Raw genomic sequence first — 72,089 nt, forward strand, 5'->3', positions numbered from 1 at the left:
GTAGATGAGTATTTTGTGGAGTTTAATATATGTTAGTGTTACTATGTTCTTGGAATATTATTTCTCATATCTATAATGTAAATGAAACAATGCATTTTGAAGTAAAAAATTATCTCTTCAAAATCATGGATAGCTTTAGTGTTTATTTTCTTGTGATACACACCTATTTTCTGGCTGCACAGAAATAATACTACAATTTAATGATAAAGAGATATTTCTATTTTCAATTAAAATGCTGAAAAATAACAATCTTTTTCAGGGGACTATTGGATTTGCAAACTAAGCTGTGTTATTTAATGACTTAATATAGAGCTTCATGCTATTTTACCCACGGCCACCTTCTATTTACACTTATGTAACATAAATAATTGTGGAAATTAGGCTGGATAATTTTGTTTATCCATTAAACAAATATTTAATGAGTGTCTACTGTATGCCAACCTCCATTCTAGGTATCAAGAATGTAAAAAAGGGCTGTACAAAAACAACTACCCTCATGGTGCCTATATTTTAGTGATGGAAACAAAAACAAATTAAGCAAGTAAAATATTGCTTAAATTGTGAGACAGCAATTCATGCAAAGAAAAAATAACAAGAAAGGAGAATAAGGAGTTTTGAGTGGGAGGTAATGCAATTCTAATTAAAGTGTTGGAGAAAGCCTCATAGAATGGAGACATCTTTGAGGAGACATCTGAAGGTGAGACAGTTTGATCAATGAAAGTAGGTGTGATGGTCAGTTCAACATGTCAACTAGGCTAGGCTACCACCCCCAGTTATACAATCACACACTAATCTAGGTGTTACTGTGATGGTGTTTTATAGATGGATTAAAGTCCATAATTAGTTAACTCTAAGGGTGGTGATGCTAGATAATGTAGGTTAACCTGATCCAACCAGTTGAAAAGCTTTAAGAGTAGAGATGAGATTTCCCTAAAGATTAAGACATTCTACCTGTGGATAGCAGCTTCACCTGGTGCTGAGAGATTCAGTGTTCCCTTCCTGATGGCATGCCCTGAGTATTTGAACTTGCCTAACTAGGTCTCACAATAATCCAATAGCTTATAATAAATCTCTTCATACATATCTCCTGCTGGTTCTATTTCTGTGGGTAAAGCCTGACAAGATACATTAAGCTTACCAGATAATTCAGTATATCTTTAATTTTATGCTATGGAATATATGAATGGTCAAAATATATATGACACTTAGAATGGTTCTGTCTAACATCAAAATGACCTTTGAATGAGTTCTAACTCTGGACAGTTTCTATTTCCTCCTGATATCTTTCTGGGCACTGTCAACAACTAACAGAACAACTAAACAGAAAATCAGCATGTATGTTAAAAAAACTAAACAACATCATTGTATTAGTCTGTTCTCACTTGCTACAAAGAAATACATGAGACTGAGTAATTTATAAAGAAAAGAGGTTTAATTATCTCAGAGTTCTGCAGACTGTATAGGAAGCATGGTGTCATCAGCTTCTGGGGAGGCCTCAGGGAACATACAATCATGGAGGAAGGCAAAGAGGTGTTTACATGGCCAGAGCAGGAGGAAGAGCAAGAGAGGAGAGGTGCTACACACTTTTAAACAACTAGACCTCTCCATAACTCACTCACTCACTATCACACAAACAGCACAGAGGGGATGGTGCTAAACCATTCACAAGAAACCACTCACATGATTCAATCACCTCCCACCAGGCCCCACCTCCAACATTGGGGATTACAATTGAACATGAGATTTGGGTGGGGACACAAATCCAAACCATTGCAATCATCCACCAACAAGGTCTGAATAACATTTATAAAACACCAGACAACCGCAGAATACACATTCTTTTTTAAGTTTCAATGAACATATTCCAAAATAGACTTCTCTGGGAGCCATAAAACAAACTTCAACAAATTTAATATTATTGAAATCATGCAGAGGGTCCTTTCTGACCACAATTAAATCAAATTAGAAATCTAACAGGTAGGCCAGGCACGGTGGCTCAAACCTGTAATCCCAGCACTTTGAGAGGCCAAGGCGGGCGGATCACAAAGTCAAGAGATCGAGACCATCCTGGCCAACATAGTGAAACCCTGTCTCTACTAAAAATACAAAAATTAGCTGGGTATGGTGGCACGCGCCTGTAGTCCCAGCTACTCAGGAGACTGAGGCAGGAGAATCACTTGAACCTGGGAGACGGAGGTTGCAGTAAGCCAAGATCATGTCACTGCACTCCAGCCTGGTGACAGAGCGAGACTCTGTATTTAAAAAAAAAAAAAATCTAACAGGTAGATAATAGGAAAATCTCCATACACTTGGAAACTAAACAACACATTTCTAAATAGTCTGTAGTTCAAAGATGACATCTCAAGGAAAATTCAAAAACACATTAAACTGAATGAAAATCCAACTGCTATGGTCTGAATGTTTGGCTCACCCCAAAATTTATATGTTTAAATCATCCCCCACCACTCAAGTTTATGGTATTTGGAGGTGGAACCTTTGGGAGATGATTAGATCATGAAGGCAGAGTCCTTGTAGATGGAGTTACTGTCCTTATAGAAGACACCACACTGTGTCCTCACATGAAACTCTTTTAACATGTGAGGACATCGTGAGGAGGCAACATCTATGAACCAGGCAAAGGGGCCCTTACCAGACACTGAATCTGCTGGCACCTTGGTCTTTGACCTCCTAGCCCCAAGAACTGTGAGAAATAAATTTCTGTTGTTTATAAGCTACTCAGCTTATGGTATTTTATTACAGGAGCCTGAATGAATTAAGACAGACTAGTATCTAGAATATATAAGGAACTCTCAAACTCAACAGTTAAAAATTAAACAATCCAATTAGAAAATTGGCAGAGCCATAAACATTTCAGCAAAGAAGACATGCAGATGGCAAGCTAATACGATAGAAGATCTTCAACATCCTTAGCCATTAGGGATGCAATTTAAAGCTACAACGAGATACCACTACACACCTATCTGAATGGCTGAAAGAAAAAATAATGACAACACCAAATACTGATGAGGACGTGGAGAAACGGAATCATTCAACATTGCTGGTGGGAATATAAAAATTGAGCAGCTACTCTGGAAAATGGCTAGGTAGTTTCCTTAAAAATGAATCGTGCAACTTCCATATAACTCAGCAATTGCACTTCTGGACATTTATCTCAGATAAATAAAAACTTACTGTCTCACACACACAAAAAAAAACCCTGAACAAACATTTATACTAGCTTTACTCATAGTAGCCAACGGCTGGAAACAACCTGGATGTCCTCTAATGAGTGAATAATCAGACCACAATACACCCATACCTGGAATATTCCTCAGCAAGAAACAGGAACAAACTATTGATGTATACTACAGCTTCAGTAAATCTTCAGATAATTTTGATGAAAGAAAAAAAACCAATCTCAAAACGTTATGTACAGAGTAACTACGTCTTACAATGTCAAATTAGAGAAACGAAGAATAGATCAGTGTCTGTCAAGAGTTAAGGAGGTGGGGTGAGGTGGGGCTGGTGCCTGGTGAGAGAGAAATGTGTGTGGCTATAAAAGGGCAACATGAGAGATCTTTGTGTAATGGAAATGTTCTGTATTTTGACTGTTTCAATGTCGATATCTTGGTTATAATATTATACTACAATCTCACAAGATGTTGCCATTTAGTACAAATGGATAAATGGGAAATGGGATCTCTGTATTATTTCTTACAACTGCATGGGATTTATAATTTTCGCAAAATTTGAAAGTTTGATTAAAAAACAAAATTTATAAGATTAATATGCTGTATAATGTTACTTCTTTAGAAGTACTCCATTTCATGAGTGCTAAAATGCTAGTTTTAAAAAATAATTTGTGTAATGTTGTGTTTATTTCAGCATGTATTTTACTAATGAACATTGTTTAATTTGGCACCACTATTTTCTGCCCATTTGAACCCACTCATTTATGTATTAAATATTGTTTCACTTTTCCAATTCCTCCCAACAATATAAATTAATTTTATGCAGAATTTTATTTCTCAACATTACTTTTCAAAGCCAGAATGTTGTTAAGTGTATGCTTCTCTAGAAAAAATTTTATGAAATTTCTGAATTCCAATATAAACTACAAACTAATAAAAGCAGGAACAATCTGAGTCATTACAAATTATTTTGTCCATGAATAGTAGGATAAGGAAAATATAATGTATTATTATATTTACATTAAATATATACATAAATTAAAATATAATGTATAATTATATAAATGCCTAAAGCATTTTTCAATATGAAAACAAAATTAAAATACTTTGAACAAATGACCTTTTTGAATGTTTAATGGATAATCCATGAACACTTGCAGTGACTTTTGATAGTTTGTCAAACAATTTTAATTAAAGTAATTTCCTTATGAGGCAATCACATTGCTCATAAAAATCTGAAATATGTATTGAAGACATCCTAGGGATATACTAATTCAAGTCTATTAGGTAAGAATGACAAAAATAATAGTTACACCAGCATCTGTTCTAGTATCTTTGTTAAGGGTACACATAACTTTTTGTAAAAGGAAGTTTTTCTATGGTTTTCACAAAAATAGTCACATGAACTTTGGCAAATATTATTTTGCAAATGCCACTCTTAAGAGAAGTACGGCTAGCAGTAACCTGACATTTCTAACTATTCTAAATAATGCAACAAAAGCATTTTCAAGGTTCATGTGCATCTTTTCATATGCAGACTTTGCAGTTCTCTTTAATAATTTAGCTTGTTTGGACACATCTTACTGAATCATATTTTTTGAGTTGAAAAATATATTACCTTGTGAGTCAGTCAAGCATTTGCAAAAAGTCATAATCTTGGTTCCCTGCTTTACCTGACCCTGTTTTGGTTTTGCTTGGCTTCTACTATTCTTGATCAGATGTTTGCTAGATCTTTGGCAGGTAATCATATTTGTGGACCACACTCATCTATTAGATATCTGTTCAATTAACCAAAGTAATCATGTAGAGTTTATATAGTTAATTGGCTGAGAATCTGACTTCCTAAAAATTTGACTACTAATATTTCAGATGCTTTTTCTAGATAACCTAGACTCATTCTCGGAAGCTTGAGTCTGACTTTTGCATTCCGGATTCACTTGACTGTGAATCACATAATTTCTTACTCTTTTTCTAGCTTGATAATCTCTGCTTATCAATTTCCATTCTAAGAATGTATTAATTTCTACAGTGACCTGATTCATGCTGACAATACTGAAAACTAGAATTATTATTATTATTATTATTATTATTATTTTTCTGAGATGGAATCTTGCTCTGTCACCCAGGCTGGAGTGCAATGGCGCAATCTCGGCTCACTGCAACCTCCGCCTCCCAGGTTCAAGCGATTCTCCTGCCTCAGCCTCCTGAGTAGCTGGGATTACAGGCATGCACCATCAGGCCCGGCTAATTTTTGTATTTTTTTTTAGTAGAGACAGGATTTCACCATGTTGGTCAGGCTGGTCTCGAACTCCTGACCTCATGATCTGCCTGCCTCAGCCTCCCAAAGTGCTGGGATTACAGGTGTGAGCCACCGCACCTGGCCTGAAGACTAGAAATTTAAAATAATGAGTAAAAAGTGGAGACTACTTCATTTGCATCTCTAGATCACTATTAAGTTATTGACAAAATGAATACTCATATCATACAATTTATTGTTCTATGTAAATAATAATATCCTATTACATTTTAATAAAACTCATGTTTGCTTTGGTGACACTTTTTAAAACAAAGGTTATAGACAAAATCATGATACTTACAAAAATGTTGGTAAAGGCTCACAGTGTGGCACAGGACATACTGGGAGTTCATATCCCCACTGTCTCACTTAATAGCTGCAGAATCTTAAGTAATTTTCTTAATCTCTTAGATGGGCTAATGCATTTACACCAGTGCTAGGAATATAGTAAATGCTCAGGAAAGTTCTTCCTATGATTATTCTTATAACTAGTACAATGAGTACAATTAGGATAACTAGTACAACCACTACTCTTTTAAGTACCAGTACTCCGCTACTACTTAGACTAGAAGAAAGAGAGAAAAGTAATACTACAGAATGCAAAATAAATAAATAAATAAATAACTGATGAACATCAATAGCTTTATGATAGAAGGCATTATTTAGTGTTCCTTATATTACACTGATATAATTAAAAAGATTGAGATGTTCTTTTATTAGACATTGCTAATCATAAATCCCACTTTGGAAACATTTTCATTTCCCTAGCTCAGTATTCCCAGTGGATACTTTTTTGATTATGATAGTTCAAGTGGTATTTAATGTTGGTTATTATCAAAATGAATTCTTTTGATTTGGAATGGCATTAGTTTAATGGCTACTATATTTCTTGTAATGTAAAATAATGTAGAAAAAGTTTATTTTGCCCAAATACAGTTGAATGGGAAAATTTCAACTCTAATACACTGCTTAAATACAAACACTTTTGGAAGGAACACTATTATTCAAATTCACAATCAGAAAAAGACATATTTAGGATAAATATTATGTTAATTCTTATTTAAAAAATCACAAACATTCCATGTATATTTGAATGTGTAATCCCAGATGAACTTTAATCCCTGGATATATCTAATGTGAACTTACCCCCTTTGTTTCTTATTGAAATTGGTTCTAATTAAAAATAAATTACATATTTTTCAACTTTCAAAATATTATTGCCACAAGTTAATTCTCTCTACTGTAGAGAGAACCATACCTACATAGGATTTCCATAGCCACATGGAATTTGATTCTATTGCAGAATTCATTCTATAAACATTTGTTGCATAACTTTTAAATCTGAATTGCTATACAAAACGCAGTTCTGTGTATAGTGCCTCAAGGTAAAGATGATTGTTACACAATCTGCCCTTCTTTTCTGCCACCAGAAGAAGCAGAATTCACTCTCTACAATTTTGTTAACGTGTCTTTTTGTCCCTATTTTCTCAAAGTTAGAATTTAAACAAAAGATTCCAAAAATAAAATCATGGAAAAAAGATTTTTCATGAGATGGATGGAGATGACTGCAATACTATAAAGCTATTGCAATAGCTTTAATTATTCATCAAATGGAAAGTTTCACCACCAAGGCTGCCAAAGACTACAGCATCTTCATAGTGTATTTGCCTCCAAGCTGTACTTCAGTGCACAGAAAGAAGCCACAAATAAATAGCAACATGACTAAAGGGTGTTAAGTGTCAAATTTAATTCACTCAACAATTTCTGAATTTCTAGAAAAAGAGTTTAAGAGCTAAGCAATAGGCACTTTTTGTAAGTCTGAAGGTAATCTGTTTCATGTTTGCAAAACAAGTACACTTCCCCATGCAATTCAAACACTGAAAGAAAAATTTAAATATTTAGAAAGCATGTTCTGTACAGATTTAAACCAGCTTTTAGAGTACTGTACATCTCAATTTGAAAATTGTTTTTATGTTTTATCCAGGGATATATAATTAACAGATGCCATTCTTCATTATAATATCTAAATATTTTTAAATTGTTGGCAATGTTGGGATTTAATGTAACATACATACGTGAGATGACTTAGAATAGATGAAATATAGGCGATTAAATCACTGAAGTAACAATAACAGATCAAAAGATATGTAACAAGGAAGAGATTCATGTAATCTTTAAAATGAGTTTTCCACTGACAATATAATAGAGATTGCAATTTATGGAGTTTTAAAGTAAGAGTATTTTTAAATCTCTTTACTGAATTACTCAACGCAAGTCTTTACAAATGCAAAAGCATAATGCCAATTACAACTTAATGTACATATATCAATGAAGAGTTAAAGTAGTATAGGCCTGGTCACCTAATTTTTTAACTTAGTACAGAGATTTAGCTACCTGAGTCAATGTTTCTCGGACATCATTAAACATAAGTATTACCCGGAAATTTGTCTAGCTCCAAATACACTATATTTTGATACTATATTTTGGTACTATATTTTGATTTAGTGAGGACCAGGAAGCTATTTAAACTAATTCTCCAGGAAATTCTGAGGAAGTTGGCCAAAGGAGGAGTCTTCTAGACTATCCATCTAATAAATATGTTATATTTCATGATCTAAGATGCCACCAATTATAATATGGATCCTTAAATATTTCTAAGAAAGAAAACTAAATAGTGTCAATTATACAGTCTAAGTATAGGATGAATTTTAATTTTAGGGAAATTAAAATATGTTCATCTTGAGATTGTTGAAATACCATATTACTTCTCTCTACTAAGTTTGTTTTGACATCAGTTGAATAGCAGATTAAACATTAAACTCTCTAATAAATGTCTGAATCAATCAAATTTATTTTATTTACATCCTATACTCTGTGCCAAGAGTTTTGATAGGCATCTGTTCTTACTATCTTTTGCTGAATTAAAAGCAACAACAACAACAACAAAACCCCAAAACACTACCCCAAAACAGGATCTTTAAGCAGTAATTTATTATTATTTTACTTTGTTCTGTGAATTGATTGGGCTTAGCTGGGCAATTCTCACTTGAGATGTCTCACACAGTTACAGTCAAATGCTGGCTGGAGCTACACACCATCAAATTAAGGCTCATATAAGGCTGGACTTCCAAGGTTGCTCATTTACAGTGCTGGTGGTTGACACTGGCTATTGGCTTAAAAGTCAGCTGAGGATTTTAATTGGAGTACCTACCTTGGCCTCTCTTTGTGGCTTGGGCTTCATAGCAGGCTGTTAGTTTCCTGAGAGGGAGAATTCCAAGAGCAAATGTTTCAAGAGGCTCAATCTGAAGTTCTTCTGACCCAGCCCCTGGTCATTATGACCATAGTATCACCTCCACTGCATTCTGTGGGTCAAGTGAGTCACAATTAGTTTACAGTCAAGGAGAGGAGACTGCATAGGGTGTGACTATCAGGAACCATGGCTCACTGGAGCACCATCTTTGGAGTCCAGCTAACACAGCATCTTGGTATGTAATCTAATTTAATTTTAATTAAAACTTCTAGAAGATATTGTGTTAGCCAAATGGAGCTGGTTCTTTTGATAACTCTCAGAAAATGACCCATTTCAAGAATAGTGAGCTCTTTACATAATGAGTTAGCTTAATCCCTGACAATTTTTTTTTAAAGGTTGCCCTTTATTCTTTCTTTCTTTTCCTTCTTGTTGCCCAGGCTGGAGTGCAATGGCATGATCTTGGCTCACTGCAACCTCTGCCTCCTGGATTCTCCTTGTCTACCATGACCAAACTTCAGGCTTCATTCATTCTCCTGCCTCAGCCTCCCAAGTAGCTGGGATTACAGGCACCCGCCACCACGCCCGGCTAATTTTTTGTATTTTTAGTACAGATGGAGTTTCACCATGTTGGCCAGGCTGGTCTCGAACTCCTGACCTCAGGTGATCTGCCTGCCTCGGAAGGTTGCCCTTTCTATTGTCACCTGCTTAAAGGCAAGCTTTTGCGTTTTCAGCCTGATTGATCAGTGAAACATCTTGAATGTAAAAAAGTCATTTTGAGCTCCCCATAATTCCTCCACCTTCACGCCACATACTCCTTTTTTTTTATTGGTCTCTCCCCCTCCTCCCTTCCCAGACAGCTAGAACCAAGCAGGGAAAAATCAAGGGTCATTTTAAAATTAAATTATCATGCTTCATTTGGAAACCACAAAAAGCACCTACATGGCATATAAATCAACTTTTGATGAGCTACTGTGTACCAATAATGTGAAAAGTACTTTATGTGTCCTGTCTAATCAGTGAAGCAGATACTATCATCCTCATTTTTATGAAGAAACTAAGGCAAAGAAAGAGAAGCAAGGGATTTTTCAAAAACCTAAAAAAATTGTTAGAGAATTATTATTATTATTATTATTATTATTTGGAGACAGAGTCCCACTGTGTTGCCCAGGCTGAAGTGCAATGGCATTATCTCGGCTCACTGCAACCTCCATCTCCTGGGTTCAAGCAATTCTCCTGCCTCAGCCTCCCAAGTAGCTGGGATTACAGGCACACACTACCACACCTAATTTTGGAATTTTTAATAGAGATGGGGTTTCACCATCTTGGCCAGGCTGGTCTCGAACTCCTGACCTCAGGTGATCTGCTCACCTCAGCCTCCCAAAGTTCTGGGATTACAGGCATGAGCCATCACATTGGGCTTATCATAGAGAATTATATCCAGTGGTGTCTACATGAATACATATGTGCATCTATCTCACAGTGTATGTTTGGGCTTTGACTCAGTTGATGCTGAACTGTTCTTTCTCCTAGCAATTGATCAATATTTCCAGTTACTTTCTAAGGCAGTTCTTGATTTATGATAACGTAATTTAAAGCTGTTATTTGTCACCTCAATGACTCCCTTCATGCTGGCACCTGCCCTGCTTATTTTTAAACTTTTACCTAGTTTTTGCCTGTATTTGGGTACCCGTCCCCAACTTGTATATTCAAGCCCTAAGCCTAATGACTTCCCCATTCTAGCTCTTCCTCCTTTCCATGTTGACTCAATTACATTGAAATTACCCAGTGAGGATCCTTCCTGCCTGCCACAAGTTGCCCGACCCATGACACTCCATAAAGGCACTGGCTCATGGGTCCTTGCTCTGATTTCTCCTTGTCTACCATGACCAAACTTCAGGCTTTTGGGTGACTGGTGTGGATTGCAGGCCATGCAGTGCCTCCCTGTCTGGGACCTTTAACCTCATATGCTTCATCCTTTAATCTCATATGCCTCTCCAAGGGTAATTTTCCCAGCTTTGTTGGAGTGATCCTTGCAGACTCCACGACAGGGACCTACTTCCTCATTTACAATGAAGTTTGTAAGCTGTTTGTTATATTAGAAGAAGCAACTTGTCTTCCTGTTGCTGCTGTGGCAGAGAAAATATATGCAGCTCCTCTCAATGAAGTATTAGATTGTCCAAATAATCTTAAAAGAGGAGGTAGAATTTAGCCTTGTCTTTTGCTGCTTAAGAACAGATTTTGCTATGCTAAGATTCCAGTCTTACCTATTCTACACATGTAGCAATATAATGTTACAATCTCAGAGACAATATCATATGTCAATGTAATGGGACTTATGGTGAAATCTAAGAGCTTATCCCAAAGGTAGTACTGTCTAGAAAATCAAAGACTAATCAATAAATTAATGTCACACAGCATTATGCTATATTTTCCAGAATATTTCCTACATTTGCTTGCTTTTCATGGCAGTTTTTTTGCAGCTTTTGCAGATTTACGAAAAGTTATATAGAGCTTAGATGAATTTACTGCAGCGAGTCGGGTGTGAAATTTTGGGATAAAAAAAGAGTTGGTCTTTCTGAGCAATTTGCTGGAGATGAGTACAGTTCCTCTCTGGACAGTGTCAGTTTGTCTTTCAACTGAGCTGAACTCCTTTAAGCATGTTATATCCACATCAGACAATCAACCATCATGCTTTCTCTCTTTGTGGTAACCTGTAAGACTTTATCATACCCCCAGTATGATTTAGGTCCCAGCAGAAAAATACCTAGTCTAATCTAAAAAGTAACTGCCTGAGATTTGCAGCTGACTTAGAATTCTGAGCTATTTTCCTCATTTTCAGATTCAACAAATGCTATTTTTATGCACAGCTACTGTGTGTAAACAATGATCACCTTTGCCATCAAAGGTCTTACCATCTGGAGGAAATACATAGAAATAAGCAATGAAAATTATGGGAGGTCAAGTACTGTATGATAGTACAAAGTACCGGGGGAACACAAAATACTCCCCCAGTATTTGCATTCTGAAGACACCTTCCCAGCAGAAACTACTTCTAAAGCACAAACCTGCAGAAAAATTAAGAGTGAAAGGGATCTGTGGGAAGAGTGTCCCAGACAGGGGAACCAGTTTATGCAAAGACTTACCCATGAATGAGGAAGAACACGGTGAACATGTAGAACTGAGAAATGATTAGCTTGACTATAACACAGAAAGTAGGGGGTGAAGGTGAGAGTTAGTGCTGGCGATATTAGCAAGGGCCATGTCATGTATCTATGCTAAGTATTTTGAACTTATGCTGAAGGCAAGGGGTGCCAATGAAACTCTTTAAGTGAGGGAAGAAAAACTGGGCTTCATAATGAATAAATGAGTTCCTCAAATGGTAACTTGGGGAGTAGAATTGTAGGTGGGGAAGAGGATAATGACTTAAGACAAAGCAGCCTCTGAAAATGCTTTCAGGACAATTAACTGATGAGCCAAGTGCATGCTTTAGGAGCAGAGTGTTCATTCATTCATTCATTCATTCAACAGAAATGTATTGTTTACCTACTCTATATCAAAGACTACTCAAGTCATTAGCAGATATAGCAGTGAACAAACCAGACCATATATTTGCCATCATAGAGTTTATTTATATAAATGAATATATGCCAAGTATTTGTCCTCTAAGAAAAGTAAAACACTATTAGAAAATGGAGACTGCAGGGAGGAAGGTGTGATTTTATAACTGGTGGTCAGGGAAATGTTCACACCCCATCTGTTACTTTTCTCTGGATGCTTCTTGTCTGAGAAAAAAAGTTACAATGTTTGTTTACCTATTCATTCAATATTCCTTTAATGCCTCTGTGTACTAGGGACTCTGTAAGGCCTTGTGGCAGTGCCATGGCAGGTAGAGAGGCAGGAAAGATCAATCAAGCAGTACTTTGTAAGCCATGTTAAAGGTTAAAAGTTTGGATGTTTTTCCTAGGAACAATGAAAGTCATTGTGATGTTTTAATTAAGAATTCCATGTGATCATGTTTGTATTTTTAAAAGATCATTCTGACTATAGTTAGAGGAATGAATTGATTAACAGGGCTTAAATAGGTTCTCTTCAACTGAAGGGAAAAGAATAGATTTTCCTTGCTTAGCTACTAGTAGTGATGGCTAAATTTCCTTTCTTTCAAGGAAAAGTAATACTTTTTGTTTTACTTTGATAAAAGGTCTTTATTCATTTTCAGAGTCATAAACAAATTTCCTATGAATACACTTTTTCCTCTTGAGTGCAGAATTTTTTTGTGAAGGCTAAGACGTGAATGTATTAACTGAGTGAATTTATCAAAGAAATTCTAACATGTCATTTGCTAATTGAGGGACTTTTGCATCTAACAAAGAGTAATATCTTTATACAAGACATTTGATTGGCAGCAGAAACACACATTTTATTATTTAAAATGCACCAGACACACTTTTATTTCATGGCTAAACACCTTTCTTATTCACGTTTTATGTAAGTGGAATTTCAAAATATTTGTTTATATAGCATTCTGCAAAGAAATATCCTAATACAGATTTGGCCATATTAAAAATGCCTTATGTGCCATATTGCTCAGAAGGCATGTTTATGAATAAGTTTTCAAAGCTCCATATGCACAAATATGAAATACAAAGTCTTCCTCCAAATAGTAAGAATATAGCCCATTCTACATTTGCTGGTTTATACTGCTAACATTTGTCTGCATCTCCATATCCCAAGATTTGCAAATGAGATAATTCTGTTGCATTATGCTGCCAAATATAAACAGCTGGCTCTCTTTGGCGAGCAGAATATCATCTGAACATTTAATGCAGCCCTTCCTCTAGGATACCTTTCATCATCAGAATTTAGGGAAGCACAGTTGCTTGGCATGTTTCAAATGTACTGTTCTCTAGAGTTTTACAGCTCATGGATTCTCTTGATAACTATAATAACAAGAGACATGACAAGGACAAGATATTAATATTAAGCATTGTGAATGAAATCTTATGAACCTGTGAGTGGGACATTTCAGGGAAGCCCTCTGAAATTTTAAATAGGCAGTTTAATATCGTGATACCATCTTAAATTATTTTCAAGTGGAATAAAATTCAGTCATTGGAGTTTTGAGGAGCCACAGTGTATACAAATACATAGTAGGGAGAGTTTCTCCATCAATCCATATATGGAACACATTTATTTTATTTTTCCAGAATTAGAAAAAATATTTACTGGCTTATGTTCATAAAGTTACAGGTGAAAACACAAAAATAAGAAATCAGGACTAATTTGGAAAAGAAATTATATGAATGAATATAAGAGCAAGAGATATCAATGTTTACCACCTTGTAACCCGGCCATGTGACACTTGGCTTCAGGCTTTGCTTGTCTTTTTGTTCACCCATGGTCTAGGCCAGTGCTGTCCAGTAGAACTTTCTACAGTGAGAGAAATCTTTCATATCTTTGTTGTTCAAAATGATGCCTGCTAGCCACTTGTGGCTATTGAACATATAAAATGTGGTAAGAGCAACCAAAGAAATGCATGTTACATTTTATTTAATTTAAATTAATGGAAACTTTAAATCGTGCACCCAGATAGTGGCTATCACATTGAACATGTGTGTCTAGGCCATGAGAAGGGTCTTTCTGCAACTGGAACATAATGCAGAACTCGGTCTATAGCCACTCTGGCCCATCTCCACAGGAAGGCGCAGAGGCTGAGACCTACACAAAGTGGTAGTTCTAGACTCCTTTGTCAGTTATCTTAGGATGGGTGACAGCCAGTCAGGCTGGGGAAGACTCCTGAGAACCGTTACTCATTCTAATGACTACTTGGAAGTGGTGATAGCCTAGATGAAGAGAATATTTTAGCTACCCAAAAGAGCAATAATCATTATCTTGACTGAAAATCAAATGTTTCACAGGGAAAATATGATTAGAAGAAAGAAATTTACTGTTGATGTTATAAATATAATTTTATGATGTTTCAAAATGTTTGTTTTTATACTGACAATTATGAATTATTTATATTACTGCAAAGACACTAACAGCTTTGAGCTTTCCTCATTTATTTTAATCCTAAAGGGTAAACCCATATGTCAAAGTAACTTTTATCAATTATTTTAACAATTCTTTTGTTCGCCAAAGCAACTTACATGGAAATTACCTACTTGAAATATGAGTGACCCTGCCCTGTCTCCAAAAAGAAAAAAACAAGCAGATAAAAATCAATAAACAGCAAGAGTAAAAATAAAAATTGTTTAGGGGAAACAAGATTCTCTTACAAATCATAATTGCTAAAATGTACTTGAGATATTTATCAATAATAAAACTAAATTACCATAAAAGCTAACATGTACTGAGTATATTCTATATGCCTGACACTAAAAGGGTTGATGTGGATTACATCCTTTAATAAATCTACAAAATGGGTGTTATCATTACTTCCATTTTGCAGAGCAAGATGCTGAGACTTAGAAACAGGAAGTAATGCTTCCAAATTCACATAGCAAGTCAATGGAGTGGCCAGAATCTGCATCTAGGTTTGCACAAATCTATTTTTAGCCAATTACATGGAAAATTCAGAAAATCTAAATTGATTTCATTTGATGTCATAGATAGAATGAAAAGTTTCCATAGACTGTGACTTTTCCCAAAGAAACCAAATTGACAACAGAAAATACATATAAGTTTATACATATTATGAAGCAACTTACTGTTAAGTTATAAGTGATACTTTTTTTGCATATAATTTGAGTTTAATAGACCGAATTTGTGCCGACGAAATCTATTTATTACTGCAATTGTGATATAGTGCTAGAAAATCTGTAGAGTCCAAGGGAGTGTTTTGGCTGCCATTGTCATTTAAGCCTCTGATTTGCTTTGGAGAGCTGGAGGGCACTGTGTGTCCCCTTGCCAACTTGGCCAGGTGCATGAGTACATCTCTAAAATAAATGAAGAACTACTTTCACAGGAATTGAAAAAATGTTTCCTAGATTTCTTTTGACAAGAAGTCATTATCAGTGGCTTTGGGGAAGAGTTGCAGAAGCTTCATGAAAAGTATCAGGCCGTTATTTACTTTTCATACTGCAAGCCTAGGTCTGAAAGGGCAGACAGATAATAATACCTTTTGCTCATGAAGAGCAAGTCTCACTGTGACCCTCAGCCACTTTGAAAAACACAGAACTGAGCTCAGAACATGGATTTTATTGTAGATGTTGTTCTCCTTTATTACCTGTTTGAGGTTTTGATTCTGCTGGCAACATTGGCCTTATAATACTATATATGTATGGTATTATACCATAATACCATATACCATATACCAATACCAATACCATATACCATACCAATACCAATACCATAGGTTGTGTGCATGTAGTCCTAGCTACTTAGGGGGCTGAGGTGGGAGGACTGCTTGACCCAGGAAATTGAGGCTGCAATGAGCCATGTCATACCACTGCACTCCAGCCTGAGTGACAGAGTGAGACCTTGTCTCTAAAACACAAAAATTGTTTGTAGAAATGGGGGTCTTGCTATGTTGCCCAGCCTGGTCTCAAACTCCAGGCCTTAGTGATCCTCCTGACTTGGACTCCCAAAGCAATAGGATTACAGGTGTGAGCCACCACATCTGGCCAGAAGATACTTTAGTGGAACCAATCTGGGCTGGTAACAAACCACTTATATTGTGTGTGTGTGTGTGTGTGTGTGTGTGTGTGTGTGTGCCTTGCAATCATTACCAAAAATTTTTTTTCTTTTTACAACAACTTCTTGTCCAACAGACCTTTCAGTCATTTTTAAATGTACAATTTAGTGACATTAAATAAGTACATTCATAATTTTGTACAACCAGTACCACTCTCCACTTCCAGAATTTTTCATGATTTCAAACAGAAACTCTGTACCCATTAAACAACAACTTCCCATTTCTCCTGCCCCCCGTAATCATATTTAAAAAATACAGAAAACTAATCAGATCAATGTCATATATAAGGATGTTCAGACTATCTTTGGTAATAGGAGTAGAAACGTAGAGGTTCCCAAAACGCTGTAGAGAAGACTGCAAAATTTCCCTCTGTTTCTATATACCAACACCAATCATGAATCTGAAAGTGGCCTGACTTAAGAGTAAGGAACATTATGAAACATAGGTGGAACATGTGTAATGCTAAGTTCCACCTGTCCTCTTTTCTCCAAAAACTTGGAAGAGGAAAACTCAGGTTGAATAAGAGCAGAGGCAGAATGGTTCTCATGTTAGAGATAAGTCTTAATCAAAGAGGGAAAAGGGCAAAAATAAGTTCTCAAGTAGAGAGAGAAAAAACGCCTAGTTAATTAATGAGGTCTTGTGTCCACTTGCATATCCTTGTAGTGGAGTCAGATGTACCAACTCACAGCTCACGTGGTAGTCATTGTGAGAAGGATAAGCACATCACATATCACATATCCTCACATATCATAGAAGATAATGTAACAGAACATCTGAATTATATAACTAACTTTATTTTGATTCCTTTATTTTCAGGATGCACTCCTAAGAGAAGACTACCTGAAAGGCGTGTACACTGGTCTAGCAGTTGAGGTCAGCTAGTGTTCCATCTATCTTCTGTCATGTGTGAGTATAATTTTCAAGAGTTAAACTCAGCTTTAGGGACACTGGAGCTCTAGTTTCAGCAAAATTCACAATCAACCTCTGGACATGGTAAAATTACCAAGTTAATGTCACTCTGTGAAGTCTCTCAGTGGGTAGGCATCTGGCTTTTCTTTGACTACATTAACTTGTTCATATGCTTTTGAAAAATATCTGTATAACTCATAAATACACAAATCCAGTGGTGTGTGTGTATGTGACAAGTGATGCTGCAAATTGTGGCAAGGTTTCCCCTCACCTTTGTGCCACATTTCTTAAGGGTAAATTTCAATATTGATTTCGACCTCTTCTCAATTACCTAATTTTGGCTCTCTTCCTTTCCATGATATGGGCATGTCATTATTATTCTTTCAATGCCCTCTACTGGACCAGAAATTTTGTACTGGGTGAACATTACTTCAATGCTGTCCTATCAATTATGTTCAAGGACTTTGGTATTGATGATATGATTTAACCTCAATATGTATTAATCACAGCACAGGCTTGGGATGGGGAAGAGAAGATCATTGCTAAAATATTCAAAACCTTTGTACATTTTTTATAGGTATACAGAGCATACATTGTAAACCATTAGTTGAGGTTTTGGGTTGATAAATTTTTTTTCTACCACTTTTGATCATTTCTTAAGTCATACAACTTTCAATTATTCACAATTTGATGAGTTAATTACTAGGTTATTTGTTAATGTTACCTGTATGACAGAATCTAAGGGAAGAATGCATTCTTGAAATTCAAATTGAAACCTTAAGATTACTTTGGGATATGTCTGGTATATATGTTTTTAATGTAACCTGATTCTATGTCAAAAATTTAGCCATTAATTTTATATTTATATAACTTAAATCAAGGTATTTTATTCTATATAACTTGGATATAATTGTATATTATGGCTGTAACTCTGTTGGAACTTTAGTTTTCAGAGATAGCATTCTTATAGATTTTGCACTTCCCTTTTCATTCTCAAAATCAACCTGATTAATCTAAATCCATCTCTCATTTAAAAATTAACATTCTCTCCAAAATTCCCCTATTTCAATGTAAAAGAGTCATCTTTGCTATCAAGAAATTCCCACTTAACTGGTCAAGACAGAAAGGTAAACAAATTCAGGATGGGGCAGTGGTGAAAACACTATGACAGAGTTTGAACAGCGTACAGAGGACCAACAGAGGACGAGCTGCATAGCTCTCTTGTGGGGACAGCAGCAATACATAAAAATACCTTCAAATAGGAGGTGATGCTGGAGCTCAATTTTAAAGGTTACCATGTTTGCCTGTTGGGCAGCGTGGTAGTCATTGTGAGAAGGGTAAGTACATTAGAACATAGATAGCCAATAACTGTTTAGAAAAAAATAATTGCTGTTATCTTCTATGTTCTTACAGTATTCAATACTTCCAGAACACTTTACTTCTGATGCCATATGTGGCAGGGTGGGGGCGAGCAGGGAGGTGGTGAGTAGTAGTTCCATACCAACCAATTCTCCAAAACCAGCTGGAGGCCCTGTAACTCAATTTCCTTCTGACACTATCTACCTGGACTTTGTACAGACCCCACAGGTTAAGGGCTCAGTTCCTCAAAGCTGCACCCTACTTCAGACACAAGTCACAAGTCCACGTTGTCACCAGTTTATCTGACCATCTGACTATGAATCAGATGTTCTCACAACCCACTCCTCAGGTTGATCATTTGCTCGAATGGCTCACAGAACTCAGGGAAACACTTACCTACATTTACCAGTTTATTATAAAGGATATTACAAAGGATCCAGAAGAATAGCCAGATGAGGAGCCACACAGGGCAGAGTTTGGAAGGGTCCTACATGCAGGAACCCCTCTCCCAATGGGGTTGTGGTGCACCACCCTCTCAGCACATGGATGTGTTCACAAGCCTGGAAGTTTCCCAAACCATCTTTTAGTGGTTTTTATCATCATATAGACATCATTGATTATCAACTCAATCTCCAGCTCCTCTTCCCTTCCTGGAAGATGGGGGTGGGGTTAAAAGTTCTAAACTTCTAATCATGGCTTGGTCTTACTGGTGACAAATCTCCATCCTGAAACTATCCAGTAGGCCGTCAAGAGTTACTTCATTTAAAAAAAGATGCTCCCATCACCCATAAGATTTTGTAGCTCTGCGTCAGGACCTGGGGCCATTGTATTGTGCAATACGGAAGGCAGATTAAATTATTTGAGGCATCTCTAGGAGTAAAATGTTTTTAAAATATGCGTTGTAATAAAACTTTGTTCATTATTAGTATAATTAAATAAAGCTTTATAAAACATCTTAGCCCTTAAATTAAATCATCAAAGCCCTTAAAGATAAATCATCAAAATTAAAACATCAAAGCCCTTAAAGATAAATCTGTTATCTTTTTCACTATTCATTGATTAATTCAATAAAAGGCATAATATTTCACTCATGCATTGTTTCTCCACTTTAAAATATAGTCTTATTTGTATAAATAGAGCCATATTTTTTGATTGACAGTTGTAAATATTTTTAAAATTCATTTTTGAGAATGGCATTTGTCATGGTTAGGACTACTTCCTTGTCAAGATTCAGCAACTCATCTTGCAAATGATACAGTATTTTTGAAGAGCTTTATCTCATCAAATGTTGTTAAAATGTAAATAAAATAAATAAAATAAAATTTGGATCCATGGGGTGCCTCTAATAGCTTTTCCTCCTTGACAAGGAGCTAATATGAACTTCAACTAACCAGCTGATTTTTATAAGGTTGCAGAAACTGACAGTTATTTTTCCAGTGATGCTTGCCACTGTTCTATCTCACTTTAATTCCAGAGTCAGTGGGCAATACCCATATCTATGAATTACATGTTAAAAAGGGATTTATGAATTATGGATGAACTGGGACAGTTATTGGTATTTAAAGGCATCCTACTTCATATTGAATATTAATAGAAATGAAAGACTGGAGAAATATAGTTACCAAAAGCATTAATATTTCAAAACAGGGTAGCTTCTTGAAGCCATGGGATATTAGAATAAAAGTTAAAAGAAATTATAGTTAATTCGTTTAGTGATAATTTCTATAACAATAAAGAATAAAGATGAGAATTCACCATCAAAGGCTTTTTATTATTATTCAATTAGGAAAAGTCTAATCTGGACATTAAATAAAAAGATAGTTAAGTAAAAATTGTGACAGTGCCTATTGTCTCATGGTTTGTTTTTTTTTATGGTAGCTAAAAGGAAGACTATGTGACAATATGCAATGTAATCAGAATGTAATTTAATATTTTAATTCTAAGGGGCCAAGTCACTCATAAGAAAATAGAAAAAATTATCACACAATACTTGTATGATGACACCATAATTATTTCTTTTCTTATTTACACTAGTTAAGTTGATGCACAGTGAAGGCAACTAGCCCTCTGCCTCTTAAGGATTAAGCTCTTACTTCCTAAATTGGCATAATCACAAAAAGCAAATTAGTCCTTTTAAAAGGCTATAAGGAATTAGATCTTGCTCACCAACTCACAAGAAACTAATAAACCTGAGTATGAATATACAGTCATGGATTACTGTGTAATGAGAAATAGAAAAGAAATACCAAGAAGACTAGATATCTGTGCTGACTGAAAAGCACGTTGTATTCCCAGTAGGAATGTCATTTATTATTTATTCATCAAATGTGTATTGACGTCTGATTTATACCAGACATTGTGCCAGACACTGAGATGAAAAATCAAACAGGGAATAGTCTCCACCGTCAAAGAGCTTATTGACTAGTTAGAAAGACAGCCAAATAAAAATAACAATTATAGCGGTGTGAAGAGAAGACAATTCCAAATCTGAATAGGGATCTGGAAAAGCTTCCCTGAGGGGGTGAAACAAAGTGGGATCAAAAGTAAGTAGAATTAGCTAGTTGAAGAAAAGAATTAGGCTATCCTGTACTCTCTGGTTTCTGTACCTGTGCAATGGCATGGCACTCATTCAAGGCAAGAGATCCCTGCATGATGGGTATGGCTGTGGAGAGCTGTTGCTCAGCTCTCTGGCTATAAATTTCTCTCTGCTCTGGATTCCATCCATCATTATGCAACTGTGTGTGCCACACACTGTACTAGGCACTGGGTATTAAGTAGTGAACAAAACAAAAATCCATAGAGCTTAGAATTGATTTCAAAATACCCTCCGTTGACCCATGTACTTCTTCAGTTACTCTCCCATTTCTTTTATTTTTCTTTCTTTTTCTTTCAGAGTCTCCCTTTGTCTCCCAGGCTGGAGTGCAATGGTGCCATCTTGGCTAACTGCAATCTCTGCCTCCTGGGTTCAAGCAATTCTCCTGCCTCAGCCTCCCTACTAGCTGGGATTACAGGTGCCCCCCACCATGCCCAGCTAATTTTTGTGTTTTTAGTAGAGACTGGTTTTGACCATGTTGGCCAAGCTGGTCTCGAACTCCTGACCTTAGATGATCCACCGGCCTCGGCCTCCCAAAGTGCTAGGATTACAGGCGTGAGCCACCGCGCCCAGCCTACTCTTCCATCTCTCCACTAAACTTGTTCATATTTCTACAACCATTTCTACTGTTTCTTCTGTCATTCTTTTCTTATCTACTCAAATCCCTTCACCCTACTCTTGATGTCGTAACAATCTCTGTGTGTCAAAACCAGTGGCCATGTCACTATTCTTATCCCATTCAAACTCTCGGCAGAAGGAGGCGTATTTACCTACCCCTCCTCTTTAATACTCTTTCTTATTTTGGCTTCAAGGACAGAACATTCTTTTTCTTTTTCCTCCCTGGTTTCTCCTTCTTCATCTACCCTGCTGGTCTTGCTTTGTCCCATCTTCTAATGTAGTGCTGTTGGTCAATCCTGATTCTCACTCTCTTTTTTCCCTACTTATCCCACTTTTCTTTCTTAGTTCTTCTCTTTTCTGTCCCTGAGGAATGTGTGATCCTTATTTTTGAAACCATCAACTTGGGGACATAGGAAACAATTTAAGAGGAACAATGTCAGGATTAAATTGACATTTCGAAAAGATTATTTCACAATCTCCTAGATGGATTTCTTGGTGTATATGCATGATTAGACAGAGTAAAGATAGTGAAATAATCTTAATCATAAAAAATGGAGATGTAATGTCTAAGTGCTTGGGAATATTCCTACTTGCTGCTCAGGGAACCCTTCTCACTGGAACAAGTGCAAAGTAAACTGAAAAATTATTTTGCTTAGTCTCCTTTCTTCTATATTTTGTACGTTATAGAAACTTTCTGTTTTAAGGAGATTATAACTAATAACTTCATAGCTCACCTTGGTGCACCTATATTCTATAGATCATGACTATCTCCTTGAAGCATCTTAGTCATCCTGGGGTAGGCATAGATATATCATCATCCTATTATAATATTACAAGCCTTTTTATTGAGTGATGATTTCTAAGAATGTTAAACTGATTTTAAAGTGTTATTTTCTAATTTATTTAATAGGTCCTAAGAATATTTTGGAACTTCTCATCACCCTATGTCTGATTATCTAAACTCAATGTACTTGTAACCTAATATTTATTTTGAATCCACCACATCAATGTCAGGGCATCAGTCCTGGGATGTGGTAGCTTCTGGGTTTTTTTAGACAGAAGTGTCCTATAAATAGTGCCATCTTTAGTACAAGATAGTATAAAAAGAATAGCAATTTTCTGAACATAGATGACACTGTTCTAAGTGTTCCACTGTATTGATCCACTTAAACTCTATACAAATTTCTGAGAGAAGTTAGTTTCATTATGTCACAGAGCTAGAAAGGCCCACGGTCGATCTCCAGAGCCTGCAGTCTTAATCACCAAACTACACTACAATGGTAGATTTATGGTATGAGAACAGCTCCAAACTTATGCCATTAGAATTGAACACATTGTGGTGGCCTTCTTTTATTATTATTATCACTGATGAGGCTAAATATGTGTTTCAGGCAGCTAGACCTAAGTGACAGAGAAAAAACTGAATAGGGATTTACCCCTTATTTTCCCACCTATCTGAAATTCTGCATAGCTCATAGCATTTTGTCATTCCCTGCACTGGACCATACCCACCTGTTACAATTTAGACACTGGAGAAGGATAAGCAGTCTTGTATTTAGCTATGAAATTACACAAGGTAAAATATTACCAGCTTGGGATGGACCTTACCAATACGTATAGCTAAAATTGGATCATTCAGCTCCTCCTAATTTAGTGTGCACCAATGAAGGATTTTTATCAATGAATTATTTGCATAATTATTTTATTTTTACTATTTAATATGACTTTATGTAAAGACACATAAAAAAGAGGCACTGAAAGTAGAAACTATTAACTTGAGTCAATTACTTGGCTATCTCCAATGAGAGAAATATATTTTAGAATAATAAATTAGTTAATTATGGCTTCATCCATATGACCTTCCAACATCTACCATTTTGGAGATGACTGATTTTCTCATCTTTGCAGATACCAAAACTTTTTCCTGGATAAGACTCAAAAGGTGTCCATTTCTTGGATCTCCATCCTCTCAGGTTTTATTTGCAGCATGTCTTGGTTTATTTCCCCTTTCTTGTATTCTTCATTTTGGTTTTCTATTATAATTTGATAAAGTACATGTTAGAATCTCATTGATTATGCTTTCTTACTTGTTATATGTCTTGCTGTAGGGCTCACGTGTTTGTTTTTCAAGCAATAATAATGAGATGATAACTCAGCAGCATGAAGGAAAGAAAATAGTTTTATGTTGCTGCTCATATTTAAATCTTTGGGGCATAGTTTAAAACTGAGCCTTCATGTTTGTTATTGCTACTAGTTTGTGTGTGTTAGCAAGGGGTTGTTTGGATGGGAAGATTAAAGGAAGGATCCAAATCCTGGGGATAAATAAAATGAAATAAGTGGAAAGCAAAATCCCATGTTAAAAGAGGGTTTTTGTTTGATTTTTTTAATATAAAAAGGTAACGTTTTCAAGGTAAGATTTGAGGTGAAGTGATTGAGAAAAAAATTCTGCCCCAGTGAGAGAGATGTTTGGGGCTTAAGCCAATATGAACCCTCTCACAAGGTGAGAAGTGGAACAAGGCAGGAGTTTCCCACCAGAAAGAGGGCAAAACTGAGAAATGATGAGGAATGAGGTCTAGTATTGTACCCTTCTTTCCAGGTGGAGTGGAACTCGTCTATTAGGTGGAAAGCAGAATGTGGCTGAGTGGAAACAAGAGAGAGTTAAGAAAGAAATGATGGTCAAGAGAAAAATAATACCATTTTTCTACTTCATCCAACATTAGTTGCCTTAAAATATTAAAAGTTTTTCTTGGCATAATCTATTTCTGTTTAAATAAAGGTTAAATTACATATAAAACAACTAACAAAATAAACCTACAGGATATCTCTATTTAGTAGTGAGAGAGATTAAGGTTCCACTGTGTGGAGCCTTATAACATAGAATATAGCCATGAATACAAAATGATACACAAAGGCCAAAGGAAGCTAGGAGAGGGAAGAGGTAGAGCAGAACTAACATTTATAGAGCACTTGTGTATATTAATCATTGTACTAATTAATACCATTTGTTTGGTTTTATTTTATCCTGACAACATCTCTTTGAGTTTTATTACTATCTTGATTTTTAGATATATTACAACTGGTTTAAGATCATATTTTCTTTAAAAAGATGTAAATGGAATTCTTATTCTAGACTGGCTAATTTTCAAAGATTACATTCTTACTATTCTACTACTCCTTATGGTATTCTTGCTAATATCAAAAAACCATGATTACCCTGTGAATAATTTCACTATTAGAGACTAGTGTTCACAAAACATTTTATATCATGTACCACATGGGTTAAAAATATTTTGAGCATGCTCTTCCATCATATATATACTTAAAATCTACTTTATAAAATATGTATGTGTACAATTCTATAAAAATAAAAAAATACTATGTATATTATGAAATATACATAAAACTTTAAAAGTATGAATTAAAAATAATTGTAATTAGAAGTGCTAATGTTTCCTGCTTGTATCTCAAATGGTTGTCTAGTTCAGCCCACAGGACAAATAGACCCTACCATAGAGAGCACTGTTCTATGTTACCAACACCATCTCCTATAGGGCATGCATATTGGTTACGCAAATATGACAAAAATCTCAGTGTTGATTTTAGCCTCTTCAGCAGGTCATAAAAACCGTGAATCTGTTATGATGATCAGTATTTCTTCTAGTGTGAAATAATTCACAGTTCACTTAGGAACAAGGTTTATTTTTTCTAATGCATTATTGAGAGGAGATTCCCTCTGTAGTATGTTATTTTCTAAGAAATCACAGCAGAGTTGTACACACTACTAAAGTGGAATTTAGCAAAAGATACGATGCACAGGGTATCTATTATTTCTGATTCTTTGATAAACCTTAACTTCCACATCTCAGAAAGAATATTTGTTTTGGGTAATTTGTTATTAGCTATAGTACTTAGGTCATTTTCCTCCCTCTGTCATTTTTTGGATGGTTGTTCATTATTAGAAGGGGGTGAGAGGTGAAATCAAGTCCACCAGTTCAGTGGACCAGAGATGTGATATGCAGAGACTGAAGCTGTAATTACAGAGTCACTGTGTGGAGCCTTATGAGAGAATGTCCTCACTGTGAAGCCTTCTGTTTTGTCAATACACTTACATCAATACTTGGCAGTCAGTTCTGCTGCTTTAGGACTTCAGCATACAAAACAGACAAAGTCACTAATATCAAATTTGAGCTACTTTGCATTTGCCGTTGACAAATCTTATTTCAGAAATATGCATGAGCATGAGGATCAGATCAAGCTTTTAACATTTACATTTTTTTTTTCTAGCAGGGAAGACTCTGATCCTCTCATAATTTACCTATTGTTGATTTCCTGAATCTTTTTAAATCCTTTGCAACTGAAGATGGTCTCTCCATCAGAGAAGCAATTAACCAAATGCCTGACTACAGCGTATACAGCATCTGTTATAAAAGCATAAAAGGTTAACTTAAATCCTGGCACACAAAGGAGATGTCAGACCAGAACAAATCAGCATGGAAATACCTGGAGGAGATACAAGGTTAAGGTGGAGCATATGTACAGTTAAGAGGATGTTCATGACTAGTGGAATGTGTTTTTCAGATTGCAATGACTGGAAGGTTAGAAATGACATGTCTATTATGAATCAACATAATTCATATTCTGCAGCTTTTACCTGACAAAAGAAAAGGTGCCTTATTCTTCCCTATGCAACTCAAAATCCAAACAAAGAACTATAGACGTGTCAACTTTCATCTCATAGAAATGCTTAGGTATTTTTTAAAGAAAAAGAGAACACTTTTTAAAAGATTATGCATTGCCTGAGTTAAGAGAGTTAAGAAGATAAATAAGAATAGATTTGTTTTACCTTATAGATGAACCTCTTTCAATCAGTTATTATAGGATGGAATAATAAAACATTAAAATACTATACATATAAAACTAACCATTACAAATTAAATGGACTGCACTATTACAATTTTAGATTGAATTATGCAGTAGATTAATAATGATCACAAAGGTTTAATATTCATTCAATTGAGAGAAGAGTTCAAGTTCCTCTTCACTTGAATCTTGGTGAGCTCTGTGAGTGCCTTACGAATATAGCTGCAATAATTCCATGCCAGTTTCTGGGCCACAGCCTTAAGAGGCTAATAGCATCCATTTTTTGTCTGTTATGACCCTTGCTCTTAAGGCCCTAAGCTGTAGTATGAGTCCAACTATCCTCCTGAATAAACTACGTGGTGGAGAGGCCCTGAGATTACAAAATAAAATAGTGAGCCCAGTAGAATCCAGCTCTGCCAAGATCCCAAACATGGGAATAAAGCTGTCTTGGATCCAGCAGACCACCTCAGCTATCTATGGCTACTACCAAGTATTCATGTCATGTAATGTGGAGCTAATAATTGTCCAGAATGAGCCTGCATTATTTGCTATTTCACAAAATTATAAAATATATTAGAAGGTAGTTATTCCAAACCACTAAATTTTGGGATATTTTCTTAAAGTAGTAGATAGGTAGGCTACTAAATATGACTAATTTCATTACTTTTAGAATTAATTTTAAGAATTAGGATATGTTCAATTTAGGATTAGTAAAGTAAAAAAGCAAATATGATACCTGAAGAAATAGAATCTATAAAATTGTATGTCACAGTAACACATTCTTCTGAAGAAGTTCTTAACTTTATGTAATTATATAGATAAATCTATCATAATATTTGTGTTTTTTCACCATCCTGATGGGCGAATCAGGTGTGTCTTTTTAAAGGTACAGGTTCTAAACCATTGTCTCAAACTTTTGTATTTCGAAAACATGCAATGTGACATTACACGTGAATTGCCTGTTACAACTGTCATAGGTATCAGCTGAAATTTTCTATCCTTGTAAATTGAAAGCCCATCACACAGACTGTTAAACCCCTGAATTTCTGCAGTCTTTGTGAAGTTTCTGTGGAAGAATAATGGTGACTTTTCCTTCTCCATTCTTTTCTTTACATCTTCGTTTATAAACTCCTAATTCCAACCAGTTAGTTCATGTTGGATCATCTTACCATTCTTCTGGGGACCATTTCAGACAGATATAAAGTATAGCTTTTTTACTATTATCACTATTTCCCATTGAAATTGTCTACAGAAAGCATTTTATGTGTTTCAGACCCTAATGAAGGTTTGGTGAGGTAAATATATTATGCCAACTATGCTGCACTCCCAATTTATTTCTCTCCTTCTCCAGGCACCTCCATTCCAGCAAACTCAATTTATTACTTTGTTTTTTAAGAAAGTTCTTCTTTCTACCATTTACTTTTTGTCAGTTGACTTTTTAATATCTAAATATGTATTCATACATATTAATGGACTTTGTTAATCCTAAGACAGTATTGCAAAATTCACCCCCAGTAGGCACAGAGGAACTGACAGAGCTTAGTTTCCATTTTAACCATTTTCCTATCCCATGTGTTTCTGTGAGCGTAGGGAAAATGGGGGAAAGGGCACTTTTGATATACCATTGGTTCTAGAATTGGATTAATAAATCCTGCTCAAGCAAATCCAATATTATATCCTGTATTGAACATTACTAAGGATTTCAAGGATACAGACAATAAGGAGGTTCAGATGAAGAAAAGAGGGCTATGGGACAGGAAGAGCCTTTCCTCTGTTCTTTCCTTCTCACACCAGACACACATCTTTGCCCAGAATAATAGAGGAGATACATAAGTGAGGTTTTTTAGAGTTATTATGTCGCATTGCAGAAAGAGCATTTAAATTATGTATTATAAGCATGAGGAATATTATTTCCATTCTGTACACCAGGGAGTTGTATAGCTTGCATGACATTCACTAGGAAGCCAAGCCTCCAATCTGTAGATCTTGATTTTATTTACTAAAAATAACCCTCAATCAGAAATATTTTGCTAATGGCATTCTATATAGAAGGACTATTTCTTCTAGAAAATATTATTTTTGTCTTTACCTACAGGTGCAGGTGACAAGGAGATTAAACAAGGTCACTTGTTTTCTTTCCTTCTCTGAAATAAAGAAGGTCAGTCTGGTAATGTGTGTGACTTGATTACAGGCTGGATGCTTTAGTTCCTCTCTCTCTCTCTCTCTCTCTCTCTCTCTCTCTCTCCCTCTCTCCAAGTGTACATGTATACCTTACTTTATTTTCTGTGGTCCTCTTTAGACTTCATTCACTCAATTTTTACTCACAATAACTCTATTAAGCCTATAAGGCAGGTATAATTGTTTCAACTTTAAAAATAAAAAGTTATTTGTGGTTTGAGGGATTTCATTGCACTCTTCCAAACTGACACAATTTAACATGCAGTCACAGCATACGTTCAATGCACCAGGCATTACTCCAGATACTGGGGATTTAAACAGGGCTGAGACACCACTGGTATGTTCCCGTGACCCTGTATCGTTCATTTAAATATTGAAATGTTTCCTTTTAGGCCCTATTTTGGATCCACCTTTAGGGTGGTCAAGCCACTGAAGTTTTACATCTGGCTCAGGTGGCTCACATGATTCTACTGCAACTCTGAAAATAGATTCTGTCCATGCAGTTAAGTAATCGCTTTCATAAATCTTGCCTCCCTGCCACCTTTAATAGGGAATAGCCAATTTCCAAGGCTAAGTGGTGCCCTGCCTGAAACTCTCATTCTGGATGTCACTGGGCCACCCCTGCAGCTTCCCTTTGAGCATGCCACAGCTCTACACACGAGCCCCTGGCCAGAGCCAGCCACACCACAACCCTATTACCCGTGCTGGCATATAAGGAGACCACTGTCTCTTGACTATCTGGCTCCATATATCCAGACAGCCTTCCACTGGCTCAGGGTTTTTCGTTTCCCCTCCTCCATCTTTCAGTTGCTCTTATGTGGTCACTCGTGGAAACTGTAGTTGTTGCAGCTCTTCGTCTCTGAGTTCCAGAGAAAATCCCAGAAGGCAGGGAGGTTTTTTTCCTACTCATAGCCTCAGTCTGAATGGAAACATCTCAGGATCTGATATGATGTTCTCAGCTGCACAAGCATTTCTGAAACTTGTGTTACACAATTTGGGGAGAATGGTGAGATCTCGATGCATGATTAAGGACATGTCATTCCTAAGATTTGCATTCCACTTTCCGCCAACTGGTTGAAATTTCCCTTTATTTAGTAGTAAATGATCATTAAAATGAACCTAAGGTCTGCTGGATATTTCATTAGCAATATTCATCTTCGTGACTGATTAAAAAGAGAGTTGATGCATATTATAAAGCACTTAATCTGAGGTCTGTTTATAACTTTTTTATTATAACTGTTTATAACTATTTATAATCTGTGGTCTGTTTATAACTATTTTATTAGATATATTTTTAACTAATTTCAGCAATAGATTAACTATAATCATCCCTATTTTACAAATGAGGAAACTGAGGCACTGAGATAGCATCTAAAGCTTACATGGGGGAGTGAGGATTTGATTCCAGGAAGTTAGGCAACGGGATCTGCACTCCTGACATTAATAATATGATACCGCTCCACAAAATACCTCCTCTCATCTGGCCTAACAAAATTGGTTTGCCTTAAAAATTTTTGAAGTTTGGTTGATGATGTATACCACATTATTTCAAAGTCTTTATTCCTCCTTACTTTTTGATATGTGAGTTTCAGTAGTGTCTAGTAGGAGTGGAATATATTTCTCAGCCCTTTTAAAGTTAGACTTAGCAGTGTGACTTGCTTTGGTCAATGAAATGTAGGTGGAGGTGGCAGTGTTATGTTTCCAATAGAGGCCTTTCAGGCATTGCCATTTGCTGCTTTCTTGTGCTGCTCTGTCATTGCAATGAAAATATTTCCTGGGTAACTACTGGTTCCGGAGTAATGTTTGACACGTGCAGCAGATCTAAACCTAACCTTTAGCTTGAAGCCAAGCCCAGATAATATGCAGCTTAAAACCAAGGTGCCCAGATGAATTGACTTAGATCAGCCACAGTCATAATGGGACTGCAGAACCAGAAGCAAAAGAGTAAAATGCTTATTTTCGTACAACATTGAGTTTTGGGGTCCTTGGTTTGTAACATTATTGCAGTAAAACATGACAAATATCTTCAATAAAAGATATATTGAATATAATAAAATAGCAGATATTACTATAAGTATAAAATTCTTTATATAATTGCAATTTTTCCACAAAAAACAAATGAAGCTTTGGAGCTATGAATAATATTACTGATATTAAGAGAAATGGAAACTACAAATAACTTAATATCTATCAAATTTGTGAAGAAGTTTTGGAAATTTTTATATTTTTTCTAATGTCAAATCATAACTATGACAGCCATTTCAAACAAATCTGATACCAACAATTTCTTAAAATCAAAGTGTTTTGAAAATAATTAGAATGTAATAAAAAATTAGTACTATAACTCATATCACTTTGACAGTATTTGGTAATATAGTTTAATTTTATTTAGAAAATGAAAGAGAACACAGTTTTAAAGCTTTTGACTTATATGTATTGTTGACCCTTGAAGAACACTGGTTGGAACTATGTGAGTCACTTATAATTGGAATTTCTTCCTCTTCTGCCACCTCTGAGACAGCAAGACCAACCCCTCCTCTTTCTCCTCCTTCTCAGCTTACTCAACGTGAAGATGATGAGGATGAAAACCCTTATAATGATCCACTTCCACTAATCATATTTACTATTCTATTAATGAATGGTAAATATATTTTTCTCTTGATTTTCTTAATAACATTTTCTTTCCTTTAGCTAACTTTATTGTAAAAAATACAGTATACCTATAACATATAAAATATGAGTTAATCCAGTGTTAAAGTTATCAGTAAGGCTTCCAGTCAACAGTAGGCTATTGATAGCTAAGTTAAGTTTTGAGGAAGGCAAAAGTTATCTGCTGATTTCTGACTACATGAGATCTTGGCATCCTAACTACGTGTTGTTCAAGGGTCAACTCTAGCTTTATATTACCGTACCAAGTTTTAAATTCTGGATATTGCCCTTAAATAAAAAGAAAAATGGCAAATGGCCTTTCCTTGCGGGATTTCACCAGATTATTACGAAAAGTAGGTATTTAAGAATAAAGTTAAGGGACAAATGAAAATAATACCAAAGACATTGTATGGAATTAACTCATAAAACATTCCCAAGTTATAAACTAAATTTTCTTATCCTACAATCTGTCTTATCTCAAAAATTTTATGCTACTGAGGCTAGTACGCCATTTTTGTATAAGGCGAAATTTATGAATGAATTACTTACATTTTTTTTGTCTTGTTTTGTTCCCATTATCATGTTTTCCTATCCGATTGGTGAGACTGAATGGAATTGTTTTTTGGAGTTTGAAGATTATAAAATTTGGAGATTCTCATTAAGGAAAAAAACATAAATTTATTAATGTAAAATTAGTTTTGAAAGTGAATATTTTAAAAAAGAAAAGTTATAACAAATTAGGCTTAGAGTTTCTGATCCCTTAGGCAATCTATCATGAATGCTTAAATAGAAGAGCTTGCCAATTGTACCCTGCACAGCGCAGGGTGCAATTTATATTTATTTTCAAATAAATATATTTGAAAATAGCCACAAAACGTTCCCTATCTCAGGTGCTATGCAAGGTGGGAAAGGGAGGACTAGCTTCATAGTACATTTATCTGTATTTATTGGTGACATTTTTCTTAATCTCCACTTAATTTCTGTACTCTCTCTTTTTAAAAAATTTTCACAATTTGTTTTTTACTTGTCTTATATTCATTATGCAACTTTCTGATAAGTTTATTAAATGCACTAAGTATAATAATCAATGCTATATTCAAAGGTACATCTGACATACCTCCTGCCCTCAAGAAATTTATAGCCTAAGAGAAACTTCCTTGGAAGTTAACAATTATAAAATAATGGAAGTAGTACTGTAGTTGACATTTTCTGTAAATATTAGAACTAGAAAACAAAGAAAAGAGTAGAAAATTATGCCTAAGATTAAAGCAGAGACTTTGTGGAGGTGAAAAAGCTTGGGTTGAATTGTGAAAGATGAGAAAGTTGTCACTAAGAAGAAAAGAGTAGGAAGGGCATTTTTAAGTGGAGCCACAGCCCAGGAGTAAAGGTGTGATCAAAAGCACAGAAGCTCAACAGTTTTGGACACTGATTAAAAGGAATCATTAGCTAGCATGACTGGAATGAAGTATATTAAAAGGGTCATGGATCTCATGATAGAAAAATTTGATGCCAGTCTAGGAGCCTAAACCTACTGCATAGGAACTATGAATGCAGTCTATTGCAGAAGGAGGCCAGATATGGCTCTATTTCAGAAAGACAATTCTGGCAGTGATGTGCAGAGAAAATCTGTGAGATGAGATTTGAAAGAGATGAAGTGGAAAGACCGATTAGGAGACTGTTTTGATCCCAGCCAGTTTTCACAGTGCTGCTTGACTTATGAAAATGGAACCTTTAAAGTAAAGAGAGTCAGTTTGCTAGGAGATAGAGTTCTTTGAAAGTAATATCAAATGGTTTTTAAAACTATTCATTGATTCTAAATGAAACAAAATCACCTTTATTTTATCTTTTGATTAATGTTCAAAAGTGATAGAAAACTACTAATAAGCAAAACCTAAGTATGAAAAAGTTATTCATTCTAATGCTTTTTTTCTGAAAAAAAAAGATTTTTATTTAGAAACTGATCGCACTCAATATTCATAAGGCTTAAATGATTGAGAAAACATGGCCAGATTGAAAGACTAGATTGTCTTCCAGTTGTTCAGTGTACCCTGGGTTGATTTTTATCCTTCCCACCAAGTAACCAAGTAGATGAAAAGGATGAAATGTCAAGAGGAGAGAGGAGGATGGGGGAAGTATAGGGGTGAAGAATTATAGGTGGATGGAAGCTCAATAGAAACATCTAAGACAAGAGCATGGGGGTGGTTCAATATCTTGAATAAAAGGGATAATAGATTGTTGGGGAGGGATATGAAACATCAAAAGAGCAGAGGAATATTATAGTGGAATAATGCTGAAAAAGGCAAAAAGCTACATCATTTAAAAAGAGGGAGAAAAATCAATAGCCTTTTTATGTTGAATGACTGAAATATATGACTGGAAAGATCAGGTTGCACATGATTTCTATTGACATACTTTTTAAACATATATTCAATATAAATTTATTATCTTTTAGTCCTTTTAAATGATATCAATCTACCCAGGGAAACAATTGCTTGAAGTAATGAGCTGTGCTGAGAGTTATTGGACCAACGTCTGATTAATCAAAACAATGTCCCATTCCCAACCTCTTTGATTTCTGGTTTATCACAAATCACATCTCGAAACATTTGCCTCAATAGTATATACTGGCTCTGTATAACTCACTCTGTTATGAGTGATATGCACTCTGCACATATATGAGGATATGCACTGTGATAAATTTTGTGCATGTCCTCTTACTTGACCTTAGAAAAGCTTATAGCATTTAATCTTTAGCCTCACCTACATTCTGTTCTACTGGGCTAACTAGATAGGCCTCCCTTTCAGGCAAGGTTAGCAAATATAATTCATAAATAGAGGGGAGCTTATTATAGTGGGTAAAAAGGTAAGAGAAAGACATAAAAATTTTCAGGAAGAAAGAACCAGAAAGACAGAAATTTTCAGGAAGAAAGAACCAGAAAGACAGAAATTTTCAGGAAGAAAGAACAAGCAAGATAGTTCTTGCACACAAAATAACTTGCGCTCGAGTGAAAGATATGCATAACTAACACTAGACAGTGCAAACATGGCCAAAAGCCTGGGGGAAATGAGTGTTTGCTGAACTGTGATCTAGAATGTTGATTTTTTGGTAAAAGGGGCTGCTTTTATGTCTCAGAGGCAGAGGACACCTTTTCTCAAGCTTGGAAACAAAAAAGAGAATTGGGTGGGGAGGGTGACATTTAAGTGTCATTCCAGCAGTGTGTTGTAAGTGGAATATAATCTTCAGTATAAAGGAAGAGGTGAGCTTGGTGTTCATTTTCTCTCATACAGCAAGATATTAGAGTGTGTTGTGGTGTCACGGGACAGCAGGGGTTTTCATTGATTTCAAGTTCTTCATCTTATACTGTGACTTTAGGCAAACTGTTCTGAGTCTCTGATTTTTTTCGTCTAAGAAAATAAATATTTAATAATTAGTAGAATAAAATGTGATGAGATAATGTATGCTAGCATGTGGGAAGGATGCATAAATTAAAAAGTAGGCCTTATCTTTCCATAAAAATAATATGTTTACAAATATATGTTGTATTCATTCTTTATACAAAGATAAAATTTTATCAAAATTATAAGTCAAAATTAAGAGAAACAGATTATATTATATATCCTTTAGGCCATTGTAGGCTCATATTATGCCTAATATGATTCCATTTAAGCATGGACATGATGCTAATTTGTATGGCAGACTGTATGGGGTTCAAGGTAGTGAAACTTTATTTAAAATGCCATGTGTATTATGTTAAATATTTTATCCTACTCCACTTCAACTAAGGCCATTGATACTTATTATGCATTTTTGTGTGACATTTTGGAGGTCATATTTCTTGAAGTTTTCTTTAAGGCAAGACTTAATGTTTATCCTTGGTAGTCAATACCTAATATTTATCCTTGTCTTTTGCACAGAAGTGGCCATATCACACAATTTTGACCCATGGGATATAAATGGAAGTAGACTGTGATTTTTCCCAGTCATTGCTTTCTGTTAATGAGATCTGTTTTATTTCTCTTTTCTTTTTTCGTCCTACTAAAAATGCATGTGATTGTCATAGCTGAAACAGCCTTGTTACTTCGAAGAGAAAACTAGCAAACATAGTAGCTAGGCCATGTGATACTGCTGAACTAGTGTCTGTACCACCTGCTCAGGACCTCTTGCAATGGGAGATGAAATTTGTTTAACTACTGTGATCAGCTCTTTGCTTATTGGAAGAAAAGGCATTCCTAAGTGACACAGAACTAAACTTAGTGTTCTAAGTATTTTGGCAGATCTTGTGTTACTGTTCATTCTGAATCCTGATACATCATATTCACTTAGAAAGACAAATATTGGGTTTCTTTTTTTGATAGCCTAATCCATTTCTGATTGCCCAATTCATTTTCTTTTCTTGGTCTATCTGACCATTTGAATATGAACAGTGTCCTGATAAATTCTGAGACTGTATACAAAAGTTCTCTTTCTCACTGTCTTCCTCTCACCGTTACTCCTCATTGCTCTGTAAGATACATGAACCAAAATCAATGTTAAGTTATTTTGAGATAGACTTTCCCCAAATTCTATCTCATCTTCACTGAAAGATCCTTCTATAAATATAGCCAAGTTATACTTTTCTTCAAAAAACCTGATACTTCACAGTAGCAAAAGACTGAGATATTTTAATGTTAGAGAAAGATTAGAAGTCTGTATTATATGGTATCCTGAAAGCAACAGATTTCAAAATATGTACCCTGTTGAACTGAGGATATAGAGCAGAGAGAATACTGAGAACCTTGCTCTTTCAGGTTTAGAAGTTTCAGTATTCATTATGCTTTTCCTAAAAAGTTAGTTAAATTAAGGCTTATTTTATGCAGATACTTAGATCATGACATAGGCCTGTGTTGTCTACTTTTCGTAGCATTCATTAAAATCCCAGAGGAAAGGGACAAATTTATGCTGAAGGTGAAGAGAATTGAGCTTTATGTCTGAAAGAAGAAAATGAACAAATTATAACTTTGTTAAATGCTAAGAGAGACACAATTTTATGCCTCAAGAGTTAATGTGATCAGGGTCTGTGTTGGGGGTGTTAGCAGGAGATATGATTTAACATAGCATTATCTCCCTTAATGTGAGCCCACCTGCAAGCATTCCTGTTAAGCTGTCCCTGGCTGAAGAAGACTTCTCTCATTGTGAAGACTGAATTGATACAAAGCAAGGCGCAAGGAGAAGATAATCATTCCCTTCTCATTCAGAGCTAGTAGAGTCCACTTCAGTACAGAGGCCATTAAAATGATAGCAGAGGTAAAGAAGTACAATGCCAAGAGCCAGATACCCCTAGATTCAACGAGACTCTAGGCAATATATCTGGCTGTGGAAATGAGGTAAAGAAAATATACTGAGAGCTAAACAGGGTATTTTAGAAGAGTTTCTGCTAAAGATATAGCCTAGTTGAAAATTTCTATGACTGTTAAATCCTAAAGCAATACCCAGACTACAAAATTTATACCACAGGAGGAGAGTTGACAAAACTGAACATTTCCCAAAGAGATAAACTCCTATATTGCCAAGTACAGGTCTTACTACAGAGGACAATGAACAAGGGAGATCCTACTGCAGGGCTGGATCCAAGGTCAGCAATTTGGCTGCCTAAAGAATCCCACCTCTGCCAAGGTATCATGGCCCAACAAGGTGTAGATGTACTAGGCAAATGGCTACTGTGCTGTTGCCCATATCCCATTTTTCAAATGAAAGCTTTTATAATATTTATTCTAATTGCCCCACTGTTACATATTATATAGGGTTGAGGTAATTTGTATTTCATCCACAGGATGCTGGGCCATGAATAGGAATTCTGTGATTCAAGGATATTATAACTTTTCAAGTTGACATTTGACCATGAAAACAACACGCAATTGTGCTTAAGCAGGCAAGAATCTTCAAGATCTTCTTTTGTAAAATGATCTTCTTTTTTCATGATGGCGAAAACCAGTCAACCAAGAGATAAAACAAAATATATAAAACTCAGAGAAATTTTATTGAAAGTGAGGAATTTTCTGAGCATTGGAATATTTAAATAAAGAACATACATATGAACGACAGCTGGGGTTAGTTATATAAAGGCTGTAAAACCTAGATAGAATGAAAACGATAACATAAAAATAAAATGGCAATGAGGATAGAAGAAATCTGTGGAAATCTAAGAAGAATTTCCTCATCCTTTAAAGTGGATCATTAAAGACAGTTATTATGTACATAGTATATCCAGTGCCTTCATATTTTATTTCATTATATTTCCACTTTATTGAGGTATAACTTACAAATAAAAATTATATATATTTAAGGTGTACAACATGATGATTTATAAGTGTACACATTGTGAAATGATTACCACAGTCAAATTAATTATCACATCCATTACCTCACACAGTTACCATTTGTGTATATGTGGTGTGGACACTTAAGAACTACTCTCTTAAGAAATTTCAAGTAAATAATATAATACTAACTACAGTCACCATGCTGTACATTAGATTCTCAGAGCTTATTCATTTTATAACTGAAAGTTTATCTTGATATTTAAATAATCTTTCCTTGTAACATTTCAAGAACAGTGCAATATCAAATATCTATGTTAAAGAAACATTAACTTTGTATTCTTACATCCTCATGATATAAATATGCTTAGACATTTGTATGATTTATTACATATTAGGACATAATATGAAATTGGGACTTAACCCTGGGAAAGATATAACCACTGGATGATTTGAAGTAGGAAGCAATTATTCTGGCAGTGGTGGTTGTGGTGGGTGGATTGTAGTATGATCAAAAATAAATTAGAAAGTTAAGCTTGGTAATAATTAAGGAAATATTAGATGTGAGGGTGGTGAGATTTAGGATATACATTGAAGAAAGAGCCCATAGCTGTCAAGCATGAAGGAAAGAGAACTAGGACTAGCTCCTTATTTTTTTTTTTCTGAAGAATTGTGTGCCTCTTACTGAGATATTAGCATTGAATGCTGATATTTACGAAGCACTTAATACAAATATATACAGACTCATTTGAATTTCAAATGACTCAAATTAACACTATTGAATAGTATTGTTATTATTCCCATTTTCCAGATAGAAAACTGAGGAATAGATAAGTTAATAACTATCCAGTATATCATGTAACCAGTAGTAAGTAGCACAGCCAGGAATTGAACATTTGTAATTTCTTAACAATCATGCTTTTAAATAGAATTGTATAAATGGAGAAGACTATGGAAATAAAAGTTCAAGTATTATGGTAATGCTTATATGTCTATTGAACATGCAAAGGGCAAGAACTTCAATCTTCTAATATGATCAGGAGATGGTCATAAAAATTAATTAGAAAATATTTATATATTAAAATTTGATATAGGCTGCTTATAGCAGAATGGACTTATGTGTAACTTATTTGGCCTCCTTTTGTTTACCATTTAGCCCCTTGTTAGTGTCTCCAATAGATCAAATCATGCAATGAAAGTGTATTTTTTTTAATCCAAGTGAAGAAACTGAATAAACAGTGCATTATCTCAGGCCATATCACTCTCAAGGAAAGGGGAGATTCTTGTGTGTTTTGGACCTTTTGTCATAATTTGGTTATATCAATAATTACAATTCATACTTTTATATAGTATTTTACTTTGCTTTACTAAGCACATTCTTATACTTTATATCAGTTTGATTTTAAGTCTCACATTAACTCTATGATGAATATAGTACAGACATTATTATTCTGCCTTCAGAAGTGAATCTACTTGTCCTCAAATAGGTTAAGTGACTTGTTCAATATCAACCTGAAAATCAGTGGCAGAAATGGGATTGTAACTAGAGTTTCTTTAGTTCATACTGTCGTTCATTCCAAGGACTTTAGATATAACATTAGAATTGAGAGTTCTGTCTGAATCTAATATGTCCATGTGGCAGCAGTATGATTACATGTAATTTAAATGTGCTATGGAGTATTTTAATATAAAATTCTATGTGGTTTAAGGGCATACTTGATTATACTGATTGAGTTTTTGGTTGGTTTTGCATGTATGTGAAGACAGGATTGTTCAAACTTGATCCTCAAACAACATCCTATCACCCCCACAGGATTCTGAGTGAAAAGAAATGATTAAGTATGCAGAGCCTAGGTTTGATCCCAAACCCTATGAATCTCCTAGCCTTGGAGTGGCCTGGACTGTGGGCAAACATTCAACTTATTTTAGCCTGCTTTAAACTTAAGCCAGTGGTTCTCACAATTTCTTTCCAGTAATGCATCACATTTGTACTCGTGCCATTTCCATGACCATATTCAGATTTTAAAGTTCACTCATTGTGGTTGAGGATTTTATTTTTTTAAATTTTACTGATACATAATAGTTGTACAGATTTATAGACTACCTGTGATATTTTGACATATGGATACAATATGTAATTATCAAATCAGGGTAATTGGAATATCCACCACCTCAAACATTCATCATTTATTCATTTCTTTCTGTTAATAATATTTTCTCTCTCTCTCTCTCTTTATTTTTTGTAGGGAGGAGTTCTTGCTCTGTCACCTAGTCTGGAATGCAAGGGCACAATCATAGCTCTCTGCAGCCTCATACTCCTGGACTCAAATGATCCTCCTGCCTCACCCTCCTGAGTAGTTGGGACTACAGGCATGTGCCACCATGCCTGGCTAATTTATTTTTATTTATTTTTATTTTTTTAGAGATGAGGTCTTTTTATATTGCCCAGGCTGGTCTCAAACTGGCCTCAAGCTATCCTACTGCCTCAGCCTCCCGAGTAGGTGGGAATATTCTAAACATTTTCTTCCAGCTATTTTGAAATATACAATAAATTATTGTTATTAATAGTTGCCCTACCATGCTAGCAAACACTAGAACTTATTTCCTTTATCTAACTGTATTTTTGTGCCCATTAACCAACCTGTCTTCATCCCCTAATACTCTGTACTCTTCCCAGACTCTGTTGCTCTAATTCTTAAGCCTGTTTCCTCTTTTGATAAACCTAAACGCTCAAGGCTTTCTTAAAGACAGGACTTTTCTCCCTCTGATCCTGGAAATTATGAAAAGAGCTGTCACTAAACCTCCCACTGGAAATCATTGACCCATGCTACATGCAGACCTCCTTTGCATCTGGACTCACAACATATTCCTATTTCTTACATCTTAACATGGCAATGGTGAGAAGAGGCAAGGAATAAAAACCTAAAGGAGAAAAGAGACAAGTGAAATAATAGATTTTCTCCAAAACTTACCAAAGAGATGACTAAACCCATTGATTTCACCTGTAAGCATCCCCAAGATAAAGATCTCTTCCAAGCTGCAGACAGCTTTTTTCTCCTTGCACACTGATTTCAGGGTCCTTGCACACTGATTTCAGGGAATTTGTAATTCAAAAGAGAATTAAACACTTTTGAAGCAGGATACCAAAATAAAAAATGTAAAGAGAAAGCAGGCTACATGGAGGAAAGCACATTTAATGCTGATAATTAGCATCTAAAAACTGGATACCTTAGTTCCTTGACATCAAGTTTTCTGCTTGACCCAAATGATAACTTGTTCTCCTAGGGGTTGAAGTAGATTAGAGCAAGAAAGTTGTAAAATTAAAAGTGGTAAAAACAGAGACATTGCAAAAAATGTTCTCTTTGCTTTTTAATGAAAACATTCTAAGCATTTAAATGGTTAAAAAAATGCTAGTTATAAGCATGTCTTCCTTTATAGCTTATGTCTTTCCTTGGGGCATATTCTGTTCATTTTGCTTACTTGTTCTCTGGTCTGCAGTTTTATACAACAATTCACCACAGAGATCCCTGGGTTAAGTAGTGAGGGAAATCATTCTACCTTAAGCATGTTAAGTTTGGATGAAGGCACAGAAATCTAGAAGAAATCGAAACTTACAATTGTGCTTAATTGGCTTTAACCCTTCAACATATTGTGTAGAAGTACATTGGGTAATAACATATACTGTTTCACTGTGCATACGTTAAAATGTAAAATCCTTTAAATGCAAACAGCACTTGTCACTCCATCAACTATTCAAATTGTCAGAGATGTATCAACCAACCCTAGCTACCCTCTGCAGGCGATCTGGAGCCAGCCTGCTGTTTAATAACCAGCATTTAACAAGAAATAATATGTAGATGTGGTGTGTGGTTTAAAACATTGTGTTAAGCATCATTAAAACTCAGTCTCCTAAGAGCCTTATTAAGAGTCCTTTCCTCACCATAATAAAACATTTCTCTGTGACTGTTTCGATCTAGTTGCTAACAATACAAACAAAATGCCTCTTAATTTAGCATCCCACTAGAGGGCCATTGTGATTGTAGAACTGTAAAGGCAGGGAGAAAAAAAAAACCTAAACCACCCTTCCCAAGTCCCACCTAAAATCAGTGAAACGGAAGCACTGGGAGCCGTTGATTTTAGGATTTATTTTTACAGTTTTTTCCCCTTTCCTTTCACTCGGTGTGTGGTTATTATTTGGGGCTGTGTCTTTGTTCAGTACTATTATGGAAGTTTGCCGATGACTTAGAAATGGGCCCTGCCTCACGGAGTCAGCAATACCAGTTGTTGGATGGGCTGGTGCTGTTCCCAAGACAATGCGTACATGAAACTTCTATAAAAATTCATGTGATCTTGATGCTAACATTTATTTGAAAAGAAAATGAAATTTGCTTACCCTACAATTAGCCTGAAGTTCTCTCATCCTGTTATTACACAAGAAAATACATGCATAATTGTGTCAATTAATAGAGATAGTAATTCAAATCTTCTGTGACAGAAACACAGAACAATCCAATTCTGTTTCAGATCTTCCTCCTTTGAAAATGTGTATGCCAGTTTTCTCGGCACAACTATCCCCACTGCTTTATAGACAGTTACAGAGTTAACAAAATCGACAAACCACAAAAATATTTTGATAGAGGATGCTAACAAATTAGATTTAGGGGAATCTCATTCTAATATTTCAATCTATTGAATAGTTCTGCTAAGCCTGCAATATGTAAAGTGAGTCAAGTGAAAATATTTTAAGTGACCAGTTGATTGAACTTGACCTTTGCTTTCTTTTGAAATGGACCACCAAGAAAGAAGAAAGTATTGTATCTCATTTTTAGTTAATCTTGCCTATGAGATTGCGACAATATATCATGCATGCATCTATTTTCATTCATGCTGTTTTTATACAAATGCTGAAAGGAGGAAGTATTTGTACCCCAGATTGTCAAAACTCCCCTAAATATGGAATAACTCTCAAAGGTTTGTTAAATTCATAGTATTTGCCACTAAAATATATTGAGGTTCAGGAATATAGTGTTTGATGTTCCACAAAACATATGAAATCACACTTTTTAGTTAATGGAAGATGATTTGCCTTTAGATTAAATTTGAATGGTTGAAAATATTTGGTATTCCTCACAAACATCAAAGTTGTCTCTTGTTAAAATAGGCACTTGATTTTATGCTGTTTTAGTAATATGAGCTATAAATATTATTCTTAATATGAGTTGGTAGGCCGTATAAACTAATGAGATCACTCTTGTAAATTTTCTCTAGAAACATTTGGGTTGAACCATATCAAATTTCCATTTTGTAGTTCAAAAATGGTCAACAATCAGCAATTTCATATGATTCAACTGTCTCTCCTTGAGATTAAAGCGGATTTCAAATTCACTTTAATAATGGTTTCTCTCGACACAAGGACCATGGTTCAAACAGCCTTTCCTCATGAAAGGATGACTAACATATGTATATTTCTGTAACACATTCTTCTTTAAAAATCAGAGGAGAAGACCCACAAAACCTTTGTTAGTGAACTAAGCATTTCTTCAAACAAGTTCTATTTGAAAGTGCATGTTGATGGTGAAGGACAAATGCAATTGAAGATTGACTTACTTACCTGTAAAGGTGACATCTCAAAATAGTGCCTAATGTTTATTAGGGGAGACTGATGTATTTTTTCTATCTTATCTCTCAATAGGTAAGACTGTGAAGGTACTACCTTTTCACCACATTAAAATTCACTCTGGGCCCAGTAAAATCTGCCAGTTGATTCCCAAGAGGCCCTCTGGGGACAGAGCCATTAGTGAAATGCACAATGTAATTAGACTGTAGACTGTGAAATTTATTCACAGTTGTATGATATGAGATTTTTACCTGCACTCAACTGTGGTTTTTCTTTTGAAATCCCTCCATATCATGTTTTTCTGCAGCATTTTTCTTCCATGCCTCTTCTCAAGGCATGTGTTTCAGCAATTTAGACAAGTTACACAATATTCTATTTCAATAGAAAGTATGTCATCTAAAGTTAGCCCATAATAAAGGTCTTATGGAATTCACAGATTTAATATAAATGAGGTCATTATGTTTTAACTCTTATAAATAAAATTTCAAATAGGGTTTATGATAATTTTCCAGAAATGGAGAATCTCACAAAATAACTTGCTGTGTTCCAACGTATTGATGTGCAATAAAACAAATTAAATGCTAAATGTGAATTTCCATTCATTTAAAACCGATTTTTTTTTAATGCTTCCTCTCGGGCTATACTGGTTATTGTGGATCCAAAAATCCTAGGATACAGACTTTGCCCTCAAATTATTTACTGCATAGTGGGTGGCCTGAAAAGCAAACATAAGCACTAAATATGGAAAAATGCAAAAGGCAACGGGACTGTAAAAGGAACAGGTTTGTTTACTGAGAAAATTCTTTTTACTTGTTGAGACTTGAATACTAGGAAAATATCTTCCAGGCAAAAGAGACCAAATAAATAACAAACCCACAATTACAGAACCTTGAAGAAACTTGGAATGTTTGAGTACTACAGTTCAGATTGTTGAAGAATTAAGTGCCACAGAGGGAAGAATTGAGGGTAAAGAGCTGGCTGAGTAGTGAGGTCTAGATCTTATAGGGCAGTGCATGCCATGAAAATAAATACAAATTTCACTCTTCATAGAAGTGCAAGGCAATTCAAGAATTTTGAGCAGTTGAGGAATATAGTACATTTAATTGTGAGTTTGATTTCTCTGATGGCAGTGTGGATAAATAACTTGAACAGGGGTGAGACTGAGGGGTGAGGTGTGACTCCAATAGCCCAGTAAAGAGATGATAAATGTCGAAACCAGTGCACCTGAAGTCTGATGGAAGCAGAAGCATGGATAGGAGAGAGATTTAGAAAATGGAGTTGACTGGACTTAACTGATTGAATATGAAATGCTGGGTAAAAAGAAAAAAGGATTTAGGATGATGTCTGGTAAGACCCTCACATTTCTTTCAATTCTCATCTATATGCTGGGGGCCATCTAATTATTTCTTCAGCCCATTCCTCTAAATTTGCCATTTTCATTTCTAATATCTACTTCAGCACATTGTGCCTCATGGTTCTCTTGCTGCCAGAGGTGCTCCCCTTTGGATAAACCTTACACACGCCATCATCATTTGCCTTAGCTCCAGCTATAAACCTGTTTTTCAGGCTTAAATATCATTCTTCTTTATTTCCCATATCCAATAACTATGTAGCTCTATACATTTTTCTTAAAAATATTTCTCAAATCTCTCTACTACTTTTTATTCCCACTCCCAAAAATTCTTGTGAAATATCATTTTAACTAATCTCCCAGTCTTGCCTTCCTTCTCTCCTGCTCTCCAATTCACACTTCACAGTGAAACTAAAAAATGTTTCAATACTTAACTAGACACACCTGAAATCGTTAATCATGGTTTTTAAACTTTGATCTCTGCCACCTTCTCAAACCAAATCTCACACCAGTGACTCTGCCCTCCATACAAGTAATTTCTTTAATTTGGGTGTACTGGTCTCTCTTCTTGCTTCAGCAACTTCACCATGAGCTTTTCTCACTTTCCGAAATGCTCTTTCTCTTCTCCCACCTCTTAACACAAATAACTGTAATGTTTCTGAAGTCAGCTTAGGTATCACTTCCTTAGGGAAGTGTTTGTGATCACTCCAGACTACAGTAATACCCTAGTAATAAGTTTACATCATGCTCTAAATCATTTTGTTGTATCACTGAATAAATACTCTTAACAGGGAATAATGTGAGACTATAAAGTTGGAGTGTTATGTTTCTGCAATGGGATGGTCGTAGGTGAAAGGAAAAAGTTGAATGGAGGGAAAGGTAATTAGAATTTAAGAGGTCCAGGATCTGTGAGGTTGGTTTGTTACATGTGTCAAATACAAGGAAATTAAAGAACTGCAAGATAATAGCAAGCCCTGAAGGGGTGACCAATAGGGTAAACTAGGTACAAAACTCTGTAATGAATGTGTAGGAATTCAATGGAGAGGAACATTAGTCTAATTATGAGGACATTAAAGAAGAAATTTTTTTAATGTGTTGTCCTTGGCTGCTTAATTTTTTATTTCAATAGGTTTTTGGGGAACAGGTGGTGTTTGGTTACATGAATAAATTCTTTATTGGTGATTTCTGAGATTTTGGTGCACCCATCACCCAAGCAGTGTACACTGTACCCAATGTGTAGTCTTTTACCCTCTCCACCCCCTACCTTTCCATGAGTCCCCAAAGTCCAATGTATCATTCTTATGCCTTTGTGCCCTCATAGCCTAGATCTCACACATGAGTGAGAACACACAGTGTTTGGTTTTCCATTCTTGAGTTACTTCACTTAGAATAATAGTCTCCAATTTCTTCCATTTGCAGCAAATGCCATTATTTCATTCCTTTTTATGGCTGAGTAGTATTCCATTTTATATATATATATATATATATATATATGCACATACCACATTTTCTTTATTCACTTGTTAATTGCTGGACATTTGGACTGGTTCCATATTTTTGTGTGCAGGTATCTTTTTCATATAATGACCTCTTTTCCTCTGGGTAGATACCCAGTAATGGGATTGCTGGATCCAATGATAGATCTACTTTTAGTTCTTTAAGGAATCTCCACACTGTTTCCAAAGTGGTTGTTTACATTCCCACCAACAGTGTAAATTGTTCCCTTTTCACTGCATCCATGCCAACATCTGTTATTTTTTGATTTTTTGATTATGTCCATTCTTGGAGGAGTAAGGTGTTATCACATTGTGGTTTTGATTTGCATTAGAAGGAATGAATTTTGAAGAAGTGTGTGATGCAATGAGCTAGAAACAGCAATAAACTGCCACTAGGAAGAAGATATGGTATTGACTTCTGATTACAGAAAGAGAGTTCAAAGTAAGATGGAGAAATAAACCAAGGAGCTAGATGTATGGACAAAGGCTGAAATGAAAGTAATATAGAAGAAAGATATTAAGAGAGAGTTATACCTGGTGAATGGCAATAGATGACAGGAGAACAAAGGGAATTTCTCAATTCAAAGTTTCTGAATAGAATTTAGTTTAAAATTACTCTGATAAAAGCATTGACACAACCTTCCATGTAGGTGGATATGTAGCAATTATCACCTGCTGATGAATCTCAATTGCATTAAAAGGATGAAAGTTAAGTAGGTCTCTATGTCTAAAAAGTAGGAAGTGAGGATACTGTGATGCTTATGATCAGTTAGAGGAGAAGTCCACAAACCATAGACTGTGAGCCAAATCTTGCCCTATGGCTGTTTTTGTGAGAACCATGAATTAAGAATAGTTTTATATTTTTATATGGTTGAAAAAGTATCAAAAGAAGAATACTTATTTATATTCACTGTTTTGACAATAGCCATGCACTGACTGTTCTAAACTTTTGCATTTGTTAACTCACTTAAGCCTTACCATGAACCTGTGAAGTAGATACTATCAGTAATTTTTAGATGAAAAAACTGAGACTTCTATATAGGTTAGGTAAGTAGTCAAAGATTACAAGTCAGTCAGCTGGAACTGAAACCCAAGGAGGGTTCCACAGAAGCTATGGTTTTAACTTGCTTTCTTATGTGAAAGAAAGATTGTGATGGCAATCTATTAAGTTTGAACAAGAGAGAAGCAGGAAACATATTCTGATATAATTCAGAATGAAGAGCACTTGCTTTATCGAAGGAAAGACTTTGTAGAATGAGACCATGATTCTACCATGATGATAGGGAATTAACTTTAAATCCTAATTAATCAAAAATGTTATCTTCCCCCCAAAAGAATTCTATTATAATTAGTAGGTGTGTATTACAGAAATTATACTCAATTTTTATTATTATTATATTTTGAATTTTTTCAATTAAAATTTTGTGGATATGTTTTTATTTTTTTGTTATGTAAGTAACTAGAGTTTTCTGAATTTTGTCTCTTGACCTGCAAAGTCTAAAATCTAACATAGTTAGTAACTAGCCCTTTATAGAAAAAGTTTAATTACTCCTGTGGTATGGTTTTGCTGTGTCCCCACCCAAATCTCATTTTGAATTCCTATGTGTTGTGGGAGGGACCCAACGGGAGGTAATTGAATCATGGGGGCAGGTCTTTCCTGTTCTGTTTTTGTGATACTGAACAAGTCTCAGAAGATCTGATGGTCTTATAAGAGGCAGTTTCCCTACACAAATTCTTTCTCTTTGCCTGTCACCATCCACGTAAGATGTGATTTGCACCTCCTTGCTTCCCACCATAATTGTGAGGCCTCCCCAGCCATGTGGAACTGTAAGTCCATTAAACCTCTTTGTTTTGTAAACTGCCCAGTCTCTGGTACATCTTTATTGGCAGCACGAAAATGGACTAATACACTCTGGCTTAGGGTAATAACCTGCAAGTTACTCATTCCAATTGAAAAATGAGATAAGCATGAATTATATAAAGTCATGTCTACCATTAATATTTGATAAGACCATTAAGCATTTTTGCATCATATCATGCTTAGATTTCTCTTACCAAAGTCTTTGATCCATTTTTCAATCACTTCCATTTTCTTACTAACTAAAGAAACCAAACTAGAATGTCTCTCAGTGCAGGGAGTTTGCTTTCTCCATAGGGGATATGGCCATTGGGAAGTACATCTGTTCTTGCTGTTTGAGGTTTCTTTGTTAGCTTATTTCTCCCCCACAACCAGTATCAATTGTCCCCTGTGCATATACTCACTTCATTTCTGCCAAATTTTGCCAGATGTTAGTTGTGTTACTGAGACAAGAAGATGGCCAATATCCAAAGTCCCAGATCAGGTATCTCCTGCCAATGCTCACCTTAATTTCTAGGGGATACAGGTATACAGAAAATCCCTCTATATAGCAACTCACAGTGACAATTTCAGTGTCAAGCCAGTTTTATCCTAGTATGCTGTTATATTTGCATATAATAAAGGTGCCTAGCATAATATCTTTGCTGTCTCCAAAACCAGGATTATAATATTTAAGTCTTTTTAGTTTATTTTCCAATTTTTTTCACATCTATGCATCTAAGTGAAAATAAATGTGATGGGATTGATGTAAATAGCAAATGCCATTACATCTAGACCATGAATTTCTAATTAAAAAAGTCAGAATGCCAAGAAGAGAAAGTTGTGTAGATCCCATTGTTTTGAGAAGACTAGTAAAGGACACAGCCAGACAGAGATGAGCTTTCAGGGGGAAGCCAGGAGAATAAATTTGCTTTAATTGCTCCCCTTTCTTCCCCAGATCTCTTCTAAGATGTCTTGATTGACTGACCCCAAAGCCAGAGGGTACCAGGTCAACTAAGGGGGTTGGGGGTAAATTTGGAATACCTGATAGAAGACATCTCTTATTACTTCCCTTTCAAAATTCAGTCAATGAAAACTCACCCATGTTTATGTGCCTGTTATTGCACTAAAACTGGATATACTACAGTAAATGAAGCTGACTCATAGTCTAGTCCATGGGTCACCTGGTGGGCAGTGTAGCATTATAAAATGAAAAAGTGAAATCAATAAGTGCTAGTACTAGAGGGCAAGAACATACGCAGAATAAATAAACAGAAATCACAAATGAAGTATTATTCTCTTTTGTTTGTATTTTCACAACAGATGGTTGAATGAAAAACTCCAATAACCACAGAAGAGTGATTTAATAATGGAATACTATCAGTAAAGCTCATTTAGAATATGTAATTAGATTTCATCCTTGATTATATGTGCAAATACCTCCTAAGAAAATAACCGTTTAATAGCTTAATTTTGGTTTAGAAGCCATTTCCAGACTTTGAATCTAATGTTCTAAATGGTTTCTAAATTTTTATGTAGTATGATATTCTATGAAAACAATATGCATTATTAAGTTAAAACTTATTATTTCTTACATTATTTCTAAGAAAACAAACAATACTGACATTAGAGAGAAGAAAAGTTTCTATAGAAAACCTATTACGCTGTGGTATAAATCAAGATAAACCTGCAGACATCTATTTTAGGTATGTATTAAAGTTAATGTAATAAGACTGGCACCCCAAATGCTACAATTAAAAGTTTTATATCAATGACAATGCTATTACTACTAATAACAATCTATAAAAATATAAAGATCCCGCTTAAAGTAGATTCTGAATTCTTATGAGAAAAGTTTTAAGTTGAAAATCTCTTCAGTGTGCATTTGTCTCAAAGATGATTCTGGAGGCAAGAAACCACTAATTAATATAATAGTCATTTATCTTATTGTTTTAAGCACCTTATCATGCCCCTCAGATTATATAGCCTCTTTGTAATGAGATTAAAAGAGAGACTTGTACAGCTTGTGTTCAACTAAAATTTTCTAATACATTTTTTCTGTTAACTTATTTGAAGCTAAATCTTTCTCTTAAATGTAATTAAAAAAACTCTCAAGTTTAGCCATGTTACATTGATTTGTTTTTGTTTTGCTTTGTTTTGAGTCATTTATTCTAATTTATTATATTTTTTATTCACATTAATTCTACCATCTGGTATATTAACTATTCTTTTTCTTTGTGAATGGATCATAATGTTGATGAAACAAAGTGAATACAGAATCTTGTGGTATTTAAGTAGAGACATTTCTTTCAGCTGACAGTGATTAATTAATCAACATCCGTTTTGTGTTTATCTAACTGCACAGATTTGGAAACTTCATTAAAAAAATTATGTCCAATGCATATCCTTAAATATTTCTAAGCCCTGGCTATGTGAAAGAGACTGGGCCAGGTGATAGAAATACCAAATGAAAACCCTTGAGCTCTGCCCACAAAATCTCAAAATCTAGCTGAAAAAACTGTCACATTTACAACTGACTTAGTCTGTTTAGTATTGCTATAAAGGAATGCCTGAGGCTGTGTAATTTATATTTAAAAAAAGGTTTATTTGGTTTGCAGTTTGGAAGTCTGGAAAAGTTCAAGATTGGCCATCTGCAGCTGGTGAAAGCCTCAGGCTGCTTCCCCTCATGATGGAAGGTGAAGGGGAGCTGGTGTGTGCAGAGATTACATGGTGAGAGAGTAAATAGGAGAGAGAGGATAGAGATGCCAGACTCTTTTTAACAACCACTTCTCAAGGGAACTAATCACAATCCCCCAACCCCAGGGAGGGAATTAATCCATTTATGAGGAATCTGTCCCCAAAATCAAAACGCTTCCCATTAGGCCTCACTTCCAACATTGGGGATCAAATTGCAAGCCACATATTTAAGAAAGGTAATTATAGAATCAGTTAGAAAAGGGGAATGTATGGGCCAGGTGCGGTGGCTCATGCTTGTAATTGGAGCAATTTGGGAGGCCGAGGTGGGCGGATCACTTGATGCCAGGAGTTCGAGACCAGCCTGGCCAACATGGTGAAACCCCATCTCTACTAAAAATACAAAAATTAGCTGGGTGGCAGGCACCTGTAATCCCAGCTACTTGGGAGGCTGAGGCAGGAGAATCACTTGAACCTTGGAGTCAGAGATTGCAGTGAGCCGAGGTAGTGTCACTGCACTCCAACCTGGGTGACAGAGTGAGATCCTATCGAAAGAAAGAAGGAAGGAAGGAAGGAGGGAAAGAAGGAAGGAAGGAAAGAAGGAAGGAAGGAAGGAAGAAAAGAAAGAGAGGGAAGGAGGGAGGGAGGGAGGGGAGAATTGAAGGAAACTGGAAAAATTGAGTTTTTGACTTCTGTATTGAGGTGCTGAGGATCTGAACTAGGACAAGTTTTTACTCACCCTGATCAGTTCCACCTCCACACCCATGACTCCACTTAGTAACTGAGTCACATGAACTCCTCAAAAACATTCTATTTATCTCTTATCTCAGGGAATCCCTTCCAATTGCTACCCACTAAAGCCACTTGCTCTGTGCTATTTTTGCAGACTGCCACTTTTGATGCCATGCTTATTCATGGCAACTGGCACTGTTTCTTGGTATTGTAGACTTTATTCCCCTAAAACACAAATTTGATTTCCTAAAGCCATAGCTCATTCTTTCCCACATTTGTACCAGTTTTATAGCCTATGAATCCCAATGTGAGTCTGAGCACAGAACCCTGGATTTGGCCAGGACACTTGAAATGGAGTGGAAGAGATGTTTCAACAAGAAAATTGATCCTTTCCCTCAAAGGTCTCATTAAGTGTCAGGGTAGATTTTGAAGTATCTCTGTTTGCCCCACCTCTTGTTAGTTTCAAAGTCCTATGGGTTTACTTCTACCACACACATTTAAGGGTCTAGAACAATTTACCATAATACCAGGGCTTAATTAGACATTGTGTGGCCCTAGGCTATGCCTACTTTAAATATCTCCAGTCAATTTTCCATGAAATGTTTCTTTGTGGCAAGTTTGCAATCTCTCTCTAATGAGAATATTTATAATGTATTAACTCTTTTACCTGTACACATTCATACATGTGACACCAGGTCTGCAAATGTATTTATTGTGAATAAAAGCCCCATCCTGGCTAGCAGCCACCACAGAGAGAACACAAAAAATGAATTCATTTTGATATTTTAAATCATATGCATTATTATAAATTATTTGTTTAATTAACACCTTCTGCCTTAACAAGGGGTGTTAGCATATGGAAGCATCTGTTGAGCCTGCCTCCTGATGTGAAATGCAAGATTTCTGAAATTTTAACATTTGCACAGATATATGAAGACACATTCAATGTCTATAATCAGCATAGCTCCTCAGTTAATGAAATGATTTTGTGGATACAGTATGAAAAGATTTACAATTCATGATGAGATAAACCATTGTTCTCTGTATATTTGTAAGTATTGTCTTTAGCTCCAGTTTATGACAACCAATTATCCTGGTCACCACAACAATGGAATTTGTTAGATAGTTAGATTAACTATCTAAAGTCAGCATTAATTTGAGAAAGCTTTATGAAAGAAGTGACTTTGTAAAACCGGGTAAGAAAATCCAGTGGAGAAATAGAAGAGCAGCTCTCTACACATGAGTTGAGATTCAAAATTTGATTTATTTGGCTCAGGATTTGTGATGCCCCATCTATGGTACTTGTAGGAGAAAAAAATCACAATATAGAAAATATGTAAGTACAAGGTTATACTTGAGGGATATTAGGATGAAATTAAGTTACTATTTATGATTAGGAATTTCAGTTTAGTTTGAAAGATAAGTTAGAGTCAGTGTAGAAGCCAAAATGAATAAATTGGTTGCAACATGTAAATCAGTGGGAGAAGTTGACTATAGTCCAATAGCTCCAGCTACAGTTCAATCACAGAGTGTTTACAAGTGAAATGAGATCTATTATTGCAGGAGTAAAAAATAAATGCCTAGACACAAAAAAAATCTGAAGAAGAAAAGGTTAAAATAAATGAGTCATTATTTTAATCTTTTGAAACTCAGTACTTTAACATCATTAATAATGGAACAATTTTAGAGAAGCAAAGAGGTCTTGCAACTGAAAGTGGGGAAATAATCAACATGCAAAAATATTAGATTTCAGATATTGATGTGCCAGGAGAAATACTTATAAAGTAGCAAAAAATAAAAGTTAAGTCTTCACCAGTAGAAATATTCAAAAAGTTTGGGTATTATTGCCTGACCAGCAAATGGACCAGATACTGCAAATTGAGAATTCTCCTGTGTGTCTCTTCCAGTTTTATTGTTAAAATTGGCTCTTTTCAAGAGATTCTGGTGTGAGTGTGTGAGCGAATATGTGTCTATGTGCACACGTGCATGCACACATATGCCATTCCTGCCTTCTTACCACTCTGTCTATTTTGTGATGCTGAGCATCAGCATTGAAAATCAGGCAACAGAAGGTTGAGTGCTAAATGAAAAGTGTAAAAATAGAAGTAGCAGACTCAACGATGTGGTGAGATCTATAAGACTACAGGATTAAGGGAAGAGAGCAACTGCTCTTTTCCAGCATTTGCTTAAAAAAATGTAATGGAGTAAGGCATAAACATTTCCCATATAATGAAGATAAAAAATAGCAATCAATCATTGAATATTGTTAAGCTCCAGTAACAACCCCACGTTCACCTGCCCAAACTCAAAAGTCATTGGAGGATAAGGAAAATGAAGCTTTAAGGAGAAGTGGGCTCAGACTCTGTGGGTGGGAACATGGTCATCCGATAATCATAAAACAGTCTTGAGGAGCAAGCAGAAGCAGACAAGGGTAAATGAGTAAAAGACTTAAAGGTCTCAGAGGGTTATAAAAATACACATCTGAATGTCTGTAGGTGAGAATATTATTTGAAAGAAATGCCAGTTCTTGCTACTCAGGTTTTAGCATAAATTCAATTTACTTTATATGTCAGACTAAAGGAACAAATGAGAGGAAGCAGTCTTTGGGGGAGGGATAAAGAGAAGCTCAATACCTGACAATCTTGAAACTCCGTAGTTTGTAAAAGTATATTGTAAATTCACCAGAGCCATTGTAACCCTAATTAGAAAAGAATAGAAACCTTAACTATAGAGAAAGGAGTCCTGCCCCTTTACCGAAAGCCTCAAATAAGAGCTAATTATCCAAATAATTATTTTTCTTGAATTTTGTACTGTTTTCTTTCTTCTAATTCCATATCAAACAAAGTAATTTGTAACAATTGAGAAAATTCATTTTAGTCTGTTTTCTTCTGGACAGTTTTTGATAATTATTCCTTCTTTATTGAGCTCTCTGTTGTCTTATTCTAAGCCTACCTTTGGCTTCTTATTTGATTTTTAAAAAACACTGATTTTCTTCCTTGAACACTGATTTTTATTTTCACGTTTTTATTTGATGAGTAATAATCCTGTGAAATAATTTCCAAAGTGAACACTGGGCATTCCCTGGGTGACTCAACCTCCAAATGGCTACTGGGAACTGGAGGACCTTTTCTGTATCTACCCACCCATTACTTTCCAGGCTTAGGCCCTTTCCCTTCTAGGAAACTCTCCAAGATCACTTGTGGGGTCCCACTTCAAACCTCAGCTCCTCCTTAACTCCTCTGCCCTTCTCTTATTTTTAGAGGATCCTTCCCCTCTTTTCTGGTTTCCTTCAGAGGCACCCTCACATTCATTTCTTCTCAAATGCAACTGTCCTCTAGTTCTTTTGTGATAGTCTTGAAGGCTCATATAACCCAGATCTGAATCATTAGTAATTGAAAATGACTTTGCCTTTCTTTGAGACTTTAAAGTTTAACTTCAGGGAGAGAGGAAAAGCATTCTCAATTCATTCTTGTATGATAAATGAAAGAAAGAAAATAAAACAGCAGCTTTTAATGTTAAAACAATACAAACATTTAAATCCTGCCACACATTCAATAATAAAAAGTATTGAGTTATTAATTTATGTGGATGAAGGCTTCTCTCTTACCACTTTCCACCACAGAGGGTGGAAAACCTTCTTGAGATCTTGGGGTGGGCCTGTGGCACAGTTCTGTCCCCACTGGGGAAGAAAGTCATTTGGTGGTGATATGGATTAGGGGTTTCTGGAATGTCTTTTTCTTTCCTTATAAAATGATCAAATGATGCTGAGCATAGATGTGATACCTGGAGTTGCAGCACCATCTCTGCGATCATGTAGCAATAAACATGGAGATGAAAAGTCCTGCACTGGGCATGATGAAGCAAAAGTATGCAACGATCCTACGTACGGATGATTTCTGAGCAGGAGAACTGCCACTCCTAATGGCTTACCTTCTTGTAATTTTTACTGTGTAAGATAAATTTGTCTGATTCATTGTTTTTCTGTTTTCTATTACTTGAAATTAAAACTCTTCCTAACACACTGTATTCAAAGTATTTTAACTGCCAAAGCTTTAGACCCATGAGTACATGCTCTGCAGTCATGACTGCAGCAAAAACAAGTATGTTCCTTAGAGAGAGCTCCTTCCCAATCTGTGCGTCTGAATCTCAGCATATTTTGGAGAGAAAAGTTTGTTTAACTTCAGCTGCATCTCTAGATTCGGACACAAATCTATAAGGTCAGGAAGAGGAAAGGTATTGAACATTGACAGGGTAATATATTTTCCCCTAACCCACAGAAATTACTTGAATAAAACTATCTTCTGTCTGTAGCTAAAATCAGCCATGCAAATTGGCTCCTTTTTTCTCAATCATTAGTTCAGGAGACATGCTCAAACATATCTGAATTCCTACTTTGTCCAAGTTGGGATGTCTAGTATATTCATTATATCCTTACAGATTATTTAATTAAACATATTTGGGATGGCAGTAGGTTGCTCAAGAACTTACTACTAGTGATGTAGACAAGCCCACCTCTTTGATTAGCAAGAGTTGAAACAGTCATAGATCTCTGTCTGTATTTTGGATAATTAAGTTCCTTTCTCAGAGTTTGTTTTTGCCTCTAGATATCAATGCTAGCTTTTAAGTGAACATCATAGTACTTGTCATTTCTTTTTCTTCCACCATTAACTGTTTTATACTCTTAAATATTCAGACTGTTGGCAGAAACTTCTCTTACAGATGATCATAGCTCTCGTTCTGACTTATTTCCTTTTACACTTTGATCCACTTCATAAAGCCTCCCAGTTTTTCTCTTCATTCAGGGTTTATTTCAACTTTGAAGTTGTCCTCATCTTGAAAATATTCCTTTCTAGTGTTGTAAGACCAAGAAAATGTGTCAAACATAACATATATTACAAATACTAGAGTTTAAACTCAAGTACTTATGTTTAGAAATAGTATGGCTAAAACTGTTAATAATGTGTAAGATTTCATATATTTTTAGAATATTTATATACCCAGTTTATATAAATCTGAGTTTTGTGTCCCTAAAATTGTACCTCATATAGGTTTGACAAAGGGAAAATTTGTGTATCACCAGGGCATAATTGAATTTCTGCCTTTACAGTTACTTTACATAAAACTGAAAACTTTGAATTTCATATGTAAAATAATGAAATTATCCAATAATTTTGAAACAATTTGAACTATTTTCTGTTGTATATTTTTTTAAAATGTCATATTTCCCATAACCGGAGAGTGCATTGTAACATGTGCAATCATTAGAAGGCTTGAGCTGCTCTCTAGAAGAGTAGAAAGAACATTGGTAGGGTCAAGTTTCACTCCTCTGTATATGGTTTTCCAGCATTCTCAGAACCATTCATTGAATGGGATGTCCTTTCTCTATTATTTCTGTCGACATTGTAAGACCTTAGTTGGTTGTAGGTGTGTAGCTTTATTTCTGCATTTTCTATTTGGTTCCATTGACATTGACCTATGTCTATTTTTTTGTGCCAGTACCATGCTATTTTGGTTAATGTAGCTTTGTAGTATAATTTGAAGTCAGGTAATGTGATGCCTCTGGTTTTGTTCTTTTTGCTTAAAATTGCTTTGGCTATTCAGGCTTTTTTTTATTTCCTACCTTTTACCGTATGCAAAAATTAACTCAAAATGGGTTAAAGACTTAAATGTAAGACCTTAAACTATACAAATCCTACAAGAAACCCTAGGAAATACTCTCTGGACATTGATCTAGGTAAATAATTTATGACAAAAACAAAAATTGACAATTTTGACCTAAACTAAAGATTCTGCAGAGCAAAACAAACTATCAACAGAGTAAACAGACAATCTAAAGAATGGCAGAAAATATCTGCAAACTATGCATCTGTCAAAGAACTAATATCCAGAATCTATGAAGAACCAAAACAAATCAACAAGAAAAAAAAAACATTAAAAAATAGGCAAAGACTTGTACCCCATAAATGTACACATATAACATAATTGAATTTGCTTAAAAAAAAAAAGAGTACTGGCCTACCATATGGGAAAAAATAAAGCTGGATTACTAGACACCTACAGCAAAATAAATTCTAGCTGAAACAAACATATAAAGATATAAAATAAAATAATACATATTATAAAAATAGTAGGCAAAGGACATGAATGGACACTTCTCAAAAGAAGTTGGACAAATGGCCACAAACATGAAAAAATGCTCATCATCACTAACTGTCAGAGAAATGCAAATCAAAACCACAATGAAATATCATCTCACAGCAGTCAGAATGGCTATTTTTGAAAAATAAAAAAATAACAGATGTTGGTGAGGCTGTGGAGAAAAGGGCATGCTTATACATTGTTTGTAGGATTAGTTCAGTCTGTATAGAAAGCAGTTCAGTCTCTATAGAAAGCAGTTCAGAGATTTCTCAAAGAACTAAAAATAGAATTACCATTTAACCCAGCAATCCCATTACTGAGTATATACTCAGAGAAAAATAAGTCATTCTACCAAAAGGACACATGCAATTGCATGTTGCACCACCATTCACAATTACAAAGACGTAGAGTCAACCTAGGTGTCTATCAACTGGGATTGGATAAAGAAAATATGGTATATATACACCATGAAATACTGTGCAGCCAGAAAAAAGACTGAAATTATGTGCTTTGCAGCAACATGGATGCATCCGGAGGCTATTATCCTAGAGAATTAACACAGAAACAGAAAGCCATATAGCACATGTTCTAGTTTATAAATAGGAGCCAAACACTGGTGACACATGAAAATAAATGTGGAAACAGTAGACACCAGTAGGAGAGGGAAGAAGTGAAAAACTACCTATCGGGTACTATGTTCACTATTTGGGTGACAGGTTCAACTGAAGCCCAAATGTCAGCATCACCCAATATATCCATGTAACAGACCTTCACATATATCCCTGAACTGAAAATTTAAAAAAAAATTAAAAATAAAAAGAAAGAGCATTGGCTTTAAAAGCTGACAAACCTGGGCTGAAACATCTGACTCTGCCACATTTTGCCTCTGTCCCATTGGGTGTATCATATTACCTTTCTGTTTCCAAAGCTTAATGGCCTTAATTGTAAGCAGTTATAATAACAGCTATTTAATGTTTTACTAGTTTTATAAAACTGTCATTTCTTAAATTCCTCAAATCAACCTTTCTCCATCTCAGAATAATTTAAAATTTTTGGACTAAGGCTATTGTTTCACAGCTGCAATTATTACAAGTCTCCTCACCACCCCCTGTGACCTATAGCTTTGGTTATTTGAGATTTAAAAAAAATATACGACCATTCTGTTGTAAACTTGTTAGCTTGTTAACTAGCAGCCTAAGATAGATATTTGATATCTCCTATCATTCTGATACAGGTTATTCCTGCTTGATCTGTGTTTTCCAGATGTAAAAATAAAATCGATAGCCATGATTTCTCTCTTAGTTTCAAATGATCATTCTCACAGACATTTGGTAGAATCTCTCATAATTAGCATCACCTGTTTACCTTAGTTATATGTGTAAAAATAGTTGAGTATGTGTTAAATTTCTCTGGTGTCATAACATGTGCTAGATTTCTCTGGTGTCATAACATGACTTGTATTTAAGGTTTTGTGGGCCCTTTGGCACATGTACTCCCTGGACAGGAAAAAGAAACTGGCACAAGGAAAGATGATGCAGCAGAGGGCCTGGGTGCCTGCCTCACATTCCCTTGCACAGATCTGATTTTAGCTGTAGTTTTAGTAGACAGTTTCTTTAAGCTCCAATTCACCTTATGCTGACCCATACAGAGCTGGCAATACGTATTTCCATTTTCTTCTTAGAGGCTTCTCTGATACCACAAGAACATATGTAGTCCACCGCACCATCTTTTAGAGGAACAATTCTAGATTATTTTATTTTTCATGCTCTGAGAAGATTTCAAAAGTTCAAGCCAATCTGTCTCACAGTTGTGACCTCAATACAATTTTTTGTTAGCTTTTTTATTCTTCTGTGTCTCAGTCTACCCCTCCTTTTCTCCTGATTCTTGAGATCATCTATCTAATAAACTACCTGCATTCAAGTTCTTATCTGAGACTCTGCTTTCAGGGAAATCCAGCCAAGAAAGTATGTGTTCTATGAGTGGCTGCCCTTGTAGTTATTCAAGTGGTCCCACCAACAATGCTCGAAAGGCACAGTAAACCAAGGTATGGTGAAGACAAATGTGGGTATGAGAAGGACATTCAGTATTGCTGAGAGGTTACGGCAGAAAGGAAAAAGGGTGACACAATTTTTTCTGGATAGTCAGCTCCATTCACAGTGGGATCCCAGCTGACACCTGGAAAAACAGGATTCTTGATAAGGGTAAGCTGATCCAGCCAGATGGCCTGATGCCAGCATAGGGATCCTTGCATCAGAGGGATACTTTGTTGGTAGAGGGCCTGAGTCAGAAACTCAAATGTAACACTGGTTCAGCAAGTCAAGATAAAGTGAGGAATGCTGCAGCTCAGAAGCTACATGGGAATCTCAAACTCATTCACAGAATATGGCATACTAAGCCTATGTAATGAAGTGATTCCAAACATTTTAGGATAATTGCCCAAAGTTATATGATCTTTTTGTTTCTATTTTCCAAGTGAAAGGCACTGGTCACTTTACCTTCCTGTCTCAAGAAAGTAGGAGCTGATGAAAATAGAACAGAATTTCTCTACATTTTAAAATTTTCTTCTGTTTTGTTAATATAGCGGAGGTACTTGGAGGTTAGAGGGTTAAAAGAAGGAAGAGAGATTGCTCCAACCTCTTAATCCTCTTGGGGCATCTGAGTCATTTCCATGGAACCCATGGTGTTCTGGCTTGATAAGTTTTTGCAGAGACGGGACCCTTGTCTTGTTTGGCTTCTGTACTCCAAAATATCAGCATGGCAAAATGTTTAGAAACTTAACTAAGTTCCATAATGAAGAAGGTAAAATGGATAATTCACAGAAGTTATGTATACTTCCCAAATTTCTGAAGTAGTTCAGGATAGAATAAAGAAGAAAACAGTCTTCTTTAATTTTAAAGGTTAGATACAACATACGAAAGTAACTAGATAAACAATAACAATGATGATGTTTTAACTTTTTTTCTGGAAAACAAAGTTGTCATGTGGCTCATCTAGAGTTATTATAGCAGGCTCCAAGTGAAAATTCTGCCATAGAAGCTGACTGGGGTCTTGGGAGTCATAAGTTCTGTATTCAGATCTAAACTCTATCACTTGATGAGTATTTTAGTTCTGGCAAGTCACCTGATCTCTCCCTTTCCCTTTCTACTAAATGAATGGTTAGCGTGAAATAATCTCCATGGCTTCTTCAAGCACTCACAGTTTTATTCTAGCTCACAAACAGCCCAAATGTTCAAAAAAATTCTGGAATTAACAGTACCATGAGTAATAGGATTCTTAAGTGAACAAAATGAGTCATTTTGGGATATTTACACTAAACAGTTAACGATCATTTTATTTCTCTCAAAATGCATATTTATTTTTAGTTTAGGCATTGAGGTATAGACTTAAGTGTTGTTGGCATGAAGGTTCTGGTCATTTTTATAAAAGAATGATACTCTTGGGGGATTAGAAATTGTAAGATGCAAAAAAGCCTGGGAAATGTAAATTATATTTTAGAGAACCAACTGATTTTGCAATTGTCAAATGCATTTATATTCACATTCACAATAGATTTCATTAGAGATTCTTAGCATATTGTTACCATTTGATTAAAACCTTTATAATGTTTGAAGACATCTCTCTTACAGGAAGAAATGCAATAGAAGCAGTTATAGAAATCAAATAATATATGTGATATTTTAAAATTATAAAGTGCTATTTAAATATAAAGTCATATTAAAATTATGTATGATATAGTTACTGAAAGCATGTAAATTATTTCTAGATATTTTAAAAAGCCAGAGTGACATCATACTCTTATTTTTGTTCTTGTGATACTTTTCAGTAGTCTCAATTTAGAATTCCATGCTTCACAGCTTCTGATTTTACTAACATGTTCAACTGGGTTAAAAAATTGCAAAGCTAAATAATTTTTGTGGTGGAAGGCTTCATGGATTTTCTAGTCCACTTCTTGCTGAAGTATTATCCCTCTATGTAGGATAATGAAATCCCTGAGCTAGCAAGAGTATAATGGGGTAGAAGTAGAGATTGCACTTGTACTGTAAGAATGATGGAATGGGAATTTGGAAGAGTTACCCTAGAAAGAAAAAGGGATAGCACTGTCAATGGCAGAGACCAAGTCAGCTAAAGAAAAGGCCCTCTTCAGCAGTGTTATGACTGAGAGTGGTTGAGTCAATGTGATAACCTGCAATCCATAGATTTATTAGCTTGCACCGTAAGGCATGTAGGCTGCCTATAGCAACATTCTATTCTCTCCAGGTGAATCTGTAAAGGAGCTCATAATGTTTCTCAGTTAATCCCTGGTACCTTTTTTTGTGAAGATCCAAGTCTTGAGAATGCCAAGAAAAATGAGCATTCTGGTATTGAGTAAGTTTGAGATCATTCTATTGTGATGAGAGAAAATATAATAAGGGTACAACTAATTGTTGCTTATGATGAGTACGTTAATATAAATGTTCAGTAAATCAGTGAATCTACCAGTCTAATAAATATTGAGTCTTAAAAAAATATGCATATCTTATAAGGGAAAAGTAAGACAAGTAAAATATAATAAAGAATTAGAATAAAGAATACATTTTATAGATGAGGTAATTTATTTCAAAAATTGCTTTGAATCCTGCTCCCAATTACTTGTATGGGAGCAGGACCATTTTCCTCTCTCTCAATAATCAAACTACTTGTTCTTAGCTTTTCTAGGTCATCATTCTAGGCTTTGTTGAAGCATGCATTTTTGGCATGAGGGTGGCAGCCTTTGCACTATGTGCATGGCTGAGGAGTTAGGATCTGGAGGGTGATGAAAGGTAAGTTGTACTTGGTAAATTGCATTATCTTTTCTGCAATTCTGCTGGTATGATTATTTGCCCCATATCAGTCTGCTCCATATGTGAAAAGGCTAAAATTAGATTAAATTAGGCAATAGAAAAATCAGTGTTAGAATACAGATTCCCGAGAGTTACACTCAATTGCTTGGTTCACTGAGCCATGTTGCTTTTGAGGTAGTTCTGAATCTGTCCTAGTGTCTTAGAGGTATTTCAAACAGCTGTCAACCAAGCCTATAAAGGTGAGTTATGTGGACATAACCTTCCAGTCTCTAAACTTCCATTTTTTATACAGATAATTTTAATAATGTAATAAAAATCTACTAAATATATATTTAGCAGTAGCTTATAAAATAAATCTCATGACAAAGAAAGAAAACATTGGATAAGATATTCTATGTACATAACTTGAAGGTTTGTAGTCTGATTTTTCAATAGGATCACCGTCTGATTTTCTTCAGCCTATGCAGACTTTTTGTGTGTCTGCATTTGGAGTCAGTGATTATCTTTATGTTGATGTAAGAGGTTTTTATTAGCAAAGTTATTAATAGAATGCTTACTTTTCTATTACCCTAAGTCTGGGCTTGATATTCAAATCCTTTCCAAATAAACAAATTTCATAATAGAAATGACTCTCACCCCTGTTTTCAGTAACATACAACCTTGACAATTTGTAGAGGACTAAATGCTATTTAGCGGCACATTATTTTCTGTTAGTCAATGCCATTGACTTTAGAAAATATCTGAAAACAGAGATCTTAGTTCATTGCAGCTTTTTTCTAATTTTCCCACAAAGTTCTCCTTCTTTATTTCATTAAAACCAATTAGGCATATTGCACTGGCAGAGATTAATACTGCTAAATGTCAATGATGTGTCTGCTTTGAAAAAACTATTGAGCTGAAGAGTAAATAGCAATACAATAAAAATGCCCTGACATCTTGCTTGCAGGAAAGCAGAGAGCTGTAAGATGGCAGGAAGAGTAAAGGAGATAATAATGGTTGATCACTAAATTGATTTCAGTAGCTTATGTTCCCAGAAAATCAACTGAATATACATGCAGAAAACAAAGCAAACCAAAAAGAAAAGATGGAAGGTCATGACTGGTGGGTACAATCTTTGATAAGTGGATGCTCTTGGCAGTGTTCTCAAGAATGTGTTGAAAATGAAATAGTGACCTTTCTTCTCTATGACTCAAAATGTCATTAATTAGCAACATCCTTGAAAAGCCTGGTTGTCCTCTAGGCATATAGACTGTGTTGTTCTTCGTTAAAATCTAGTTTCTATAAGAAATCCCTCACCATGAAGCAAAACATCAGACATAACAAAAATACTTTTCCTAGTTGGAAACTGAGGGCACTGACTAGATCAGGGATCAGCAAACTATGACCAGTGGACCAAATCTGGCCTACCGCCTGTTTCTTTAAGGTACTTGTGCTAAAAATAATTTTATTTTTATATGTTCTTTTAATTTTTGTATTTTTTTAAAAGAATTATATCCCAGGGCCTCTGGGGTCTTTGTCCCCGCCACCAGCATCATCAGCCATTTGGTGTTTTCTTGGAGAAGAAGCTATTTTCACATTTTTAAATGGCTAAAAAAATCAAAAGTAGAATAACATTCTGTGATGTGTGAAAATTATATGAAGCTCAAAATATCCATGTCCCTAAGTAAATGTATACACTGTGTGGAAACACAGCCATGACCATTCATTTCTGCATTTTCCGCAGTGGCCTTTACACTCCAACAGCAGAGTTGTGTAATTGCTGCAGATACCACGTGGATGGACCTCAAAGCCTGAAGTAGTTCCTACCTGGCCCTTTACAGATAGAGTTTGTCGACCTGAAGGATAGACAATTATCTTAGAATAAGTCTGAAGCTTGAACTTTAATGTTGAATCAGTATTTTTTTTCTATCTTCACCAATAATCAAATATAAGGAAAGGAAGAAAAGCTGGAAAGGGGACAAAAGGAAAGAAAAGTACAAAAGTTGAGATTTATTTAAGAATTAAAAATTACTCTGTATGTTAGTATTAGTCAGGGTTTTTCAGAGAAACAAAGTTATCTATCTATCTATCTATGTCTATCATCTGTCTATCTATCTGTCTATCTATCTATTACGAGGTTTATTTCAAGGAATTGTGATTTTGGGGAGCTGGTGATATGAAATTTGCAGGACAGGCACCTAGAAATTCCAGTAAGAGTTGATGTTCCAACCTGAAGTCTGAAGACAGACTAGAGGAGAATCGTTTCCTCTTCAGGAGACCTCAGCCTTTCTTTTGAGGCCCTCAACTGATTGGATAAGGCCCACTCACAATATGGAAGGTGATCTGTTTTATTCAAAGTCCATTAATGAAAATGTTAATTACATTTAAAAATTACTTTCACAGCAACATCCAGACTAGTGTGGGACCAAATAACTGGGCACTGTGGACTAGCAGTGGTGACATAAAAGTAACGATCACATTCTGAAATGACATAAATGATTGCAGGAAAGGTATTTATCAGGAACACTGGTAAATAAAATTTCTATTCAAGCAAAGGCAAATTGAATTCCTCTGCCTCATTTTCAAGTTGGGAAAATGCAGGCATAACATTTATTATGTTTGAGGAAGAAGGAATATTTGGAAATGAATTTTAACTCACAATTCTATCTTGATGGATCAATGCACAATTTCATAAACACAGGGCACAAATAAGAGCTTGAAAAAGTTTTCTCCTTCATTTTTCAGGACTACATAGACATTATTCAGGATTATCATTTTTCATGTCCTTTGTTATCCCAAACATATACAATGGTAATAGATATGAAAGTTATTTTCGTATGTTGATTTGTTGGGGCTTGCATGACATTGTACCACAGACTGGATGGCATTAATAACAAAAAATTATTTTCCCCAATTCTGAAGACCATAAGTCTAAGACCAAGGTGTCCACAGAGTAGGTTTCTTTTGAGAACTCTCTTCTTGCCTTGCAATGGCTGTCTTCTCATTGTGTTCTCACATAGTCGCTCCTCTCGAGGTTTGTGTGTTATTTGCATCCTAATTGCCTCTGTTTATAAGGACACCAATCATATTAGATTAGGGCCCACCCATATAACTTTATTTTATCTTAATTACTTTTACAAAAGCCTTATTTCCAAATGCAGTCATATTCTGAGGTACTGGGGGTCAGAACTTCAACATACAAGTTGGAAGATAGAGATGCAATTTAGCCCATAATACCTGGAAAATATCCAATGAATGAATATTTTCTGTCCACTAATGGAAAATCAGTAGCTTTGATCTATTTTTCAAGCTTAAACATTTTCTGCTAATAAAACACCATATTAAAATATTACATATGTACAGAAAAACCAAAAATAATAAGTGTACAGCTCAATGCATTATCAAAAACAAACATGCTCTTGACAAGAAATAGATTATTACCTGAACTCCAGAACCTCCTATCATATCCCCTCCGAATTGCTACACTTATCTCTTCCCAAAGTTAACCACTATCTTGCCCTGTTTATTTTTGAATTTTAGATGAATGTAATATTTTATGTCTGGATTCATTGGCTCAACATTATGTTTATAAGATTCATCCTTCTTGTATGTGTGGCAGTAGTTTATTTTTATTACTGTAGAATATTTGTTATGTGATTATATCACAATGTATTCACTTTGTTTCCAGTTATTGGTTATTATGAATCACATTGCTAAGAATATTTATCTAAATCTCTTAAAACACTTTACATTGTGAGTCACTATGTCAAAATTACTTTTTGTTAAAGAAAGGAATAAGGAGAAGTACCTTTTCTCACAAAGTTTATATTTGAAAATACTGTTATTATGTTGGTGCAAAACTAATTGCTGTCTTTGCTATTAAAAGTAATGGCAAAAACTGCAATTACTTTTGTACCAACCTGTTCACAAGTTTTTTTTGTTTTTTACTTGCTTGTTTTGATACATGTATGCCAGGCATTGTGCTAAGAGCAATTGTAGATACATTGATGAGCACCTTCTAAACTTCTTTGAAGGATTTTGAAGTACAGTGGAGTGGGGCAGTGGTTTGCAAAGTATGGTCTATAGACAAGCAACTCCCTGTCAGCATAAATTGGGAATTTATTATGAAAAGAAATTCTCATATTACTAAATCATGAACTCCAGGAATGGAACCCGGAAATCTGTGATTTAGCAAGTGCTCCAGGTGATTCTGATACATACTGAAGTTTCAGAACCATTCTGGTGAAAGAAAGTGAGAAGACAGAAAATGAAAACACAATGTACACTTTCTTTTATAGAAGCCAAGGGAGTCAGTGGTAGGGCCACTTAAATCAGCGTCAGTTTTTAATAAAGACAGAAGCCTTTTTTAGATGACCTTAACATTTTTTATCATTAGTAGGAACAACATTTACCTGCTGGCTTTTAATTTCCTTCAAGCTTGTCTCAAAATCTGTCACCATCTGTTAGACAAAGGTCACCTATATTGCAGCATTACGTTATCCAGCTAGGCAGTAAGGGAGCAGCCCAAATTCAACACTTTTATAGTGATATTCCTGTTAACACTGAGACTTGTCAAACTCCAAAACCTCTTAGCTGGATCTATTATATATGCCAGGTCTTGTCTTACCCATTTAGAAGTGAAAAAAATAGTCAAACTCCTTCTTAACAAAACATTATAGCATGATGAGAAATAGTACAGGCTCTGAGGAAGAGATTCACGTTCTGTTTGCTTCTTAACTATGTGGATTTAAACAGATTCCTTAACCCCACTCTATCTTAGTTGTTTCCTCTGTAAAATGGGGATGATAACAATACCTAACTTGTAGGGTTGGAATAAGGATCCAAGGAAGTAATACTCAGAAAACGCTTAGACCTATGATTAGTATATTAAAATGACTCAATAAATGCTGAATTTTTCTTAGTGGAATTCACAGTCCTATTTCTTTTTTATTAATATTATTACATTAAAGCAACTTTCCAGTGTAACAATTTACTTTAAACAAGCGGGTTGCTTTTTTGATTATGAGTAACTTTGACAGATGAACTGTTGTATATTATATGTACTCTTTTACAATATGAAATACATTGCATTCATACAGATTGTTATACCATATATAATATAAAGTTCCACACCCAAAGTGTAGATAGATGTCCCTGTTTTTGAGTATTGTGAACCTGGGATCTTCTTTGGAAATGTTCACTTCCCTACAAATAATTATACATTTTGTTGAAAGGAGTTTAATGTCAATACATATATACATCTAAATCTATACATTTAAAGGCTTTTTTCTAGGATTTCTAGGTTAAGTTTCTTGCAAATGCTGAGAAGGGAGTAGAAATAATTTTCTACTGGGTTGTCTGGAATTTTGAAATTATGATTGTTTTTTCCATTTTTAAGCTCTCCAAACCTTTTTGAGAACTAAGTCAGCTCCAGGAGCTTAGTCTCCTACCTGTCAAGATGTAATTATTTCAACTTCTTTATATCCTTTTAAAAACAGAGTAGACTACTGTCCACTCTCTTCTCTGGGGATCCATTCCTTTGATGATTGGCTATAGAGTGGGAGGGCACAAATTTCCCAAAGCAAAAACTCTTTACTTACTACCTTGTAAAATAATTGCATAGACATTTTTTATTTAAATAATATTTACTTTTTTTGTACTATGGGGGAGTCCAAATCAGAAACATAAGCTAGACAAAAAGAGAAACAGTTATTGACCTCAGGTGTATAGTTATTACATCCCTTGTGCAATAAATAGTAGTATTATTGGTTTTAATATATGAGGTTTCACTCATTTAGGAGTCACTCAGATGCTCATGACATATAGTAATTTTTACATCTTGAGACAAAAATTTTTTGCTGGAAGTTTGCAAGTCTTATAAACAGAAAACCCAACTAAGATAAGCTGTGACTTCTCCAATTCCAAATCTTCTTTCCGGAATCTTTGATATGTGCCAATTTTTGTCTTTTTGCCTATCTAGACATGAAAAAAATCATGAAACATGCCTTAGAAAAGGATTATTGCATGGTAGATGATAGCACAGCTTCTGAAGACATTACCTGCACTCACGTACTAGCTTTTTGCTTCCTTTAAAAACATTTATGTATCGATTTTTGTAAATCATTTCAGCCATTTATCTTGTTGCCTTCCTCAAGATGGTTCCATGCTTGGGCTGCATAAAGCAACTCAAGACATTTCTGGTGTGGTTATAGCAGTTCTCACAGTCACATACTCATCAAAAGCCAGAGAAAAGGTCTTATGTTCCCAGCTAAACCTAAGAGACTGTTAACATCTCTCAGAATTGGGTCATATCCTCAATGCTGAATCCAAATGTATGTGGTCAAAAGCTTTGATATGCAGATTGGTGTACACAATCACAGCCCTTACTTGGAAATTGGAGTTGAGGTAAACCATTCAAAACACACACTGAGGGGAGGGAAACTAAGAAAAATTTGAGGCCCTAGTATATGGAAGAAAAAGATTTGCTGCAGAGCAGCAAATAGAAGTTTCCATCAAGATCAACGAGCCTTTCAGATTGTGAATGTGCCCAGTGGACAGCCAGTATCCACACTCAATCCAGCTCTACATCCTCTGCTTCTCTCCAAATATGCACCACTTCTTGCTAAGTGAAAAAAACCTTTTCCTGGTAGAATATGATCCTGAAACAAGAGATAAATACCTGTGCTAGGTAGGATGTAAAGAGAAAGCAACAAGGACCAGGAAAGTAAAGGAGTTAACACATTTAGGGAGAAAGGTCTCAGAATTTTCTGTTATGAAGATCAGGGGTTGACTCCATTACCTTCTTTTCTTTCTGTAGGTGGTAGATTCGACTTTCCAAGTAGCTCAAGCCTACTTTTCTCTAGAGGGCATCTGTCTTTTCAAAAATATTTGAACAGGGTCAGTGCTTCGGTAGAACTTTGTCCAAACAGAATGCTTATACCAATCATTTAATTCAGTGCTTGCTGATTTTATTTTATTTTATTTTTAGGTGACATTAAAAAAGGTCTCAAATGTGTTTAGTTCTATCTAACCCCTAGGTTAGGTGCTATCCAACCTTTGTACAACAGCTTTTTAATTTACTACTTGATAATCCATCTCTCCAAATCACCCTTCAGAATGCTACCAAAATAATCATTACAAAAATCTCAAAAGTGTCCAATAAAATAAAATGTTCTTTATATGGTAAGCAAGATCTCTTTATCCTATTCCTCTGGGTTCCTTTTTAATGTATCTTGCATCATAAGTTTTATCAACATTTAGTTACTATAATCTCAACCTGCCTTGCACTTTCATGCCTCCACAAATCTAATAATGTAATTTCCCTAGTTTGAAATGTTCCTTTTCTTCTGTCACTTCCTTCTGTCCATAACTAGTGAACTAATGATCAACTACTTGAGATGATTTTTTTGAATCCCCTAGTCAGAACTCAACTTTCGGGGAGTTCACTTTGTACTTCTGTTATAGATAGATGTCTGGTGTTACAGATGGCATTAAAGTAGTGCTACAGTCAGCCTCTCTACTCCCCATCTGACTGTAAACTAGATAACTGAAGAGTGGGGTGATTGGAAGCACAGGTTTGGGAATCACAATTACGTTCACACTGTAACTTTTCCACAGTTGTATTACATAAGGTAAGTTAACGTAAACCTTCAGTTTTCCCATCAGTTCAGTGCCATAGTACAAGGACTTCTGGGCTGGCTTATGTGATTTTCAATCGCCATCTTTTACATCTTCCCTACTATATCTAAAGAACAAGAATTTAGCACCATGCAAACACTATCAGCCAATTTTTCCTTTGGAGGAGGAGACACAGTGGCCAAAAGAAGAGAAAGAGTTAATCTTCTAAATGAATATTATTAGCAGTGGAGGTGATGTTAAAGACTTCTTTATCAGCAGTTGGCTGTGATGCACACCTTGTTGTCTGGTTTGGCTTGTTCTTAAGTGGGGATGTTTGTTGGGTGACCATATAATTTATCATTGAAACCCAGACACATGTGAAAGTGATGCTATTAATAATTACCCTGGTACAAAAGGATTAAACAACATTGGCACAGACAAACCTTCCCTGCATATCCTAGGAGGTTAAGTTGAATTTTTCATCTGAAAATGATGATGAATCCTATAGCAGGCCACTCCCTGATTAGAAACCCAGCCTCTACTAGTACTCCTTCTAATGCTTATATTGTCTCTGGAGCAAGACAGCTTTTCATTGGCTTTCTTCACTCAAGGCTCTCCCATCAGAATGGAGGGATTGAAGGAGGAATAAATTCTCAACAGTCAGTGAATATGAAGTCTAATTTCTCTTCACTTGATTTAGAAATACACATTTAGTAATAGATCTCTTTACCTGATTTAGAAATACACATTTAGTAATAGAAATGAAAACTTTTTATTATCCAAGATCGTACTGAGCTGAATAGATATCTCTAGTTTGTTGTCCCTTTTAGTATTTACTATCCCCAAACCTGTCACTATCACTGTTGTTTTTCTTTTAATGGGGTGTAAAAAAGAATTTATAGGGAAATTCTTTATGTATAGGCTTGTACTTATATTATTTTCCAATATCTAAGGCTAGAGTGTCCAAAGCAGGATTTAAATATTCCTTAAAAATGGAGATAATAATTCACATTCAAAAGAAAAAAGATTAAGATATATATTTCAATTGACATGCTATTGAAGATTAGACCATGTAAATGTGTGGTTGATTGATGATTTTTATTTATTTTTCAGCAAAGGTGCTGCTGGTTACTCTTGGTTCGTCTAGCAATAGATGATCTGAATGTTAGAGTTCACCAAATATTGTTCCTGGGCAGTCTTTGCTCTACCAAATCAACTTTCTCCATGGGTAATATCCTCCAGTTCCATGGCTTAAATATTATCTATAAACTAAAACTCCCAAATGTTCATGTCTAGTCCCCACCTCAAAAAACTAAATACTTTCTTGCTATCTCCACATGGATATACAGTATACATTTTTCTAACTTAATATGTTCCAAACTAGCTCTTCTTTTCCTGACACCTCACAGCCCTTTGCTTATTATACTGTTCAAATCTCATGTATTACTCTGTTTTCACATTGCTGATAAAGACATACCAAAGACTGGACAATTTACGAAAGAAAGAAGTTTAATAGACACATAGTTCCACGTGACTGGGGAGGCCTCAAAATCATGGCAGAAGGTGAAAGGCATGTCTCACATGGCAGCAGTCAAGAGAAGAGAGCTTGTGCAGGGTAACTCTCCTTATAAAACCATCAGATCTCATGGGACTTATTCACTATCACGAGAATAGCACAGAGAAAGACCCACCCCCATGATTCAATTACCTCCCACCAAGTCCCTTCCGCAACACATGAGAATTGTGGGAGCTATAATTCAAGATGAGATATGGATGGGGACACAGTCATCCCATTAAAGTTTTCTACCATCCCTCCAGTAGCTTATGCCAAAAACCTAGGAATAAATCTTAGTTTTGCCCCCTTTCTTTATCTATTTATGCCCTTTAAAAGTATCTGTTTACTTACTAAAATAAG

General features: G+C 35.4%; 1 long non-coding RNA gene across 1 annotated transcript; it reads left to right on the plus strand.

Moving 5' to 3' along the window:
• Nucleotides 1-8,902: 8,902 nt before the first annotated feature.
• Nucleotides 8,903-40,775, plus strand: LOC129397629 (uncharacterized). The gene is made up of 3 exons (XR_008625226.1): nt 8,903-8,972; nt 17,247-17,336; nt 40,140-40,775. It is a non-coding gene; the product is annotated as an uncharacterized LOC129397629 (long non-coding RNA).
• The last annotated feature ends 31,314 nt before the right edge of the window (nt 40,776-72,089 follow it).

Source organism: Pan paniscus, chromosome 3 (genome assembly GCF_029289425.2).
Source record: "Pan paniscus chromosome 3, NHGRI_mPanPan1-v2.0_pri, whole genome shotgun sequence".
Lineage (NCBI taxonomy): Eukaryota > Metazoa > Chordata > Mammalia > Primates > Hominidae > Pan > Pan paniscus.